This window comes from Jaculus jaculus, unplaced genomic scaffold, assembly GCF_020740685.1.
Source record: "Jaculus jaculus isolate mJacJac1 unplaced genomic scaffold, mJacJac1.mat.Y.cur mat_scaffold_50_1_766167_arrow_ctg1, whole genome shotgun sequence".
Lineage (NCBI taxonomy): Eukaryota > Metazoa > Chordata > Mammalia > Rodentia > Dipodidae > Jaculus > Jaculus jaculus.
Genome location: NW_025423502.1, coordinates 614,582 through 686,670, shown reverse-complemented (window position 1 = coordinate 686,670; position 72,089 = coordinate 614,582). Strand labels below are relative to the sequence as shown.

Here is a 72,089-nt window from a genome sequence, read left to right as displayed (position 1 = left end):
ATAACTCAAACATAAAGGTTCTTGCATGGAAGGCATGGCATCACACATTCAAATCAAGAGTACTGATGTAAACCACATGCACAAACTGGCACATGCATCTGGAATTCATTTGCAGTGTTAGGAGATTCTATCATGTACATTCCCTCTCTTACTCACCCTCCTGACCTCCATCTCTCTCTCTCTTATGCTTTCAAATAAACAAATGAAATATATTTTAAATATGTTTATAACTTTATATCATCTTAAGACCACATAAGTCAGAAACATTTCTTGGTTATGATTAAAGCTTCATTTAGAATATTATTACAAAGCATTTGACACTTTGAGTTTGCTCATTAATAAAAGCAATATTTGGTCTACATTCATAATGACATCACAGCTTGAAATATCCAGGAGTTAACTATTGCTGGGTATCTTTATAAAATCCAGACACTACAGCTACTCATGGTGGCACACACCTTTAATCCCAGTGCCAGGAAGGCAGAGGTACAAGTACTCCTGTGAATTCCAGGCCATCCCTGAACAAGAGAGTAAGATCCAGGTCAGCTTCTGTTAGAATGAGTCCCTATCTAGAAAACAAATTGAGAAACGTATACACATAGCAAGCTCTGCATGAATGTACCTTCAACTGAATAAGCTTCTTATAAATGGGCAAAAGTACTTAATAAGGATGTGCCCAGTGATTCAGAAATCAAACCAGTGAAAACTTTACCATGACAAATAATGATGCACCTTGTAAGACCAATGTCTGAGATCTTAGAACGTTAATCGCATCATCAGTTTTAATGTATGTGTACACATATGCAATAGAGTTACATTATGTCCCCCCCCCCAAAAAAAAGTATAAATTTAAAAGAAGAACCATTGCTCTGTGGTAAACATCATGCACAATTAAGATACTTATAATGTTGTTATGAGATTATATACTCTTATTCCCACTTTCCAAAGCAGTAACTCGAATTTTACATTGAAAACAAACAAACAAACAAACAAAAAATAGTAGACTTAGCCTTTTGCTTCTGTGTTTAAAAATTTATGCAGCAGTTGATTTTCTTGTTATTGGGACAAAACACCTGACTCAGACACTGTCCAAAGCCAAAAGTTCCAAGAACCATAAGTGCACTCCATGACCCCAAATTTCCTGCATTTATAATATTTCACCAATGCCAAGTAGGTGATGTTGACAAATTCTTTATCTAGGCTGAAATGAAGCTGGATTTCCAGGACCAAGAAACTCCTTCAGCATTCTTCCATCAGGCCCTCCTCTTTAGCAAACATTCTACTTTGAACCTGTACTTGGTTGAGTGTCATCCAAAGGTAATCTTATCTTATTTGCACCATTCAGAGGAGCTGGAACATCCTTCAACAGGGTGATCCTTTAACAATTGGAACTAAACTTGCTGCACTCTCTGGGTCCTAAATCTTATCTGTCCATACTACCTCCTTGCCTGCTGTTCTCCCCTGGCAGGTAGAGCTGAGGAAGGACTGGGCCCGCTCGTTCCTCCTAAGGGGTTGAGGAGGAGGATGACTGTCGGACGACTCAGAACCTTTCTTAGTCACAGGAGTAAAAACCTCACTGAGTTGGGAGTCTTGGCAAGGCAGAAAATCACTTAATTGTTACAGGCAATTGCCTACATAATGTTGAGAACGAGGGTGGAGATTTTAGGATGGGGGGAGAGGTAAGGGCCAATAGGAAATTGCGACTACTGAAATGATTGGTCCCAAGTGCGTGCACACGGGAATTCCAACTCCCACATGGAAGTAGCAGGCAAGAAGCCATTAGATGTCTTGTTGAGTCCTATCTGGCCAGAGACAGTGCTATACTTTAGCAAGGCTCAGGAAGTTCCAGTAGGCCTCATGTCTGGGCCTCTCAACATCTCCTGCTTTTGTTTTTGTAAGCATGGTGGAAAATATGTCCCCTGTCTTAGGTTGTCCCCGTCTGGGGATCTTACCTGTCACTGGGCACCATGTATCCAGCTCATTGAGAATCCACTCCATGAACCATCTGAGGTTGTCCCAGCCTGTCTTAGATTTTACCCATCATTGGTCAGATGGAGAGTGTAGGAGGGATTCTCATATGAGGACAGCCAATCATATGAGTAGCTTGACTCCTGAGTAGTGAGCCTATGATAATGTAATTCGACATGATAAAGTTTTATTGCCTCTAGCGATTGGTGAATAAATTGTGTAATTTTATTAATTACACAAGGCCCGACAGTGAGGAGAAGTAGAAAGAGGGGCCCATGTAGAGGGAGAAGGTAGGGGAAGAAGTCATGTAAGCCTGTCCACAGCGGGTTGTCCTGGAGGTCCTGCCACCTCCTCCCAAAGTCTCCCTGGAGCCTCTTAATCTTGTCTTTGAGGATTCCCTATTTGTTGGTGAAAAAGCAGCATTTTTTCCTGTAAAAACAAGCATATGCCTCCCTTTTCGGCCATTAGTAGGTCTAGTCCCCTTCTGTTTTGTAGGACTACATCACCCAGGGAATCTAGCTGTTGTTGGAGATAGTTCTTCCTCTGATATATTCACAAGAGGGCATAGGGAGGGCCTCATTTCCAGGAATGATATCTACATCTGGGATTAAGGTGGCTGGGGCACAAAGAACCGTCCAATTGGTGGGCAGAAAGTCATAGGCCACCCTGCCTCCACAAACATAAACCATTCCAGAAGGTGGGCAGTGTTGAGCACTGGGCTCAGTTGTGTTAAAAGTACAGAAGGAAGGATGAATGTATTCCACATCTATACTTAAATTATTAGGGGAAGCTGGGGCCCAAATGCAAGTTCCAGAGGAAACATTGGGAAAAGGTGGATGGGGATGGGGAAGGTGGCTAAGAAATTTTTTAAGGTCATATGGGCAACTGTACTGCAAGTAGCCTGGGAGGCCCAGATTGGAGGCAAAGCCAGTAATCCTCCACAAGGGAGGGAATTGTTTGGTTTAGCAGGGTGAAGACCATTTTAGGAACAGTCCTCAGGGGTGGGACACTCCTTGGAGAAGTGATTGTCAGTGTCCCCTCGTTAGGACAAATATTTTAGGTCTTTCACTGGTACCCAAATGGGTCTTTTTTCATCTTGAGGGAAGACACATCCAAACGCTCTCCCTGCTGTTAGGAGCAGGTCTGGTCCTCTCCAGGCCCCAGTCATTGGGTCCCTCCATCTTACCCAGATAGAACTGTAGGTAACAGATGAGGACCAATGTTTTTGAAAAGGGGATAATTGTTTATCTTCTTTAGAAAAAATTTAAAATATTTAGGGTAAATAATACCTTTTTTACTTGGTCATATGGGTGTAAGGATTCCACCTTTTGTTTTTGTAATTGAGACTTGAGAATATGATTATATCTTCCAATGGTAGCCTGGCCCTGGGGTCTGTATGTGATGCCTGTGGAATGTGAGATTTTCCAGTTCTGGAGAAAATCTACAAAAGCCTTGCAAATGAAGCAGGTTCCATTATCTGTTTTAATTTGATCAGGCAGCCTGTGAGTGGCAAAACATTGAAGCATATGACTAATGGCATGTTTAGATTTTTCCCCTGGCATGTGCTGATGCCCAGCAGGCACAGGAAAAGGTATCGATTGAAAGAAAAACATATTTAAGCTTTCCAAATGGAGAATAGTGTGTGATATCAAATTGCCAAAGATGATTAGGGCGGAGATCTCGAGGTTGGTTTCCTATAGTTTGAAGGGGAGTGGGTACTTGGAGGAAAGGCTGACAGGACTTACAAGTCCAGACAATTTTTTTTAAGGTCCTTGACCAGTACCTGTGGAAACCTGTGCTTGAGACCTCACCACTTGACATGGGTCAATAAGTGGAAGCATGTAGCTTCTATGATAGTATGACACTGAGGCATAGAAGCCATTTTATCAGCCCAATTGTTTCCTCGAGAGAGAAATTCCAGTAAGTTTTGATGACCCCTGAGATGTTGTAGAAAAATGGGGTTAATTCTTTGTTTCAGTAGGGAATGAGCTTGAATCATCAGAGGAGATATAGGGTTGGAGTCCAGTCTAATATGGACCTCAACCAGGTTGGGTAATAAATTAACAACATAGAGGCTGTCAGAAAACAAGTTAAATGGCTCTTGAATGCTGTCTAAAGCTAGAATGACAGGAAATAGTTCCTTGAATTGTGCTGACGCCTCAACCTCATGGGAGACTGACTTTATGGGCATAGGCTCTTTTTCCTGTTTTAAGGGAAGGTAAATGACTAGGGAAGCCGGCAGGCACCCTACATCAGTAAACACAGTAAGAAAGTCAGGGTTAGGTTGAGACAGAAAAAGCCTGGGGGGCTTCCATTCTAACCTGGAGAGAACTCATCCATTTGTGGGGGCCATAATGGTAATCAATTTTACCTAGAAACCCCTTGAGAGCCATAGCAACTCTGTTATTATTTGTCTGAAGCCAGGTGAAATCTGTTATCTCAAAGGGAGTGACAATAAGGTGAGGTTCTGTGCTAAACAACCAGATAATGCAATCAGCAACCTGGTTGGGTATGAAATAAACTCTGGGGACCCCACCGATTGAGAGGTGGACCCAGTGGATGGGCTCACCTTCCTGGGCCAACAGTGCAGTGAATAATGTTTCCCCAGAGAAAATGTAAAGGGAGATGGGCAAATCAGGATTGAACTTCTTCCGGGCTGCAGCATTTATCGCCTGTTGTACCTTATGAAAAATTTGTTGATGACAAGGGGACAAAATTACCTGAGAGGAGAAGTTAAGATCCTTTAGGAGGTCAAACACAGAGGGGACAGCTCTTCAGTAGTTATGGGTATCCAAGGCCTCATCCAATTACTTTCTCCCAAGAGCTTCTGGAGTTGAGGCAAGGTGTAAGAATCCTGAATATAAAGTTGTGGTTTTACAGGTGGAACTCTATCTAGGGTAAGGATCGAGCCCAAGATCTTAAAGGGAGGCATAGTTTGAACTTTCTCTGGAACTACTTTAAAACTGTGAGTATGAAGGGTAGTTAGACATTGGTGGGTAAGGTCCTGGAGTGTGGAGGAATCTAGGCACCCAAGAATAATATCATCCATGTAAATATAAAACAGGGTATTGGGGAGATTGATAAGAGAAGAGAAAATGGATGACAGGTAATATTGACAAATGGGTGGGCTATTAGCCATGCCCTGAGGTAAGACAGTCCACTCAACTCTCCTATCTAGGCCACAAAAATTAACAGTGGGTACAGAAAATGCAAATTTTTACATGTCTCCTGGATGGAGAGGCATAGATAAGAAGCAATCTTTAATGTCAATGATAGTAATATGGTACATATTGGGAATAACTGGGATCCATGGGAGTCCCCTCTGGGGTGTTCTGAAGGATATCATGCATTCATTGATCTTCCTTAAATCATGTAAAAGTCTCCAGGACCCATTGGATTTTTTTTATGACAAAGACAGGAGAGTTCTAGGGACTAGTGGAGGAATGGATATGTCTGGCTTCCAACTGTTGATCAATAAGTATGTGGAGTTGGTGTAACTTAGAAGACGGGAGAGGCTACTGCTCAACCCATATAGGATCCCCCGGTCTCCAATGGATTTTAAATGGGGGGGGGCTGTGCAGTGACCTTTAGAATTGGGGGTGTTCATTGGAGTACTTTTGTCTGAGTTGCTCAAAGTAAGGTCTATCTCTATAATTGGGATGACATTCTCTCCCTTCCTCAAACTGTTGTTAATATTCTTTTTTATCTAACAAATCATTATAAAAGGCCTTATAGTCAGTAGTGATGAAAGCCTCGGCATCTCCAAGGATGTCTTGCCCCCGTAAGTTAGCAATGAGCCCAGTCACCATGAGAGGGTGTACTTTTCCCCTGTCCCCACCTGGGTCAGTCTAAGGGAGCCATGTGGCAGTCTCGCAGGAGGTGGACTGCCCATCAACTCTGAGTAGGGGAGGGCTGGTCTCAAGCTGCCAGGAGGGGGGCACTTCCTCCTTTCTCAGGACTGTTTGGTCTGCTCCAGTGTCAATGAGACGTTTGAATCTCTTATTGCCAATATTTAAAATAATTTTGGGTCTAAGGCTGGGGACCAGAGGGATGGCCCAGTGGGCTTTGATGGTCTCTTTCCCCTTATTTAATGGGGCTGGGGGAGCCCCGGGAGGAGTTTAAAGGCTTTCACTGTATGTCAAACTTCGACTGACACCCCCTAGCTCAATGAAACCCCTTTTTGCATTTAGGGAAGTGGGTGCAAGGGGAGGTGGTCATCCCCACAGAGGGCAGGGTGGCTTTGTCTTGTTGGGGCACTCCTTTTTAAAGTGTCCCACATCCCCACACCTGAAACATGTTGATTTTTTAGGATTTAGCTGTAATGTGAAGATCATAGTGGCCAAATCTCTGTTTCTTTTCCTGAAGGGTGGCAGTCATGGCCCTAGCCTGATGGGAGATAGTGCCAATGTCCTTGGTGGCTACAATCCATCTACTCATGGAGTTGTCCCTGAGACCTGCACAGGCGAGGCAGTGATCAGCCATCTTCCCTTCCCAAAACAACATTTTAGTAAACTGATCCCATACTGCCCGTGGGGGAAATTTTCTTTAGAGACTTTTTTCCACCCTATCTATAAATGTAGCCAAGTCCTCAGATGGTTTTTGAGTAATAGTCATAAGGGGGGGTTCACAGGGACCCTCATCAAGCTTTTGCCATGCTGCCAAACCCAGTGCCCTGACCTAATCCCTTTACAGGCCAGGTATAGCTGCCTGTTGAGTGCTTGTAGCATATTGATCAGAGGTACCAGAGAGCATCCTAAAAGTTATCAGCACAGGGGGATGTTGACTTTGGTTTCGTTCTGGCTGTGTATGACACTCATCTTTAAAAAAGGCACACCACTTAATGTATAGGGGACCCAACAAGACAGCCCTGACTAGATTTTTCTAATCTTGGGTTGTACAAGGTTGATGGGAAAGTCCCTGTAAGAGGGTCTCAGCCCAAGGATCATTGGGTCAATCCTCCAAGACTGCCTTTTTAAGCTCCTTAAGGTCCTGAGCTTCCAACAGATACCAGGCAGCAGGGTGATTGTCCCTAGGATTTAGATTGATGGGAAATAAAAAGTAGCTTTATTTTCTGGTGGCTTGGCACCCAAATATGAAGGAGGGGCTGAGGGGGTCCAGAAAGGGTTAATTGATGGAGGAGGTGAAGGAGGTCCCCCAGAAAGCCAGGGAGCACTCTCAAAGGGATTGACTGAGGAGTATAAAGATGTATCCTTTTCTGGGGTTTTGAAAGCTGTATCTCCAGGAGGAGTAGCCAGAGCAGGCTATATACTATGTTTTTCCTCTGTCTTTTGTTTATCTTTGGTTGGCCTTGGAGGGAAGCAGTCCTTGAGGGCCGAGATCATAGGGAGGACTCCTGAACGGGGTATTTGACATTTCTCCACATGTTCCTGACAAACAAGGGCCTCTACCCTATCCCAAGTGTCCCAATCAAAGAGATTTCCTTCCAGCAGCCATGGCACCAGCTTAAGAATGCAATCCCAGGTCTGTGGAGCCTGATTATCAGTAAAATCAAGCCCTCTACTCTTTAGAGGTGCCCTGAGAGATTCGAAGTCAGGATTGGATTTAGCAGTAGACTGTCCCATATTATAAAGTTGAGAAATGTCCATAAAATTAGGGCAATAGCAACCCACAGACACACGAGTACAACACAAACACAAGGATTCAAAAGATAGGTGAATATGCTATACAAAAGCTGCAGATGCAGCTTGCCGTCAAACCAAAAGTGAAGAAAAGAGAAAGAAAACAAATAGATGTTGACAAGCAAGTACAGGTTATAGAAGCAAAGTTTAGCACATTAAATATGAAGGCTGCCTCATAACTTATGAGGGTATGCTCACCCACACACCTATTGACCTCCTCAACAAATGCCTCTCACTGGACACTAGTCTGCCAGGTTCCTGGAGCCCCATGTTAGGTGCCAGATGCCGGGCTCCCATGGCAGGTAGTGCTGAGGAAGGACCAGGCCTGCTGGTTCCTCCCAAAGGGTTGAGGAGGAGGATGAGTGTCGGATGACTCAGAACCTCTCCTAGTCACAGGAGAAATACCACACTGAGTCGGTAGTCTTGTTGAAGCAGGAACTCTCCCTTTGTTACAGGTGGTTGACTATATAATGTTGAGAATGAGGGTGGAGATTTTAGGATTGGGGGAGAGACTAGGGCCAATAGTAAACAGCGACTATTGAAATGATTGGTCCCAAGCGCACACACACGGGAATTCCAACTCCTATGCAGAAGTAGCAGGCAAGAAGCCATTGGGCATCTTGCTGTGTCCTAGCTGGCCAGAGACAGGTGACCAAACATTAGCTAGGCTCAGGAAGTTCCACTAGGCTTAGTGTCCAGGCCTCTCAAGGCCCAACACTTGCCAATTTTTATATTCTTCATATCATTCTGCTCTGTATTATTCTCCAAGCAGATCAGTGCATTAATTATAAATTAATCTTTAGTCAAAGTCTCAGGACAAGGGTAGAACAGTGAGAATATCACACAAATTTCACGTACCCAGTACCTGACAAAGAACTCTTTGCTCTCTGAAATCTCAGGAGCCTACACAATTCATACCTCTTTATGCATTTTAGTCTTTCATACTCTCATGAGAATGGCCCATTAAGTTCTGCTTATAACATTACAAGGTTTTTTAGTCCAAAGATCCTGATTCCTTCCATATTCCTCCTGAAATCTAGCTCTAACAGACTAAAAATAACATGACCTGGGGATGGAGAGATTGTTTCATGGTAGGGCACTTGCCTTCAAATGCTAAGTATGCAGATTCAATACCCCACTACCCACATAAGCCAGATGCACAAGATGGTGTATGCATCTGGAGTTGATTTGCAGTGTCTAGAGGCCCTTTCATGGCCATATTCTCTCTCTCTCTAAAATTTTACCAAGTCGCATGCTTGGGCTTTAGATAGCATCAGCCCCATATCTTGGTAACAACTTTCTTTAGTATTTACCTTCTTACTTGAAAATAGATTATGGAAAGAAAAGGTTTATTTACAGCTGACAGTTTTAAACCTTCATCATGGTGGGGAAAACATGTTAAGAGCAAACTGTTAGTCATAACATCTTCACATGAGCAGAGTAGAAGTAGAGAGTAAGCTTTGAACACCCAGAGTGGCTGAAACAATTAACATCAAGATTGGCCCCTCATAACACACCTCCTCTACTTCACACAAATGTCCAGTACCTGGAGATTACATTCTTAAGCAAGAAGAAGCTTGACTACATGATATCTAGGAAACAAACTAGGATTAGATATCCCACTATGCCTAGTCCCAACCAAACATAGTTACCTTACAAAATTATAGTTGGTATAAAAGCAGCCATGCAGTAAGTGTTCAGTGAGCTGGAGACATGACTTCGATTTTAAGGTGCTTGTATGCAAAGTATAAGGACCCAGGTCAGATTCCGCCAGCACCCACATAAGCCAGGTGCACAACATGACATATCTGACTATAGTTCATTTGCATTGGCTGGAGGCCCTGCCATTCCCATTCTTGCTCTCTCTCTCTCTCTCTTTCTCTCTCTCTCCCTTAATTAGCCCATAAAGTTCAAAAGCAAATTGTACATAGGATCAATCAATAAAATTATTGATGACATACTGTTAATATGAGTAATAAAAATTTATTTATCCCTGTATAAGTCTATATCAGATGAAATACTCAATTGTTAGTTCAAATTAGGCAAGTTACCATTCCATAATAAGCACATTTGCTTTATTTAGGCTAAATCAAAATAGGAACGTGACCAAAAGGAAAGATTAAATAAGTAAAAGGATACACACACCTTTTTTATTCCCAGCACTTTCGAGGTAGAGATAGGAATGATGGCGATGAGTTTGAGGCAAGCCTGGTACTACAGAGTGAGTTACTGGTGACCATGGACTAAAGCATGGCCCTATCTTTAAAACAAACAAACAAAGAAACAAACTATCTTTAGCAGTAATATTATTAGAGGTATTACCTGTTTGTTGACACATCTTAAAGAACTGCAATATCCTAACTATGTAAAGGTAACATAATCATTTTTTGCTTAATTAAGGACTTGTATGAATGACTAGAAAGGGGGACTAATTGTCTCTTACTTCCAACTAATGTAATTGACCTCCCTCACAGTGAAGAGTCAGGAATAAATTAATAGTTGAGACTACCTTCTAGACCTAAAACTTTTTAATTCAGTATCAAACTTTTTCAATAAAAAACAGAATTAATAATTTTGGTTCAAGTGGCTTAGGAGAAGAAAACCTCCTCTGAATGAATTTAACAGGTCTATTGCTGTCATAAATTGACCCAATAAAATTAATCAAACCAAACAACCCCATGGATAATAGCACAAGCCCATTATAGAGTCCAGAAATAGGGTTTATTGTGTGAGTGTTGGATTAGGGCATCCCAGAAGCACAGTAATTCTAAGAGTTTATTTTTCAATGATTAAAGTCCTACTTGATCTGAGTTCAGACTGGAGTGATCCAGGTCGGTTTCTTTTACTAGCAATTCTTCCTGCCATGATGAAGCTTCTTAGTCCTTCCAAGACTGGGACTGTAAGTCAAAATAGCATTTTATTCCCATCAGCTGCTTGTGGTCAGGTGTTGTGTCCCAGCAATAAGAAAGTAACTACAAGAAACTTGTTCAAGGACATGACTTGTTACGGTGCAGAAGCGGTAACTGCATAACATTTAAAGCTTCATTTTAAGAGGTTCAAATCTTCTCATTAACATGAATACATCTAATTAATACCATAAGCACTATTTATCCCAATCCCAATCAACAACATGAACTACTGAAATATATACAACTACAAAAAATGTTCAGGTGTTGTCAGACCATATGGTCTTCTCCAACCATATTCTCAGCCATAAATTATTTGTTGAAGAATTCCTTCACCCAAACTCCCTCATTAGATGCTTACTTATAGCAGTTGTGACCATAGCTGTAAGTTAACCACTTAGTTTATGGATCACACTACCAATGCCCCAGCCACTTTCTGACATAAGTCTAGGAACTGTATTGATCTTGGCTATATCAATTCTATCACTATATTCCATTCTATCATTACCAATCTCTACATGTGCATGAGAACTTTAGCTGTAGCACTGTCAATCTCATGTGAAGTGAGCATGCACAGGACACATTAAAAAAAGTTTTTTTGAGAATATTGAAGCTTGATAGATGACTTATCACTTAAATCACTTGCCTGTAAAACTTAGCCACCCAAGTATGGTTTCAAATTTACCAGTTCCATCCCCAGCTTACCTAGAATTCACTATGTTGGCTCAGGTGGCCTCAAGTTCATGGAGACTCTCCTATCTCTGCCATATGTCTGCTGGGATTAAAGGCATGCATCACCATGCCCGGACTTAGCTTACAATTTTTAAATCATGGCATTTACATTGCTTAAAATATTCTAGTATTGTGTATAAAATATTTATCTGTGAATATTTATTGTCCTCACACACTTTCACAGAAATGAAAATGGTGACAAATCAAAATTCATGAGTGTGCAGGTAAACTAGTTGTGATGCCTTTACCTATCTTGAAAAACCTCCAGGTCATCATCAGTAAGCCTTCCCACTGAAGTGTTTGTTCTATTTCCTTGGTCACCTAAATTATTCTGAGAAGAAAATTAATATTGCATGTATTTTTCTGAAATTATCAGCTTAGTGATTCATAGATGAGTGGAAAAGATTATGTGGTGTTGTTGATATAAATGAGGTTCTTCTAAAAATGGAAAGAAAATGATTACATATGCACAATACTACAATATTTTTAGCATTTCTTAGTTGTAAAATAGCTTTTAAGTCTCATGAGGTCCTATTTGTCAGTTGCCTTCTGTCCTGGGCAACTGTCCTATTCAGGAAGTCCTTCTCTACAGCTGCATCGGGAAGTATTTTCACTACTTTTTCTTATATATGTTTATGGGATTCAGGTCTTACATCGAGGTCTTTGATCCATTTGAGGTCTGTAATCTCCCCTGTTTCAGCGTGTTTGCCCTGGTCAAATTTGAACATGCATTCCTTCTGGGTTTGCTTGATCATGCCTTGCCCCAGGCCTGGTCTGGTTTGCCCTTCCCATCTCTCCTTGTCTTTTGGTCTTCCTATCTTCCTTGCCTTGAATTGGACATTGCCCTAAGTCACAATCCATCATGCATGATCTGTCCTTTCCTTCTTTGTTACTTTCTGCCTGCTCTGCCTTGCCTTCCTCATCGTCTTCCCTTTTGTCTGTCCTATCCTGGCATTCCTAATGGCCTGTCTGGGCTTGCCATCTGCCTAGCATTCTTTTCTCCATTGCTGTGAATTCCATCTTGAATGTCCACTCCTTCTTCTAACCTTGCCTGGCCCACATACTCCCTTAACTAGCCTCCTTGATTTCCCCTGAATGTACCTTGTGCTTGTGTGCACTCACTTGCTTGCCTTCCACCTTTCCAGACCTTGTTTTCTTGGTCACATGCTACCATGCTTGGTCTTGCCTTGGTCCCTGGCCTTCCTTAACATTGCCTGGTGTCACCTTCTACCTGGCTTCCCCATGCATTCCCCCTGTCTTACCTGGCTTTTCCTGCCTGTTTCCCCACTTGATTTGCATTCCACCTTGCTTGACATTGCCTTTCCATCATATTGACTGGTCTGCCTTTCCCCTTGCTGATTGTGGTCCTTCCCTTTTTCCTGTTGCCAACCCCAGGCCTTGCTTTACCATGTATCCCCCGTCCTTCCCTTAAATAGAGTTGTCTTACCACTTCCCATCACTGGCCTTTATCAGCTACTTGCCTTCCTCCTGTTCTGACTTAGCATGACCTTCTTTTCCCTTGTATGTGGCCTGCCCTTGCTTTCTCATAGTCTGGCCTGGACTTGACTTCCATTTTTTCTTGTCTGATCTGGAATCTGGCCTGTCCTGTGTCTCTTTCCCTCTTGCTTGTATTGTCTGTTGCCATGCCTTACCTTCTACCTACTCTAACCTTATTTTCCACTTTAATGGCTTGCCCTGCCTTCCTTTTCCACTTGCTTGATCTGGCCTTCTTTCTCATTTTACTGTTCTAACCCACCTTGGGCCATGACTGGAGTGTGCTCTATTTTGCCTGGTTCTATCGTCTCTTTGACCTTGCACTCTTGCACTTCCCATGCTTGCTATGGCCTTTGACTCCCATTATCTATTTGTGCCTTCACACTTCCCTTCTCCTGTCCTTGTGTTCTCCCTTGTCTTCCTCCTTGCCTTGCCATATCTGTATCCTGGTCTGGCCTTACCTGTCTAGAAAATCTTTACCTTACACACCTTGTTTCCTCTCACCTGGCCATGCCTTCTACATGTTTTTGCCTGCCCTTCCCTTCCCATGGTGTTGCCTTCCCATCCCCTTATAATAATTTTGCCTTGTAGTACATGCTGTAATTCTCTTAACTATTGTTTTAGGTAGGGTGTCTCTATAGCCCAGGCTGTCCTAAAACTCACTCTATTACCCAGGATGGGCTCAAACAGTGATTCTCTTGCCTCAGCTTCCATAGTACTGGGTTTAAATGTGTGAGCCTGCTGCCTGGCTAATAACTGATACTATCCCCTTCTTTCTAGGGTATGAGTTCCTGCCCCTGTTTGAAACTGTGGAACACTCTGCACTTGACATTTCAGAGGCTGTCTTTGCAAGTGGATAGGATGATTGAGAACAAAGAGGGAACTGGCGGAAGGTCATTTCCACATGAGATTTCTATGGGCATAGTGAAGAAAACAGGGGGCTCCTCATACTCTGCACTTCAGAAGATCCTATGCCCAGAAACACAAGGAGAATCTCCTATGCTTTACAACTCTCCAGGACATTGGGCAGTCTGGGTGAGGAGACAACCCTTTCCTGGATAAGGAGACTGAGGTAAACAGGGGTCTTGCGTCATCCCTCAAGAGAAGACAGAATGACACTTCAGAATGTGGCATAAAGATAATTTAGTTGTATTTATCTTACAGGTAACTTCTTGGGATGAAGCTGATGTCCTCTGCTTGTGAGGCCACACTCCACCCCTGTTATCTGTCTTCCAGCACCGTACCCCTGTATGTAATGGTGAATATCTGGGTTTTTGTTCGGGGTTTTTGAGAGAGTATTTTGAGGTTTATCAGGTGATTGTTACTTTTATATTCTTGGTCAAAGAATGGTCATATTCTCTTGGACAAGGAATGTCCTGCAAAAGGAAGACCATACTGTAGCTTATGGCTTCAAGAAAGAAGCTCATTTTGTTAGGCAAGGGGACAGTGGGACATCTGTCTATCCTGCCAGCTTAGCCAAACTACTTTGTCATCTAATGGGGTGATAAATGTCTCAGATCATTTTAGGTTCATATTTTGTTTTTATCAATACAGCCTCTGTGTGTCCTCTGAACTCACATTCCCCACTCAACCTCTCAAGTGCTTGGATTGCACACATGGCCACAAGTGAGCATCATCTTCCATGTTTAGTGGTCATAGTTTCTCTTTCCCTGAATGCTGTCAGCCCTTGCCCATAAGTTGTACTTGCTTGGATTTGTCTTGGTTATTCATGGTTGTTCTTTGTAGATATTAATTCTGTGCATTGCTGATGAGTTCTCTGAGCAAGTTGAAGAAGATTTCTTCTGAGAATAGTGGTCTATACAACTTCCTAAATCACTATTGCTTTGTAATGATCTTGGATGATTGGGAGATCAGTTCTACTTGCCACTCTAGAAAGGTTTGTTCCTTATTGTTTTTTTTTTTTTAAGTGACTATTCTGGTTCTTCTTTACTCCCTGCCTTCCCTTGGCCTAGGTGGACATGGTCTTACTCCACTGCTTACATGGCTGTGCTCTACCCTAACCTTGATGCCTGTGTTTCACCTAGCCTTGTCTTTCCTAGGTCTGCATTTCCTCCCCCCACCCTTGCCTTCTTCCTGGCTTTGTCTTCACTTACATGGGGTAGCCTTCCATTTTGCGGGGCTTTGTCCCTCCCTTATCTTTCTGCTGAAGCTGAGCTTCAGATTACATCCAGGTATTTATGTGTGTTAGATAATTGAACCTAAGCAGCAAATTTTGCATGCAAGTGCATTTCATTTCCCCAGCCTCTGTTTGTTTAAAGGAGGATCTTCATCTGTAGGTCAAGTTGACATGTAATTCATGGTGTAGGCTAGATTAGCCTCACAGCTACAGGAATATTCACAGCCCAGGTTCCTGTCATGAGTTTACAACCTTGATTTAATATGCCCCATTTACTCTATCTCTTCTGGCCCTTTGTCTGTAGGAAGATAAACTTGACAGTGTCACTTGATGTTAAAATTATTTTGATATTTTCTCTTGGAAGTAGCAATGCCCAACATCATTTTTGGTCATGACACCTTACTGGGGCAGTGACTGGATGGTACACTGTAAGAAGTCAGTTTACTACCACTTTACCCTATTTTCTGCCAGACAAACAAGTTTAAAGTATTATGGAGGCCTAAATACCATCACTAATGTGAATGAGAAGGGCCAATAGCAATTTTAAAAGCAGCTTTGTACGTTGGTTAAAAAAAAAAAAAAAAGCCAAAAACAGCTATTGATGCTGGGCATGGTGGTGCACACCTTTAGCCCCAGCACTCGGGAGGCAGAGGTAGGAGGATCGCCATGAGTTCAAGGCCACCCTGAAACTACAGAGTTAATTCCAGGTCAGCCTGGACCAGAGTGAGGCCCTACCTCGAAAAACCAGAAAAAAAAATCTATTGAAAATTTTTTAGAAACTGTCAGAATAGAGACTAGCTAGTCTGAGGTAAATTGTTTGAATGTGAATATTTTGCACATTGTTAAACACGTGAATTGCATGTAGTAACATATTTAAGAGTAAGATTTCTTCATCCTACCATTTTGTTGACACTAGTTTTCATTTTGCTTTTTAATTCTATTTTTCTTTTTTCTGTTTTATAACTTTTATTTTTGAACATTAGATATTAAAAGTTTCCCCTTTCTTATTTTCAATTTAAGTATATAGACCCATAATAAGTTAGTTACAAATAATTATGGATCCCAAGCAATTTTTTTCTGACAATAAATACATTCGTACAATATTTTTCCTTTTTCATGCCCTGTCCTCTACATGTGTTTTTGCTTATTTATTTATCTATTTATTTATTATTTTATTTATTTGAGAGACTGATAAAGAGCCATATAGAGAAAAAGAATAGCCATGCCAGAGTCTTCCACCACTGCAAATGAATTGTAGAAATATGTGTCACCTTGTATATCTGGGTTACATGCTACATGTGTTTTTGAGTATACACTTTTTCATCTGCCAGGCTACTTAGTGTTTTTTAAAGGTGAGTGTTATTTCATTTTTAGGATTAGTCACGTTTATGAAAGAGTCTGTTCATTTTTTATAAAAAGATCTTGGTTTTGAAAACAAAAATATTATCTTCATTCTCATTCTGTAAGACCTCATGATTTTCCTCAGAAAGTCATGACTTAACAAAAGTGAAATCAAATGGAATCATTTGATGATTAACTCAAGAACTGGCTGTATACTCATTCACAGTTTTACTTTAGGAGTACCATATAAGTGATCCACCATCTACTTCTTTTTTGAGACTAGTTCTTCATTTGCACTAGAGCTCACCAACTCGCCAAGTAATAGTTTGGCGAGCCCATGCATACCAGAGATTCTCCTGTCTTTTCATACCTGAGGGTTAATAAAAGCTTTTCTTCTGCCTCCCTGTGCATGTCTAAAGAAATATATGTACTACTGCAAATACACACCCATGCATGTACACACACACACACAGTCTCTTTCTCACTCTCTCACACGCACCTCACATAAACACATTCATCTTTCTCTTGGTCTTCCATCTGAAAAAGAGAAGCAAATTCTCCAATGGAGGGTGAGGTCAGTGCAGGATACAATGAATACTCATTATTATTTTAAAGTGCATTTAATAGGTGTAGGCATTCTCATAGCCCACTACTGGGGGGAGCTTGATGTTGGAGAGAAGGCTCACTATTGGATATGGTTCTGATTTGTTTCCCCATTCCAGGTATGGTTTCTGTTCCACTGAGCAGATCCATTAACCAAATCTAGAGCAGTTGGTAACTCACCATGGCTATGCGCCACTATTGCACTTGCGTGAGCATCATGTCAGGTTGATTGCTGTTGAGTATCTTAGATCTTGAGATGCTTAGACAGATGTTGGTCATTTTCCCCCAGTCAATCTTGTAATACCTTCTAGCACTAGACAAGCTAATTGTTTGGGGATTGACTCTTCCAGCTTCCAGCCAGGTCACTCCATGTTCTATCCCAACAGTGTATGGTGTCTTCAGCAAAAGGATCTTACCATTAACCGTAGGTGGGACATCAAGTACTCTGACAGAATTCTATCTTCTATTGGGAAATCTTGTAGGTCTGTGATCAACAGCTCATTGTGGATTTTACTCATATGCTGTCACTAGGAGTTACAGGTCAGTGCCAAGAGAGAAGAAGGAAGAAAAATGTAGGTACTATAAAAGAGAAAGAGAGACCCTCCCCTCCTGCCCCACTATACTTATAGTCCAACCCTCGAGATGTTTATTAGGTATTTTAGCCTCATGGGCAGAGCCACGTTAGAAGCCACAGATGAGTGAGACCATGTGATGATTATCTTTCTGTGATTGGGTGAGTTCACTGAGAATAACAAATATCTCTGAGCTGAGATTTGGAGCTTTTAGGGTAAATGCCCCACAGGGAATAATTGGGTCTTATGGTACCTCTATAGTCATCATGTATAGGAGTCTCCATATTGCTTTCCATAGTGGTTGTACAAGCTTACATTCCCACCAACAGTGAATGAGGGTCCTTATTTCTCTGCAACCTCACCAGCATTTGTTGTTATTAAGTTTTCAATATCTGCTATCCTTACTAGGGTAAGGTGGAATCTTATACTTGTTTTAACTTGCATTTCCCTGATGATTAGGGATGTTGAACTTTTTCTTAAGTGTGTAGTTGCCATTTGTATTTCTTCCTCTGAGAACTCCCGGTGCAGTTCTCTGCCCCATTTTGTGAGTGGGTTGTTTGACTTTTTATTGTTTAGGTTTATGAGTTCTTTGTAGATTCTAGAAATTAGACCTCTGTCTAATGTGTATCCAGCATATATTTTCTCCCATTCTGTGGGAAATCTATTGGCTCTGCTAATTGTTTCTGTGTCTGCAAAAAAAGCTTTTCAGCTTCCTGAGATTCAAATTGTTGAGTGATTATATAATTTCTGGAGCTACTGGGGTTTTGTTCAGGAAGACTTTTCCTATTCCTATATCATTGAAAGTTCCTCCTATTGTTTTTCTTCCAGTATTAGCAGAGTGTGTGATCTTATATTGAGGTCTTTGATCCATGCAGACTTGACTTTTGTGCATGGTGAAATGTATACATGAAGTTTCATTTTTCTGCATGTGGCTATCTAGTTTGTCCAATGCCATTTGTTGAAGATTCTATTTTTTCCCCCAAGTCTATGCTGTTAGGGCCTTGTCAAATATCAAGTAGTTATAGTCACTTGACCCAAAGTCTGGATCCTCAGTTCTGTTCCATTGGTCTTTGTTCCTGTTTTTATGCCAATACCACATTGTTTTTATTACTATGCTTGATAGTATAGCTTTAGATCAGGAAGGTGATGCTTCCAGAAGTGTTTATTTTGCTGAGGATATGTTTGGACATCTGAGAAGATTAATAAACTCCTGCATTTCCATATGAATTTTGAGATAAGCTTTTCTAACTCTGTGAAGAAAGATGTTGGGATTTTAATTACTATTACATTGAGTCTATATATTAAGCAGAAAGTAATGAATTGGAAACTAAGAAAACAATTAAGAAAATTGAAGAGCTGGTTCTTTGAAAAAAAATAAATAAACCAGATTGACAAACCCCTGGCCAATTTGATCTTTCATTAGTGTTTTTATGTTTTCATTGTAGTCCTTTAACCTCCTTGTTTAATGTTGTTCCAAAGTATTTTATTTTACTTTATTTTTTGATGCTATTGAAAATTGGACAATGTCATGAATTTTTTTCTCTGTATCTTTGTCTTTTGCATACAGAAAGCCTACTGAATTTTGTGCATTGATTTTATATCCGAGTAATTTACTGAAAGAGTTAATTACGTTTAAGACTTTTGAGATGGAGCCTCTCGGGGCACTTATGTATAGAATCATGTTGTCTGCAAATAGAGCTAACTTCTTCCTTTCCAATTTGTATTCCTTTTTCTTCTGTTTCCTGTCTTATTGCTTGAGCTAAGATTTCCAGTGCTATGTTAAAGAGCAGAGGTGAGAGTGGAACCCTGTTTTGTTTCTAGTCTTAATGGGAACTCCTTTAGTCTCTCCCCATTAATTATTTGGGCTTAAGGATCTTTATATATAACCATTACTATGTTGAGATACAGATCATCTATGTCTATTCTCTCGAATGTTTTTTATCGTGAAGTGGTGTTTTATTTTGCCAAAGGCCTTTTCTGCATCTGTTGAGATGATCGTGTGGTTTTTGTATTTAAGGTTACTTATGTGGTGTATTACACTGACAGATTTCCATATATTGAAACATCCCTGTGTTCCTGGGATGAAGCTTTCTTGATCCAGGTGGATAATGCTTTTGATGCACTGTTGAATTCATTTTGTGAGGATTTTGTTCAGAATCTTTGCATCTATGTTCATCAGGGAAATAAGCTGGTAGTGTTTTTTTTTTTTTTTTTATGCCATCTCTGCTTGATTTTGATATTAGTTCTGAACTCTTCTTTTTAGGGAGGTTTGTGATTACCCTGTCATATCTCAGTGTTTGTGATACATTTGTTTAGGAGATTAGTCTGCTCTGAGTTTAGTTTTGGTAGGTGGTATGTGTCCAGAAATTCATGTATTTCATTCTTATTATCCAATTTTGTGGAGTAGAGGTTTTTGAAGTAAGTTCTCATGATTTTCCCAATTTCACTGCCTGTTGTGATCTCTTTTTCATTTCTAATTTTGTTAATTTGAAGCATTTCTTTTTCTTTCTTTTTTGTCTTGATCAAATTGGTCAGGAGTTTATTAATCTTGTTTATTTTTTCAAAGAACCTGCTCTTTGTATCATCAATTTTCTTAGTTTCCAATTCAGTAATATTCATTAATGTTGGTTCTGATCTTCATTATTTCTTTCCATCTGGAGCTTTTGGGGTTGGGTCCTTCTTGTTTTTCCAATGTATATAGGTGGATGGTTAGGTTATAGATTCAGGCTCTCTCTGTATTTGTTATGAAGGCATTTAGCACAATCAAATTTCCACTGAGGACTGCCTTATGTCACATAAGATTTTGTATATTGTGTTATCATGGCCATTCATTTCTATTAATTTTGCAATTACATTTTTTAATACTTCCACTACCGACTTATTGTTAAGAGTGTTTTGTTCAGTTTCCAGGAGTTTACTGGGTACCTGATGGATCTTTTGTTGTTAATTTCTAACAATACAGTATTGTGATTTGATATCAAGCAGGAAACCATGTTGATCCTCCTAAATATGTGGAGGCATGCTTTATGACCCAGCATATGATCTATTTTAGAGTAGGTTCCAAGTGTTGCCTAGAAGAATGTGTAATCTGTTGATTTGGGGTAGAATGCTCTGTAGATGTCTGTTAGGTCTAATTGATTATATGGTGGTGGTGAGTTCTCTTACTTCCCTGTTAATTCTCTGTTTGGATCATCTTTCTATTGGTGATAGTGGAGAACTGAAATCCACAACTATGATGGTGTCGATGGTTATTTCTGTTTTATTGTCAAGTAGGTCTTATGTTGTGAATTGTGTGCACCTGTATTTGGTACATAAAGATTAATGATTGTAATATCCTTTTGTTGGATCATTCCCCTGATAAGTAAGAAGTGGCCTTCTTTGTCTTTTATGATTACTTTTGGTTTGAAGTCTACTTTATCCAATGTAAGTATACCTCCACCTGCTTGTTTATTTCCGTTTGGTTGGAGTATAATTTTTCCATCCTATCACCCTGAGGAGGTGCCTGTCTATAGCAGTGAGGTGGGGTTCTTGAAGACAGCAGATACAGGGGTCTAATTTACTGATCCCCCTGTGAGCTTATGTCTCTTGATGGTGAATTAAGGCCACTAATGTTTAGGGAAATAACTGTGATATTTGATTAAATACCAGCCATACTGGCGTGGTTTATGTGATTTGGTGTTTTCTTTGCCTTTGTAGCTTTTGTGCCTTCTTGAAGTTTGGTTATTGTGATCTGCTTCTCATGGGCACTTGAGATTCATTATTTGAATCTTCTTTGTGGAGCATTCCCTGAAGACTCTCTATAGGTTTGGCTTTGTATTCATATGGTTGTAAAGCTGAGTTTTATCATGGAAGGTTTTTTTTTTTTTCACCATATATTATGATGGATACTTTGGGTGGGTAGAATAGTTTGGGTTGTTAGCCATAAGTTCTTAGAGTTCCCAGTTTTCCATTACAGGCCTCTCTGGCTTTTAGGATTTCACTTGAGAAGTTGAAGTAATTCTGATGGGGTTTCCTTTATAAGTAATGAGTTGTCTCTCTCTGGATGCTTTGTAGGACTTTCTCTTTGTGGTTGATATTTAGAGTCTTAATGAAAATATGTTTTGGAAAATTTCTGCTTTGGTCCAGTCTGAGTTTCTATCCTCCACATGACTGACCCTATTCTTGATAGCTTCTATAGAGTTTTGGTCTTGTTCAATTTTCTGCTTTTAAGTATAGCTTCCAAGCCTCTGTTAAGTTTCCTTTTCACACCATCTTCTGATTTTCTTAATGCTTTTTCGGAGTTCATCCTTGTATTTTTTTTTTTTTTAATGTCTTCATTGAGCTTAGCCAGCAGGTTATTGAGGTCCCATTTTCTTGTTTTGCTCTCCTTCAAATGATTTAACTGTCTTATGAACACTTCCTGGTTCTTTTTGAGTAGGTCTAATCTAGTGAGCATTCCATTCATCCATATATTGGTCCCTTGTTGAGTTTCTGTAAGTTCTACAACTTCTTGGCCAGGGTTGCATAGTTTGTTTCTGCTTTTGTGTGTGATGGGGGGGTGGTGTCTTATCCTATTGTCCTCTCTCTGTTTTCATTAGAGATATCCATTGTGGGAACTGGGCAATCTAGGTGGATTTACTTCCATCTGATATTTTGTTCTATTCCTTTTTCACCCATTGCAATGTTTCAGAAAGCCTAAGGTGTGGGAGGGTGTAGTGGTGAGTGGGGTGGTGATTGCATGTGGGGCTAAGAGAGGCTGCGTGGGAATGGTGATTGGTCCAATAATGTCATGCACAGGGGTCCACAAGTTTGGATGGGACTGGCGATTGTGCATGGGAGGTCATCAACCACTCAGCATATTCAGGCATGGAACCATTGTTTCTCAAAGCATGCCTTTTTCTTTAAGGGAGTAAATCCTAAAGGGCTGCAGCCAGAGTGAACTGCCCACTTCAACAGTCACCCAGATTCTCCCATTCATGGCAGCATGCTCCTAGGGGGGAAATGAGTATTGAAATTGTACTTAGCACAACTGAGTAATTGTCATCCCTGTCCTTCTATAAGATGTTGAACCTCAGAAAGGAATGGATGAGGGGTCTATAGAACTTCTCTCCCCACAGCTTTCATGTCCTCCTCGGTATATACTTCTACTTCTAAGTTCCCAGTGGTGAGTCCCTATAACTTCAACAGTAGTGTTTGAATCCTCCACAGACTCAAAATCTTGTAATTATATCCTAGAAATCTTGAGGATTTGTTTAAGAACCAGGAAGGCAACCAAACCTTGTTTTCGCTCTAGAAGAACAGTGCATGCAATTTATAACTTCCAGGCAAATCCAATACTTCACTTGCCACACTGGGGTTGGCCCTGTTATACATAATGGCAGTGTATTATTGTAAATTTGTCAGCAGAGGCATTTGGGGAAACATGTCACAAAACGATGTTGTGGACATTCACATATCTCTGAATATTACTATAGTACAACAGATATCAGTCCTGCTAGGTAGCTCTTTCAGTTCACGTCGGTACATCACAAGCAGTAAGCACAGTTATAGGAAACATTAAAGCATTCTTTCTCAATGCTTAGTTTATCAGTCCGTATCTATGTTAAAAGATTTCCAGGGGCTGATATTCAGTGATCATGAAGAATTAAGTGATTTGCTATGAGATGAAGGCATGTGGTGAATATTGTCACAATCAGCAGAATATACTACATGTCAGATACAGGCTAGGCTTAACTTGAAGGGAGTAAAGCTGTGAAATTTATTAATTTATATTAATATACATCTTAGTTCATCACAGACAGTTACCAGGTCACATGCAGAAAAATACTATTTGCTATTTGAAAAGGCTAGTATAGCCCAAAATACAATTAGTTCTGGACTGGTAACATTTACTTCTCCACAATCATTGTAGTCCATTGTTGAAGTTTTAGTCACAGTATATTTTGATAGTCTCAGCTTTTAGTTTTTCATTTGCCAAACATCATTTTGCCATTTGTGTACCTAGTAAGCTATTATCTCACATACATCTTAGGAACAGGTAAAGAAGACAGCTCTTCAGGAGTGTGATACTTATCAGAGCCATTAGGAAAGAAACTCCTATATCATGTCAAATCTATTAGCCATTATGATATATTTATCATCTACGTGTCAATTTTCTTGTATGTGACATGACATTTATAGGGACACAAATATCAGATTTAAGATTGAAAGTAATAATACAGGTGATAGGTAAGGAAGAAGAAATTGTTAACTTGAATGGAAAGTTAATTGAAATTTTTGGAAATGTACATACTTAGTTTAGATAAGGTAGGAAATATATGAGACTAATGTTAACACAACATTTGAAACAGCTTGAAAAATTTTAATGTTAAACTTTACAGAATTTAGGACATTAATTTTGAAGTTACAATATCACTTTAAAAGTTTTTTTTTTAATAAGGCTTTAATATAGGTGGCTTGTAATTTTTACTTATTTGGAACAGAGATCAAAAGAGGTCATAACTTTAGAAGAACTAATGAAAGTATGCCAACCGAAGCAGAGGTAGATAATTTCATTGCTTTCAGTGTATTATCAGTTGTTTTTTTTTTAAAGTGTAATGAAATTTTATGTAATTAGTCAAAATTGTTATCTAGTATAATAAAATTTTATCAACTAAATTGATATCTTATGGGAAAATATATAAAAGTAGAATATGTAAGAAATCTATTGGCATAAACAGGGAAGCACATGTTCTAACAAATAGAATGAATACTTTACCTATTGGAAAATATGTAAACTTACCATATTGATATAAGTCAATTATAACCTTTAAGTATCTCATTTAACATAAAGATTTATGTATAAACCATTCTGTAAACATTACATAAACCTTTTTAAGACCAGAATCATATCTAAGAGAACCTGAACTTTGACCTATGAAATAAAAAATAATAAAAATATACTCATGATATTCTCTTTGTTTGAGCTTTAAATAACTTTTATTATTATTATTTTTTTTTTTGATTTTTTGAGGTATGGTCTCACTCTGGTCCAGACTGACCTGGAATTAACTATGTAGTCTCCGAGTAGCCTTGAACTCTTGGTGATCCTCCTACCTCTTCCTCCAGAGTGCTGGGATTAAAGGTGTGCAGCACCATGCCCAGCAATATCTGTTAATCAGAATCTTATCAACTCCCTCTCCCCAAACTTTGGTCTTTATGGTTTTCTGTCCCTATGGTTAATTACATGTAGAGTGGATTGTGATAGTCTTCCTTCCAATTTCCTTGGGATTGAAGTCCCTTAGGCCATGTTTTTGTGAAAGATCCTGAAAGTCCGTTATATTAATTTCATATTTTTGAGTTTTATGTTACATAAATAAAATCTAAATAAGCAAATGAAAGCTTATTAAAATGAAGCTTGATTTTGGTAAGCAGCTTTTATTTCAGTAGCCAGAGCTTGAAACTAGGAAATATAGATCAATTTTAAACGTGATTTGGGACAACATACTATAAATAAAGAGTAAGGTCTGAATGATATAAACAATTCAGGTGATAAAAATAAGGAATATTAAAACTTTTACGTTAACCCATTTTACCATAGGCAACTCAAACCTTTTTTAGTTTAAGTCCCACAACCTTTTTATATCAATTTTCATACCCTATGAACAACACACTTCAGAAAAGTGTTTTATCTTAACAATGTCCTGTCTCTTAAGACCCAATTTCCCTAATATTTAGCATATTTCCCTTGATCTGTCTCTTTCATCGAACAGTTCCTGGAAACCATCCAAGACCATGAGGAGGAGTAATCAGGAATGTCTAGGTTGTCTGTTGCCTTGTCACTTTTTGGCTCTGCCTAAAGACTATCTTTTTAAAACAAATTTACTGTTTATATCCTCATCATTTTATTATTTCATTGACCAGTTAAACATCATTCTTAATAAAGTTCTTTGTATCTATTATTGAAAATCTCTTCCAAAATTTTTTTTTAGACACAGAGAGAGATGGATAGAGAATTAGAATTGCCAGGGCCTCAGCCACTGCAATTGAACTCTAGATGCTTGTGCCACCTACTGTCATGTACGACCTTGAACTTTCCTCACATTCGTGCAACTGGTTTATATGGGATGTGGAAAAATGAACATGGTTCCTCAGGCTTTGCAGGTAAGTGCCTTAACCACAAAGCCATCTCTCCAGCCCTGGAAATCTCTTTCTGTATTTTTCTTCAACAATCTTATCTTGTCTTACAAACTTTTAATTATTTTTAGTATAAATAAGAGGAATGTAGCTCAATTAACTTATCTTATCACTAATTGAGAGAGAAGCAAGTAGTTCAGCATCACAAAGTTAATCATTCTAATTTTGAAAATCTGTAGAGAATCATCCTTAGCAGAAAACCTTAGAACTTTTTTTGACTTTTAAGACATCCTTTGTTGTTATTGCCAAAACATATTTAAAGGGCCAGTTACATTTCTCACTTAGGTGCCTATTCCATTCAGTGTTAAGCACAACTTTTCATAAACTCCTAATTGTATAAAACAAATCACAATCTGGGCGTGGTGGCACACACCTTTAATCCCAGCACTTGGGAGGCAGAGGGAGGATGATTGCCATGAGTTCAAGGCCTCCCTGATACTTTATAGTGAACTATAGGTGAGCCTAGGCTAGAGTGAGGCCATACCTCGGAAAACAAACAACAACAACAACAAATCACATCTGTGAATATGCCATTTAACACTCATCATTTTAATGTTTCTGTTCCATGATGCACTCAGTTGTTCTATCAAATGTCTACTTTTGTCAAGCAACATGTTTTACAATTCACACATGGCTTAATCTTAGAATTTAAAATGAGAAATATATCATAAACCTGCTTTTAAATTATAAGAAAGCAACATCCAGTTGGTATTGTATATATGTAAGTAGAATGATTGAGATTGGGAGGTAATATGATGGAGAATGGAATTTCAAAGGGGAAAGTGCGGGGGGAGAGGGTATTACCATGGGATATTTTGTATAATCATGGAAAATGTTAATAAAAATTGTGAGTAGATTAAGAAAAAAGAAAGCAACATCCAGTGTTTTAAATTTAAGATGATTTTTTTTTTTCCTTCTATGGCCATTAGCCATATGTAAGTGGTCTGGGTGACAGAATTTTCCTTAGTTTTATCTAGCTGTGTGGCAGGCTGATTTTTCTAGTAATTTAATGGTTAAGGTTTTGTATACTGCGATTGCCTCAGATAATCTGACTTCCTCTAAATTAGTTTTGAGACATGCCAATAGGGTGTCTTTTGGAATAGGTTACTTAGAGCCCATTTTGGAGGACAAAGACTAACTGGAGTAGGTGATGCCACTAGGGACATTTCTGAGACTTAGGGAGACAACAAATCTCAAAGATTAGTAGGAAGTGTCCCACATTATAATATTTGGGATGTCCAGTAGAATTAAATGTAGAGGGTTTCTGAGGCCTCAAATCATCCACAGACTGAAAAGTGAGAAACTCTTGCAGTTTCTATGGTCTCAGATGGGGTGCCTCTACAGCAGACTGAGAGTAAATACATTGTCCAGAAGGTTGTAATTTGATGAGGGTGTGGATGAAGATTATCACACAGTGAGTGGCCTCCTGTCTAGAATTCAAGAGTCTGTGGGAGATGGGAGGGAGTGAGAGGGAACTATGACCTGGTGGATCAACCACAGGACTTTTGTAGACTCAGCTGAGCTCAGAGAGGTATTTTGAATTTTTTTATTCAATTTGTATTTATTCATTTGAAAGAGAGAAAGAGAGAGAAAGAGAGACAGAGAGAGATAGAATGGGCATGCCAGGGCCTCCAGCCACTGCAAATTAACTCCAGATGCATGCACCACCTTGTGCATCTGGCTAACGTGGGTCCTAGGGAATCAAGCCTCGAACTATGGTCCTTAGGCTTCACAGGCAAGTGCTTAACCACTAAGCCATCCAGAGAGGTATTTTGGACATTCATTAAGGTGTAGCCCTGGTCAGAATTCCTCATTCTCCACAAATGAGCTGTAAAACTCATGCAATCCAGGGGTCAGTGTGTGAGGAGAAAGAAAAGAAAAGAAACTGCCAAGCATCAAGTTTGGTTTACCCAGAACACTAATAAAGTCCCTTGAACCAGGAGGTTGAAAAGAGCTTGTGCCTCTTATGTAGACAAAGGTCACAAAAGACTGGAGGTCTCAGGTCTCAACTGGTAACTGTTTACTCCAGAATAGTGAGTAGAGTATGGCAATCTTCTATTCCCCCAAGGAAATGAAACACTGGTAGTGAGGTAGAAAGAAGGAGATGGATAGAGAAGGGGAGGACATGTAACCCAAAAGCCATGAGTGCTCCAATCTGAGACTGAGCACCAGAAATATAAGTAAAGTGAAAGAGAAAAACAAAGGGAAACACTGGACTTGATCACAACAGACTGTTTATTGGAGCACAGTAGGGAGCTACAATCTTCCTGCAGGATGGAGGCTGAAGCACTGAATTATACAAGGTGTGACTTTCTAAGGAGGATCCTGAGGAAGAGTCTGAGCCAGGAGCAGGTCCAAGGGAAGTAGATAAAGAACTTGTAGCTATTTATGTCCTTGTTCAGCATAAGCATTTTCAGCAGAATTGTCTAAGGGAAAATATTCCAGATGGTTTCTGTTCCTTCAAGGCCTTCTGAGTTACAGGAAGTACATCACTTAGGAGAATTGTAAGGTTTTTCTGGGACTGATTGCTTTTGATGTTCCCTAAAGGCCTTCTGGTCTTAGGGACATTCATTACCTCTTTAGTTCCCTCTGGTTCTCAGGAAAGTCATTAACCCTTCAACACTGTCTTATTTTTCAGCCTAGCTTGTCCTTGAAATCACTATGTAGTTTAACGTGGCAGTCCTGCTCCTCATGACTCTTAAGAAGTGGGATTATAGCCAGGTGTGGTGCACACAACTTTAAACCCAACAGTTGGGAGGAAGAGGTAGGAGGATTGCCATGAGTTTGAGGATACCCTGAGACTACATAGTGAATTCCAGGTCAGCCTGGACTAGAGTGAGACCCTATCTCAAAAAAATTTAAAAAGTGGGATTACAGATGTGAACCATTACCCATTACACTGCTCTAAGAATGGTTTCTAAGCTTTATTTCCAAAATGCCCACATTGAAAACAGGCATCATATTTGTTTATAGAGTCAGTAGAGACAAAACAGAACCCTAAACAATCTGGTCTTCAACAAGTTTTCTGTTTGAGTTATACCCTGTTGCAGCCTTAGAATCATTCCTAGTCCATTAATTTAGTCACTAAATTCCCTGTCCTTTATCATGCTCTGAGCCTGTGTGTGTTGATTTGATATGGTGCACTTTCTTCAACATTTCTGCCCCAACTACCTGCTTTAGTCCTGCTTTTCATTTCTATCAAGCTCATAGTCTCTGCTCCTTCCCATCTGATTTCTTGTTTGCCTCCATTTTTGTGGCCTATGCTGCATGGAATCAGTTCCAGATTCCTTCTGCAAACTCTACCTTTTTACCACCCAGTCCTTCCCTCTTATCACTCTTTCTCTTATCATACAGGAGAGATAGAAGCCTGTAAATTGTGTAAACACTATATTTGTACTTTCTGAAGGGGAATTTCTCATGTACTCTAGGCTGGTCTGAAACTCCTTATGTAGCTGGGCCCAGATTTAAAACATTGTGTTACAGATGAGAACTGGTGATAAATGATCATCATTGTGTTAGAGATGAGGCCTGGAGAGACATGGTCATCATTTTGTTACAGATGAGGTATGTGGAGACATGATCATCATTGTGTAACAGATGAGGCCTGGGGATATTTGATTATCATTGTGTTTCAAATAATGCCTGTGGAGAAGTGATCATTATGTTGTTACAGATAAGGCCTGGGGAGACATGCTCATCATTGTGTCACAGATGAGATCTGGGGACATGATCATCATTGTGTTACAGATGAAGCCTGGGGCAGCATGATCATCATTGTGTTACAGATGTTGGTTAGGGAGATATGATCATCATGTGTTACAGAAACTTGGGGAGACATGTTATCATTGTGCTACAGATAAGGTTTAGGGAGATATGATCATCTTTTTTTCTTAAAGATGAGGCCTAGCAATCAATGAATGCAAAGAATTTTCTCAAGAAACAGGACAAGCAGATTACATAGCTTGATTTTTCTGTTGTGAAAAACAGCTTACCCTGTTACTTTCTACATAGCAATGCCTCACCAGGTCCAGTTAGATGACATGTATGTCATCACAAATATTTATTTTACAAACCATCCCATTCCTCTTCCTTTTGAAAAGAGTTTTTGACTATGGAACTTATTTTTATGGCTCATAAGACTAACAATCAGGGGTGTCAACATGGGTGTAAGATAATAGTGGTGAGAAAGAAGAAAGGCAGCAGGGAGGTCTGGTAAACACCGAGTGCCTGACTGGAAGGTGAAAGCAGTTGTACTCCAAACTATATGGAGAGAATGGGCATGCCAGGGCCTCTTGCATCTACAAACAAACCCCAGACCCATGAGATACTTTGTGCACTTAGTTTCACAACAGGCTCTCATATAGCCCAAGCTGGCCCCCAAATCACTATGTAGCTGAGGATGACCTCTCCTACCTCTACCTCCTGAGTGTTGGGATTACAAATACATGCCACTACATCCAGTTTATATGGTGCCAGGGATGAAGATGATCCTGGAGATCAAGCCAAGGGCTTCACAGCTGCTAGGCAAGCACTCTACCAACTGAACTACACCCTAGCTTCCTGCTGTATTTTTATAAGAAACAGTTTTATTTTTTTTTTTCGAGGTAGGGTCTCACTCTGGCTCAGGCTGACCTGGAATTCACTATGTAGTCTCAGGGTGGCCTCGAACTCACAGTGATCCTTCTACCTCTGCCTCCCAAGTGCTGGGATTAAAGGCATGTGTCACCATGCCCAACTTTATAAGAAACTTATTTGTTTTGTTGTTTTTTGGTAGGGTCACAGTCTAGCCCAGGCTGACCTGGCACTCACTCTACTTCCAAGCTGGTCTCAAACTCACAGAAATCTTCCTACCTCTGCCTCCCAAGTGCTAGGATTAAAGACATGTGCCATCATGCCTGGCAGTAAAGAACGTTGTAAAGGTTTGCCCTCACCCCCTTGCCCCAGGACTGGTGTCAATCATGCCGCTGCTGGTGGCCCGGGACAGTGGAGGAGCGGCAGCCCAGGACAGCTAGTGGCCCTGTGCATTTGCCCCATCGGGAAGATTCCCACCAGAGTAACACTTAGACTGCACCTCAGCCTTGTTCAGCAGTTCAGGGAGCTCCTATTTCTCATATGGCCCTACAGGTTTCATCTTTATCAGAAAGTGAGAGTCTCAGGACTCACCTGAAAGCACAGGCTCCTTGCAGAAAGCTCATGGGATCCTAGCATGGCACCCTTCTTACAGAAAAATTTTGAAAGACCTCTCTTCTGAAGAAACACAAGCAGAAAAGGAGACGGAGAAAATCCTGGAGTTTCTGCTGTTACTTCCATGTCCGTTACAACTCCCATCTATCAGACCAGCAGCAGACAGGACATTGCCATTGCCCCAGATGGAGCCTTGCAGTTGGCCAGTCCAGGCACAGACGGAGTACAGGGACTACAGACCTTAATCATGACAAATTCAGGCAATCCTCAGCAAGGGACAATTCTCCAGTTTGCACAGACCTCTGATGGACAGCAAATACTTGTGCCCAGCAATCAGGTGGTTGTGCAAACTGCATCAGGAGATGTGCAGACATACCAGACCCACACTATACCATTGACCACTTTGCTGCCACAAGCTGTGGTGATGACGTCGTCTGTCACTCTTACCTCTCAGGCAACTAAGACAGATGACCCCCAATTGAAAAGAGAAATAAGATTGATGAAAAACAGAAGCTGCTCGAGAATGTTGAAGAAAGAAGAAAGAGTATGTCAAGTGCCTGGAGAATCGAGTTGCAGCCTGGAAAATCAAAATAAAGCTCTCATAGAAGAGTTAAAAACTTTGAAGGATCTTTATTCTCATGAAAGTGTTTGATTTTTTTTTTAAAGAAAGTATTTTTGTGGACTGACCCAAAAAATAGATGGATTTCTTTTTAGTGGAGTTTTATAAAAGTTTTATAAAAGTGAAGCTAATTTTTATTTAGGCTTTTGCAATGCAAAGGTAAATAAATGTCTTTATGCAAGATACCTGGTCACAGGATGTAGTGGCAAATGGCCTTAAGAAGCTACTGGAACAACTGGGGGCTTTGTAAAGAAGAAACATCCTCAAGAAGCAAGAAGTGAACTTTAGCAATTCAAGTTTTCTAAGTCAATCCAAAAATGGCATATAAGGTGAAATTTAGTAAATTGAATTTGTAAATCAATTTACCCTGTATGTACGCATTTCTTACTGTTTCTTGGATTGGCCTTTTCCAGTTGTATGTGGTTATATGTGTATTTTATTTCTACCAACAAATTCTAAATTACAAATGTAAAGGAAAACAATACATTACTAAATATATAAATTATGTGGTCTGATTGTGTAAAAAAAAAGAATAACAATCAGAACTTGGGCTGGACACATGGCACAGTGTTAGAAGCAATAGTTAGAAGTAAAATAGGGACTGTTAGAAGCAATAATTACAACTGTTATAAGACAGAACAAGGAGAGTCTGGACCAAGGTAAACTCAATAACCATCAAGAAAACATCAAACATCTGCAGTTCAAGTCTGATATCATAAACAGTGACTGACAGTCTATGAAACTGCCAATTCTATACAACAGGCTTTGCTGAATAGCTAGGCAAACATCCATCCTGACCCGACAGCACTCCATGGTAGTCTATGTATGGCCCTGGTATATCTAAAATACCATCAGGTCTCGAAGCAAATCATGATCCATCTTCCAATGTACTCACAAACCTCCTCATTAGGGTCATCACACCCTGCCAATATGACATGTCGCACAAAAAGCTCCTGGAAACATGAACATGTTGACACAACCCATGTATTTTTCATGCTTCATAAACCAATACCAGGTGTGTAGGACACAGCCTTATTCAAGCAGCTTCAACAACAAATTTCATTACTAGTAATTATATATTTGCTTGAATTTTTCCAACTTTAAAGATTAAATTTCTTACCTCCATCTTTTTAATGCAATTTCCACCCTTTTCAAAATTTAGAGAGGAAATGAGAGAGAGAGCAAATTGGCACATGAGGGTTTCAGCCACTACAACCAAACTCCAGATGTTTGCAGTATATTGTTAGGGGCAGGATTCAGGGTATTATAGCCAGTTTACGCTTCCCAGTGTTTGGTCCACTCTCCTTTTCCTGTCGTACACCTGATGTTGGCCAAGAGGTAATGTCCACACACTGCTCATGCCATTGTTTTCCCCTGTTGTGTGGGTTTGATTTAGGTGTCCCACATAAACTTAGGTGTTCTGAATGCTATGTTCCCCAGCCAAAGTCAATTGGAAATTAAAGCCTCCAGGAAGCAGTGTATTCTTGGGTGTGGGCTAATGGGTGTTAAAGCCAGCTTTCATGTGCCAGTGTTGGGCACACTCTCCTGTTCTTGTCTTTTCCTTATTTTGGCCAGGGGGTGATGTCCACACTCTACTCATGCCATCAATTTTCCCTGCCATCATGGAGATTGTCCTCAAGCCTGTAAATTGAAATAAACCTTATTCCCCCAAATTTTTTCTTGGTCAGGTGATTTCTTCCCCAGCAATATGAACCTGACTGTGTCACCTGCCATCATGGAGCTTCCCCTTGAGTCTGTAAGCCAAAATAAAACTCCCCCCCCCCCAGCTGTTCATGGTTGGGTGTTTTCTGTCAGCAATGACTGCAACACGAAAGTTGGTACTGAGAGTGGCATTGCTGCCAGACACCTGACTGTGGCTTTAGCCTTTAGGAGCTGATTTTCAAGAGAAATGTGGGATGATTTGAAACCTTGGCCTACAGCTTGATGGACTATTCTCGTAAGAGCTGAAATACTTGAATGTGGTAATAACTAAGGATTGTGAAGTTTTGCTTGTGACAGTGAGAAAAAGCTTTGCCTGGAATGGGCTAGTCACAGTTGTTTTTTTTTTTTCTAAATTTTTACTTATTTATTTGAGAGCGACAGACACAGAGAGAAAGACAGATAGAGGGAGAGAGAGAGAATGGGTGCGCCAGGGCTTCCAGCCTCTGCAAACGAACTCCAGACGCGTGCGCCCCCTTGTGCATCTGGCTAACGTGGGACCTGGGGAACTGAGCCTTGAACCGGGGTCCTTAGGCTTCACAGGCAAGCACTTAACTGCTAAGCCATCTCTCCAGCCCCAGTTTGTGTGAGAGGCTTGCTGTTATGTCGATGTCCTAACAACCTGAACAGTGTTGCATTAGAAAGAAATGAACTTCTCTGAGCAGAGAGATATGGCATGGAAAATGAAACTTCTGCCCATTCAGCTGCAATTAGAGAGATTATGATCTTTCAGATTGGATTGGCTGACTACATAGGGAAACAGAAAGAATTTAGACTCTTTTGAAGGGGCTTAATGCTCAAGGATTGTCCTGTTTTTAAAAGTCTACTTAATCATTCCCCTGGTTAACAGATTGACACCTCACCTGATATTGTGGAGTATGAGAAATGCAGGAAAGACAGGGTCATTGAATTTGCAATGAGGTCTGGTTTTGGTAACAGCCTTTGCCAGTGTGAAGCAGGTTTGCTGGATGTCTGCATGGAGACCCAATGGAACTGTGAGCAAGGACCATGGGTTGCAGTGGACAACCACTGGAGATGCTTGGACTATGAGATGTTGTGCTAAGGAGAGCTGCTAGCCATGTATAAAGGACTGTGAGTAGTGTAGCTGGAGGGGTAGAACTGGAACTCTAGAGACATGTGGCTGAGTAGGATTATCAGATCTAGAGATTTGTCATGGACTAGAGTTGTTCAACCTGGAGTTACAGAGGCTGATGCTCTCTGTGTTTCAATCTTTTATTGGTTGAATCTTTTTGTTGTTATTATGCTCAATGCAATCTTTTGCAGTGCAGGGTGAGTGCTTATTCTGTGATATTATGTTTTTGGAGGGTTCTTTCTTTCTTTTCTTTCCTTTTTTTTTTTTTGCAATTACAGCTCTGTTAAAAGTTATTGGACTATGGTCATGTTTGAACATCATTGGAATTGATAAAATTGTGGGGACTTTTAAAGTTCCACTGAATACATGGTATTTTATATCATGTGTGCTTATCAGTTCATGGGGGCTATAGGCAGAATGTGGTGGTTTGATTTAGGTGTCCCCCATAAACTTACGTGTTCTGAATGCTAGTTTCCCAGCTGATACTTGGGAATTAATGCCTAATGGAAGCAGTGTATTGTTGGGGTGGGATTATGGGTATTATAGCCTTAGTCAGGTAATTTATGTCAGCAACATAAACCTGACCGCAACAGGCACAGTGTTTCAAACTATCATGCCTTATGAATCATCCTTGTAACTTCAGAATATTGCCATACTGCTATCATAAGTGATATTTTGGATGTATTCTTGCATCTGTTTGCATGGATTTTGTTTATAATTTTTGCTTGTATGTTTAAGAGATTGGCCATAAAGTGTTACTGCTTGTTATAGATAAGTTTAACTTATTAGCAAAAACTCTGTTTTAGACATTGGGTGGTTAGATATATCTGTACCAAGTCTTGTCTTGATGTCAGAGATAATCAATTCAGCAAGGCAATGTAGTTGCATCTGGGATTCCTTGTGATCTTCCTTTTGCTGGAATTACACAGATGGACAACCACAGTCAGTACTGTAAAATATATCATACATTTATTTATTTTTATTTGTAAGGAGAGAGAGAGAGGGAAAATTTGAATATAAATACCAGGGCTTTTACATGCTTCAAATGAACTCAAGATGAATGTAACACTCTCCTTATGTCTTCATGTAGGCACTGGGGAATAAAACATTGGTCACTGGGCTTTACAGGCAATGCATTAATCACTGAGTAATTTTGCCACCCCCACAACTAGTATTTTTACATGGGTAATGGGGATCCAAAGTCACTCTCTCATGCTTGCATGGTATGCACTTTACCCAATTAACCATCTCCCAAGTCCTTTAAATCATTTGTGATAATCATATATCAGATATTATTCTTAAATTCATTACATCTTATATCAATTATATACATTAAAAATTGAATAACAGCTTGGCATAATGGCACATGCTTTTAATTCCACACTAAGAAAGCAGAGACAGATGGATCACTATGAGTTGGGATTGGCTTTAGAGTACATAAGGAGTTCCAAGTCAGCATGAATTGAAAAGAAACATGAGACTAGAATAGAAACTTTACATTTAAATATCCAAATTTTGTTCCTGGACCTCATAAACCCATGGCTATTTTATGATTATATATGCATTAAATCTGATGTAAAAGCCTCTATAGTCTTTAGCAAATATAAAACTCCTATAAAATCCAACATCTCAACTGAGAAGCCAAAAAGTCTATTAATTTTGAGCTTTGTTAACGCAAAGTACAGTTACCTATTTCCAACACATATTAAACAGTTCCATTGGGGGGAAAAAAGGTACAGCAAGGAAATGGTGAAGCAACATAATTAGGAAAATAAACAAGACAAACTTCAAACCTTACAGCTTTACCCAAGGATCCTGAGCAAAGAAAATCACATGGCTCAAAATCTAACCCCTCCAGCCCTGAAAGGTGGCTTTATAGGTAAATTAAAATATGCCAGCATGAGCAGCATTCCTTAGCAGCAATTATCAGAAAATCTAAGCAACTATAGTGAAACAGTTTTCATCTTCACAGCTCTATTTTATCATCATAGTGTTTCCACACAAAAACTTAAAGACTCCCCTTCATTGCAAAGTGGCAATTGAATGGTTTGTGTTCTTCCTCAACCCTCTTTCCTGCCTTTGTTCTACTTCCAAAAGCAATATAAGTTTATTGACCAAAGCAGAAGAGTCATATAATTTAGCATTGTCATTACAGACCTCTCATATTTTCAGGCTGATCAGGACTAATCATAATGTTCACATATCAGTATTCTGATCATCAAAGTTGGAAACGTCTTAAAGAGTGGCAGTTCAAACAAATATTTCTATGTCTTGAAATTCAAAACTTCTAAAAATTTCCTCTGCAAGACAACAGATGACTTATTTTATATTCAAAGTTCTTCAAGTTCCCAGGAACTGGTCAGAACACAGCAAGTAAACATCACACAAAATACTACTGTCAAGATTTCTTATACCCACATTTCATTCTGCTTGTAGCTTTCTCAAACATCACGATTGGCCAGTAAGCTTTGTTTACATTACTGTATGGCTCTCTAAGTGTAAGTTCCTAAATTACTCCATATACTTCCCACAACCAAATTAAAAATTAGAAAATTGACATGTTTTCAGAAATTCGCTAAAGTATGACATAAAGAATAATGTGCATATTTTCAGATTCATGAATATTATCTGCAAGTTTTTAACATTCATTATAGTCATATGATTTCTAAGTTATATGAATTCCTTCATACATAGTAGTCTGTGACTGAGAGATAAAAGCTTTTACACATTCATTACATTTTCATGTTTTTCCCATCTGTGTGAGTTCTCTGATACACAGTGACCTGTGACTTGGAGATGAATGTATTTTGATAGTTACATCTATATGGTTTCTGTTCTCTCTCCTATGTGAATCCTCAAATACAAAATTTGGTTTGACTTCTACAAGAAGACTTTTTCAAATTTATTATGTTAGACTGCCTTCTCACCTGTGTGTTCTCTTTTACCTGTGACTTATGACTTCAGGAATATAGCTTTTTACCACTTTTAGTATATTCATTTGGCTTTTCATCTGTCTAAAGATGCACACTGAGTTGTGATTTCAGGGAGAAAGCTTTCTCACATTGTTTTACATTAATACTCACTGGGAGTTGAGTGTGTTTCCACATTCATTATATTCATATGGTTGCTTTCCAATGTTAATTCTCTGATACATAGTGTGCTGTGATTTAAAGATGAAAACCTTCCCATACTACTATATTCATATGGATTCTCACCTGGGTGTTCTGTAATGTTTAATAACATTTGAATTAGCAATAAAAGCTTTCACACATTCATCATATTCATATAGCTTCCCAGTATTATGAGAACTCTGAAGATTACAAAGAGGTCACTTGGCAAGAAAAGCTCTCCCACATTAAGTACACTCATATATCTTTAAACTTGAGTGATTTCTGTAGCATAGAGGGAGATGTGTCTTGAAGATGAAGCAATTGGCACATTTAGTACATTCATATGAATTCTTTTATGTTTCCTAAACTCTTCCTTTGCAAAGAAAGCTTTCCTTCATTTGTTACATTGATATGGCTTCTCACCAATTTGAATTCTCTGTTACCTGGTTAGCAACGACTTATAGATGAAAGCTTTCCCACATTCAGTTCATTCACATGGTTTTTCACCTGTGTAAGTACTTTGATGCCTAATAAGATGTGACTTGCAGATGAAAGATTTCCCACATTCAGTACATTTATATGATTTATCAATTGTGTGAATTCTCTGATGCCTAGTAAGATGTGACTGGGAGATAAAAGCTTTTGCACATTCAGTACATACATATGGCTTCTCACCTTTGTGTCTTCTTTCATGATTTGTGAGATCTCCCCTGCGGATGAAGCCTTTTCCACATTGAATACATTTATATGGTTTATCACCTGTGTGGGTTCTCTGATGAATAGTGAGCTGTGAACTGGTGATGAAGGCTTTCCCACATTCAGTACATTCATATGGCTTTTCACCTGTGTGAATTCTCCAATGAATCATTAGGTCTGACTTGGAGATGTAAGCTTTCTGACACTTAGTACAATTATATGGCTTTTCACCTGTGTGACTTTTCTGATGCCTATTAAGATGTGACTTGCTGACAAAGGCTTTCCCGCATTCAGTACATTCATATGGCTTCTCACCTGTGTGACTTCTCTGATGTTTTGTGAAATCTCCCTTGTGGATGAAGCCTTTTCCACATTGAACACATTTATATCGTTTATCACCTCGGTGGGTTCTCTGATGACTAGTGAGCTGTGAATTGGTGATAAAAGCTTTCCCACATTCAGTACATTTATATGGTGTTTCACCTGTATGAGTACTGCAATGATTCATTAGGTGTGACTTGGAGTTGTAAGCTTTCTGACAAACAGTACATTCACATGGCTTCTCAGCTGTGTGAGTTCTCTGATGATTAGTGAGGCCTGACTTGTGGATGAAGGCTTTCCCACATTCAGTTGGCTTCTTACCTGTGTGAGTTCTCTGATGCCTAATAAGACGTGACTTGTAGATGAACTCTTTCCCACATTCAGTACATTCATATGGCTTCTCACCTGCGTGACTTCTCTGATGCCTAATAAGATCTGAATTAGAGGTGAAGCGTTTTCCACATTCAATACATCTATATGGTTTCTTACCTGTGTGAGTTCTCTGATGATTAGTGACCTGTGCCTTGCAGATGAAACCATTTCCACATTCAATACATTCATATGGCTTCTCTCCTATGTGAGTTATCTGATGACTGGGGAGTTGTGACTTGGAGATGAAAGCTTTCCCTGTGTGTGCTTGATGATGCACAGTGAGAGGTGACTGGGTGATGTAAGCTTTTCCACATTCATTACATTCATAAGGGTTCTCACCTGTGTGAATTCTCTGATGCTTATTAGGATCTGAGTTTATAATGGAGGCTTTCCCACATGCAGTACATTCATATGGCTTATTGAGATGTGACTTGCACATGAATGCTTTCCCACATTTGCTACATTCATATGGCTTATAACTTGTATGAGTTTCATAATGCATAGTGAGCTGTGATTGGGTGAGGTAAGCTTTTCCACATACATTACAGTCATAAGGTTTGTTACCTGTTTGAGATCTCTGATGATCACTGAGGTGTGACTTGGAGATAAAAGTTGTCCTACATTCAAACAGCTTGTCACCTGTGTTTGTTCCTTGATAACATGTCTGATGTAACTTCTGGTAAACAGTGTTCTGGAATTGTTTAAAATCATCAGTCTCTGTCCACTGCATTTTGTGTTGAGTTTTCAATTCTGAGAAATAAAAGTAATAAAAAGTAAATAAAAGTAAACTTTCATATAGAACATGAGAATGGTCTATTTCTTACTTTTATTTGTACTGCCATTTAGATTTTCTTTCTTCAATGTCCCAAATGTTTATTTTTAAATCCCTGACACAATTCCTATATTTCATAAGTCTAATATAATTTTGTACATACATTCTCATGCACATTTCACAAACGTTTTTTAATTTCTTATCATAGAATTTCTGGTACTGTCGCTTTTCAGTTACTTCTAAATTTCCCATGTGGTAGCAAATATAATTATGTTAAATACCTTCTTTGCATCAACATTGTGAGGAAAACTACCATTATAGAATTGTATACTTGAATAAATATTTTTTCTTGCTTAAGGTGTTTCTTCTAAGGATTTTTGTCACAGCAGTAAAAGTGACTAATGACATTATTATACTGAAACATACAGAAAATGGTAAATTAACAAAATAGTACATTATCTAACACACATTTTCCTAGACCACCTAAACATGGAATTAAATTTTGGAATGCATAAAGAAAGTATTCTTCAATTTCAGGAAAAGAGTAGAAATTTCTCCATGTCATAAAAGGTATGTGATTCACAGTAATAAAACTTATGATGGGCTGGAGAGATGGCTTAGTGGTTAAGCGCTTGCCTGTGAAGCCTAAGGACCCTGGTTCGAGGCTCAATTCCCCAGGACCCACGTTAGCCAGATGCACAAGTGGATGCACGCATCTGGAGTTTGTTTGCAGTGGCTGGAAGCCCTGGCACACCCATTCTCTCTCTCTCTCTGTCGCTCTCAAAAAAATAAATAAAAATAAACAAAACAAAAAAAAACTTATGACAATTCATGATGAGTTCTCATCTCACTGACCTACGCTACTCATTATGCATTTACTTGCCTGGAAGCCTCTGAATTGAGCATTCTAATACAGTCCATGGTGCAAATCCATGCTCCAACTTGAAGATCAAGTCTGGTTTTGTCATACAGTTCCCTGTCATAGGGAAATAATGTGCAAATTGTATCAATATGTTATATTTATTGGACATCTGTAGGATAAAAGCAGTATTTCTATAACTGACCTCTATTAGGTGAATTTCAAAGTTACCTTAGAGACAGTTTATACTCCTGTTTTTCATTTACTGTAATATTTGCCTGAAGTGACATTGAAAATATTTCTCTCATATGACTGAACAGCATATATAACACAATAATTTTTTATTGTTTTATTTTTATTTATTTATTTATTTATTTTTTTACAAGATATGGACTCACTCTTGCCCAGGTTGTCCAAGAACATACCCTGTAGCCGAAGACTGGCCCCAAACTTGTGGATGTGTTTCTAACTGCCTCACACATTTTGGGACAAAAATCTTAAACAATGATTAAAAAAAAAATTAAATATATAGAGCATAATGGTAGAACATAAAGAAACTAGAAAGAAAACAAATGACATTAGTGATAAGTGGAAATAAGAGAAAGTGGTCATCAAAATGAGAGAGGAATATTGTGGGAAAAGAGTTCAATTAAATAATTTAATAAAAGAGGAAAACAGGGGCTGGAGAGATGCCGTAGTGGTTAAGGCACTTGTCTGCAAAGCCAAAAGAACTAGGTTCGAATCCCCAGAACCCACACAAGCCAGATTACCAAGGTAGTGCATGCATGTGGAGTTTGTTTGCAGTGGCTGAAAGCCCTGGTACACTGATTCTGTCTATTTGCCTTACCCTCTCTGTCTCTCCCTCTTAAATAAATAAATAAAGATTAAAAAGAAAATAAAACAGAAAATAGGATTCAGAACTAAATTGTTAAAGCTGAGCCAAAAACTGTATTACTATTTAAAGATACCTTAGGAAAATGAAGAAATCACAAGGAATATTAGGACAGAATGGCCTCAGAATTTATAAGAATTGCCCTTAAGTAATTGAATGTATATAATAACCATTTTCTAGACTAAAACCAATGAAATTCATATAATTAGAAGAGGGTCATTGAGCAAAGCACATTAATACCCTTACATACACACATACACACAGACAAACACACACACACACACACATATCCACAAATAAATTTAAAGAAAAATAAAATTTTCCATAAATCAACACAGGACTATAATGTATCAAGTAATGTTATACATAACAGAGGGCCTCAATATACTTATCCATCACTCTTCAAATCTTAGTGATGAAAAATAGCTTAGTGGTAGAACACTTTTCCAGGATGTATGAAATACTAATTTCAATTCAAAGCATAAAGGGGGAAAAAAGTAAAATCTTAGCCTGAGATATATAATCAGTGCAATAAACAAAGTCCATACAATCACAAGAGAGACTAGAAAAATGTCCTTGTCTGGAGTTCAAATGTATATACATAGGAAAAAATAAATAAAAGACTCTAAGGAGAAATTGATCCAGGTGTAGTGGCACACTCCTTCACCACAAACAATTGGGTACCTGATGTAGGAAAATTACTAAGATTTTGAGGGCATACGTGGCAACAGAGTGAACTCCAGAATACCCTAGGGTAGAGTGAGATCCAGTCTCTAAAAATAAAACATTAACAATCGTGGTATGAAGACAATTTTACGTATTATGTGAAGTAATAAAGCTATTTACTCTGGTTATGAATTGACTGTCATCATCTCAAATCAGAGCAGCTCTCCTGACTTCCAAGAGATTTTCAACACAGTCATATCAAAGATATCAAGAATGCTGCAACACTTACATAAGTCTATGATAATGGAAATAGACAATCAACACTCAACAACCAGTAATAAATGCTATAAACTTCTCACTTGATATTCCAATTGGTAATATGTAAATAAGCAATAAGAACAGATGAGGGTTTTAATTTTTTTGGCAATAAAAATGTGTATCAGAGAAGAATTTGCTTTCTAAGTAAACCAATAAGCTCACTCAGAAAGGAGAATTTATAATTTTTCATTTGGGCTATCACATCCCTCTATAACTAGAGTGAATATATATGGTTTCAGTTTCCCCCAAAACTGATGGGGTATAAATGAAATATGACAAACACACAAACAAATATCCTGCATGTTCTCATTATACGTACAAGTCCATGTTTACATAATAGAGGTAGAAAATATAACAAGTAATTACAATGTGGAAAAGGAGTAGAAGAAAAAAGATAGAATGATTATAGTTATAATTAACTGGGTGCATTGGGAAGAAATAACTTCTTATGTTGTATAGCACGGAAGAAAGTTAGCATGCTTCTAGCAACAATTATATTAGGATTTCAAAATAGCTACTAGAGTTTTTGAGTGTTCCCCATACAACTAATGTCTGATCTGACATATTCTTGTCATTATATATGTTCCATTAAGTATGCCAGTTTAAGAGTAAAATATCAAAACAATACTAAATATTAGTAATTACGACTATACTTATCAACCAAAAAGAAAGGAATTGCTACTCAGAAATGCACAGAAGTTTAGCTCACCCAAGAATATCAGGTTGCTGTAGTTCTCCAGCATCACATCTCTGTAGAGGTTTCGCTGAACAACATCCAGGTGCTGCCACTCTTGCCAGGTGAAGTCCACAGCGACGTCTTCAAATGACACCAGTTGCTATAATGAGATATTGCTCTTCAACCCAAGACTACAAAAAAAGGGTCTAGTAAACTGTACTTCATGATTCTATGTGTATCTTGGTACAGACTTATTCAATAAGCACAAAGTTTATATGCTGTATCATGGAAGAAAAGACTCAAGACTAATATCATTCCTGAATATTGCTATAGTGATTCAAGAAAATCAGGGTTTTTTTTTGTTTTTGTTTTGTTGTTGTTGTTGGTTGTTTGTTTATGTGTTTTGAGTTAGGGTTTCATTGTAGCCCAAACTGACCTGGAATTCACTATGTAATCTCAGGTTTGCCTTGAACTCACAGCAATCCTCCTTCTTCAGCCTCCCAAGTGCTAGGATTAAAGGCTTGTGGCACCATGCCTGGTATAAGATTATTATTATTTTTAATGAAAATATAATGGAATGGAAAGGCATATTTAGGACTTGTATCATAACATTGTGGTGTACTGCCTGCCCAGAAGATACAAGGCTATGGGTTCAATTCTTAACACTAACAGTAGAATACAAGCTCTTAATAAAGATGAGGATTTTGACTCCATTAGGATGGAGTTTGATCAATGATGCGGTCATGATAAATATGGAAAAACTGAAAGGATTCTGTGCAAACAACCAAATATTAACTCAAAATCAAATACATTATAAACAATAAGTTAAAGGTGTTTTGCCACCAATGTACCATGTTGTATAAGTCAACTTTACTGTAGTTCATGTTGGGAATCAAGACAAGACTGTGCATGTCCCTATGTCATGCAACTGCAATCCAATGAACACACACAATCTGAAACATTTTGGCTCACATGTATGTTACAAATAGTGCTAATAGAGTAGGACTTTTTCTCTTCTCTTGAAACTTAATGAATTACTAACAGAGAAATGGCATATAAAGCCTATTACTTTCCTAGCTAGTAATTTATGTTAAAATAGAGATAGCAGATATACTTTAAAGAAAGATATTGTTGTACACAGAACCAATGAATTGTTATTAGAAATACTCAGGTCCAGGGTAGGTTGTCTTCCACTGACTATTAGCCATAAAATCCACTGATGTCAGAGAATACTTCAAGCATTGTCAAGACCCTTAGTTATCCTTCATAACCAGGTGGTAAGATGCTATTGCTAAAGACTCCACATGTGTGAGATGCAGTACTCTGGGAAATCAAGCTGCAGCAAAGATGGAAGCCTTCTCCCAGTTAGCTGGCTATCAAGGTACTAGGAAGAGCTAAGAAATATATTGGGAGAGAAAGTAATCAATAGTGTTACCCTGTGGTGACCATGCAAGTTTTATTGATGGTCAACCAGGTCAAATGTATCAGCTGCTACAATAGTGCTCTGTCCATTATGAGAGAGACCAAATGGTCTCTCATTAGACTTGAAGCCTTCTCCATAAGAGGGAATTTCTACCTGGTACTGAATATTTAATCAAAAGCACCTACCTGGGCTGGAGAGATGGCTTAGCGGTTAACCACTTGCCTGTGAAGCCTAAGGACCCTGGTTTGAGGCTCGGTTCCCCAGGTCGCAAGTTAGCCAGATGCACAAGGGGGAACATACGTCTGGAGTTCGTTTGCAGAGGCTGGAAGCCCTGGCGCACCTTCTCTCTCTCTGTCCCTCTATCTGTCTTTCTCTCTGTGTCTGTTGCTGTCAAATAAATAAATAATTTTTTTTTTAAAGCACCTAGCTGAGGCAGGGGAGGGTGTTCCTATTGCTTTCACACTGCTGGTAAAAAAATAAAATAAAATAAAATAAAATAAAATAAAATAAAATAAAATAAAATAAAATAAAATACAGTGAACCAAGAGCAGCCTGTGGGTAAAAGGGGGTTTATTTTGGCTTACAGACTTGAGGTGAAGCTCCAAAGTGGCAGGCGAAAATAATGTAACCAGCAAAGGGTGGACATCACCTCCTGGACAACATTAGGTTCAGAACAAACACCGGCAAGGTAAAGGTGGCTAAATAATATAGTGCCTCCAGGAGGCTTCAATTGTCAAATTGCTTGTTATTGTTCCATGCAGCCTACTTGAGTACTCTCATAGCAGGCAAACCAAACACCTAGGGTCACTTTTGTAGATACTCCGAGAGTCTAGAGAGCCACACATAGCACCTTAAGCTCCTACACTGAAGGTATATACCATCAGATTGATTGATACATCTAATAATACTGTAGCTAACTAGAAAATTCAAGCATTAAAGTAATCCAAGATGAAATAGATATACATATTATAAGACAAGAAACACCAAAACTCGAGACAATATATATTCACCAAAGAGTATTAATGCATCAGAAATGACCAGTGAGAATGAGTTAGAGGAAATGCCTGAGAAAGATTTCAAAAGAATGATTATAAACATGCTCAAAGAAGTCAAAGAAGAAATCAAAGTAATTAAAGAGGAAATCAAAAAAGACACAGGATACCAATTTAATGAAATATGGTGGTCAATACAAGACATAAATAAGGAAATAGAAATAATCAAGAAAAACCAGTCAAAATTACTAGCAATGAAGAACACAGTTAATGAAATAAAAAACACTGTAGCAAATCTCACCAGTAGAATTGATGAAGGAGAGGACAGAATAACTAAGCTAGAGGACCAGGTGTCAGATCTAATCCAGTCCAACAAAGAGAAAGACAAACTAATAGGAAAGTATGAATGGGAATTTCAAGATATTTGGGACACTATGAAAAGATCAAACATAAAAATTCAGGGTATAGTAGAAGGAAAAGAATTTTACTCCAAAGGCATAGTAGGTGTCTTCAACAAAATCATAGAAGAAAACTTCCCCCAAATTGGGAAAGAGGTGCCAATGCAGATACAGGAATCCTTTAGAACACTAACCAGACAAAACCTGGAAAGAACCTCTCATTGCCATATTATAATCAAACTACCAAACACACAAACCAAAGAAAAAATATTGAAAGCAGGTAGACAGAAAAACCAAGTTACCTACAAAAGGAAGCCCATCAGGATCACAGCAGATTACTCAACACAAACTCAGAAGTGTTGGATATTTGTTTCGCACACCTCAGAAACTTTTAAATTTTTGAGTTAAGGCCAGAGGCTAGTAAAGCCAAGACTTCACTTATTCTCCTTCTTGCTTTTCCTTCTAGCATTTAGTATCTAAAAATGTTGATTTTTACTTTCTGGCCATATACACAGGAAAATGACAGTATCTGTAAGTACATCACACAGTGATTAGAAAATCGGCATGGAGAGGTGAATACACTTGTGGGTTACACACTGGAGCTGGCTTTGCACTCTGGCCTGGCCAACCATCAGGGGTTCTTACAGTGCCACTGAGAAGCTCACATGGCTCGTCTACCTGGTCTGACCCTCCTACCGGATGCTGAGAGTTCTGACTTACAAGCAGATCACCATGTTCACCTCCTCCACCATCATCTCACCAAGTGGGAAATGAACTCTGCTGCTACCTCCACACCATTTGTACCTCCCCACCTTAAGTTTAAAAACTTCCCAATGTTCTGGTAGATCTGCAACATTGCAACATCAGGGCTGTTCCACATGCCCCAGGCATGATGGGGGGGGGAGGGAGACACATCCTCAATTCCTAAATGGAGGTTGGCTTGCAGAAGTGAGTGGGATGCAGCTCTTCAGAAGCAGAGATTTTGCAGCTCACAGGGATCTTTCCTTTCACCTACCCATAGAGCAAATGCAGTGCTCCTGGGGCCAGAGGGGGCCTCATTGGACAAGGTGACTCCTGGCCAGAAGATCCCACATGCCCACTGTGTGTGCCTGACAGCACTATGGTCAACCTACAGGGATTGACTGCACTCAGGCCTTGGTTATGCAGCCCTGACCTGCTTCCCTTACTTTTCCTTCCTTTCATCCTCCCTTTCTCATCTTCCATTTCCCTTTGTTTCTCCATTCCTTCTTTCTCTCCCACTCTGACTCATTCCTTCCATTCTTCTTTCCCACCTTCTTTGTTTCCTTCCTTCAGTCCTGCCTTCCTTCTTTTCTTCTTTCTATATTTCTCCCTTTTCCTTCCTGCCTTCGATTCTCCTTTTGTCACTCTTTTTCTTTCCTTCCTTCTTCCTTCTCCTCCCTTTCCCCTCTTTTTCCTTCCCACCTTCATTCCTTCCCTCTATTCTTCACCCTTTCTCCCTCTTTTCATTCTTTCCTTTGCTCCTTTTTCCCCAATTTCCCTTATCCAATTTTTCTCCTGTCTCCCTTTCCTCTATTCCTTTCCTTCTCCCTTTTATCTCCCACTCTCTTTTCCTTTTTGTTCTTTTGTTTTGATACAGGGTCTCTCTACCCTTATCACTCCTACCTCACCCTCCCACTGGGGTTACAGGAGTGCACCACACCCAGCTTTATGGGGGGCAGGGGGAGGAAGGCATGAGTGTGTGTGTGTGTGTGTGTGTGTGTGTGTGTGTGGTATCTGTGTGGATCGATTCATGTTCCAGGGTGGAGCTCCGGAAATGGGTGAGAGTGTGGCCAGCCCATCCCCGGGTTCTCACAGAGCCTCCGGGGCAGCCCTGTGGCCCCTCAGCCCAGCGCGATCCTCCTACCTGCTGCGGAGCAGTAACGCTCTCGCTCCTGCACAGACCCTCCATGGCTGCCTCCTCTGCCATCCCAAAGGGGAGTCTCAGTAAAAGGAACTATGCTGCTTCCTCCGCACTGCTCACGCCGTCTGCCTTTCAATTTACAGTTTCCTGAGTGCTTTCCTTGGCCTCAGGCACGCCACTGCTGCCTCCTCTGCCCTGCCGAGCTGCTGGAGAGAGGTTCAGGAGAAAGAACTCCATGTTCCCGTCATTTTAAAGTTTACTGTTTCCCTAAGCATGTCTGGTTGAGCCTCCATACTGTGACGTCATGGAAAGTTCCACTTGCCTGTGAGGCGGGGGAGGCTGGAACCGTCCACTGGTCAGGAGGGAAGGGTGGCTGGCAGAAGATGAGTGGGGTGGAACTATACTGAAGCAGGGACTTTGCGGCTAATACAGCTTGTGCACCCTGCCCCCTAATACTCTGAGAGCAGATGCAGGAGCTCCTGGACCTGAGGTGCAGCCGTGTGTACTGACCGACCACCAGCTTCCACCAACCCAAGTAATAAACTTGTCTTTAGATAGCATTCGAAGCCCATGGTGGAGATTTCCATGCTTTGCTAAAATCCTTCTACCTGGTGGTCAACCAATGTATTTGAAAAGCACCTTAACTTATGACTTTATCTATGAAACTATAAAAACTTCATGAAACTGTTAACACATTTGAACATGGAATAAAGGTAACCTAAATCTTTGTTCCTGGGCCATGGTCACTCATATTTGGCCATAGACTAAACAATCCCTAATCCCCTTTGAGGTGAGAGCTTTGTCTTTTTCATGGACACTGGTGTGCAGCTGTGCTGAAGCAGGGACTTTGCAGTTCACAGAACCTGTGTCCCACCCCATACATACCCAGAGAGCAGATGCAGGGGTTCCTGGTACTTAGGGTACAGCTATAATAAAGCAGAAACTTTGCAGCTCACAGAGCTTCCCCTCCCCCTTACCCTGAGAACCTACTGGCCAGGGACCAATCCTCCCATACATATGTATCTGGAGTTAATTTACAGTGTCAACAGGCCCTACTGCATTGATTCTCTCTCTCCCTCCCTCACTCTCTCTCTCTCTCTCTCTCTCACATACACACAGTCCACATGGACAGCAAGGTGCTCTGGCCCACCTGATACAGTTTGCATTTTTTTCACCCATCTCTTTGACACTACCCTAAAATCCTCAACTATGAAGATATCTTCTATAGTGTAGATCATTCCCCCTTTTGTTTGTGTAATTGAGACTTAAGGGTTTGATTATGTCTTTCAATGATAGCTTGGCCCCAGGGATTGTATGGGATGCCTGTGGAATGCGAGATTTTCCATTTCTGGAGAAAATCTACAAAGGCCTTTCTTATGAAGCAGGGGCCATTATCTGTCTTGACTTGGTCAGGTAATCCAAGGGTGGCAAAGCATTGAAGCATATGGCTAATAGCATGTTTAGATTTTCCCCTGGCATGTGCCGATGCCCAGCAGGCACGGGAAAAGGTATCAACTGAAAGAAAGATATATTTAAGCTTTCCAAATGGAGAATAGTGTGTGATATCAACTTGCCAAAGATGATTACAGTGGAGTACTCGAGGACTGCTTTCTATAGTTTCAGTGGTGATATAAGCCTCAGCTTTTCCAAGTATATCCTGACCTAGGAGGTTTGCCGTTAGGTCAGACACGACCAGAGGGGGCACCTCCCCACAGTTGCCATCAGGATCAGTCCAGGGCTGCCAGTTGGCCATTTCCCAGGATGTTGACTGTCCACCCGCACCAAGTAAAAGTGGACCAGGGACTAACTGCCATGAAGGAGGGACTTCCTCCTTTCTAATTAGTATTACACTGAGGCATAGAAGCCATTTTATCAGCCAAACTGTTTTCCTTTAGAGAGCCATTGCAGTTGGCCCCAGTGTCATTTTTGGCTTTAGTCCCAGAATCAGGGGCACGGTCCAGTGTGTAACGGGGCTGGATATAGCCCCTGGGGAAGTTTAACGGCTCACCCTGAAGGCTGAACTTGGATTTGTAATCCTTGGCCCAATGGCACCACTTCTTACATTGGGGGCAGGGCGTGCAAGCAAATTAGGGGCTGTAGGAATTGCTGGGGCATTCTTGGCCTGGTTGGGGCACTCTCTTTTAAAATGACCTTCTTTACCACAGCCAAAGCAAGATTGTCCCTTACTCCCTGAGGTCTTTTGAAGCGCACCGACCAGGGCAGCCATGTCTTCACGGTGAGCAGCCTGCAAGGCTGATGCCATGGCCCTAGCTTGATGGAAGCTAGATCCCATGTCTTGTTGGCTATAGTCCATTTACTCATAAAGTGATCTCTTAGTCCAGTGCAGGCCAACTTATGGTCACTCTTCATGCCTTCCCAGACCAGGTGGGAACTTTCTATGTATGCTATTTTCAACCCTCTCTATGAAGGTGGCTTAGTCTTCACTAGCCTTTTGTGTGATTCCAGTGATGGGGGGCTCAGATGGGCCTTCCTCTAGTTTCCTCCATGTGGCCATTCCCAAAGCCCACACCTGATCCCGGTATGGATCAAGGATGCCATCTTGCTGGAGGCCCATAGAAAACGCATCAGCAGTGCCCGAGAGCATGCTGAAGAAAGTTGGGACTGGGGCTGAGTGGCCTGATTCTGCTCAGCCTGAGTATGGCACTCATCCTGAAAGAAGGCATACCACTTTATGTACAGGGGGTCAGTAAAAATGGCTTTAGCAAGGTTTTTCCAATCTTGGGTGGTACACTGATGATAAGCCAAACACTGGAGGATGGTTTCTGCCCAGGGGGAATTGGGTCCATCCTTCTGACACAGCCTTTTCAAGGTCCTTTAGATCATAAGCCTCCCAGGGTTACCAAGCAGTCGGGCAATTACCGCTGGGGTTAACGTGTACAGGGAAGAGGTTGGTTGTTTCTCCATAGGGGTGCCATCCCCGTAGTAGGATGGAGGTGCAGAGGGGGTCTGAAAAGGATTTGTAAGGGGGTCTGGGGGTGTAGGACACTTAAAAGGCCAAGGAGAGCTTTCAAAGTGGTCTAGGGATGGATACAAGGGCTCAGGCGAGCGCAAGAAATTTGGGTTGGATGAGGACTGCCCCATAATTTATGAGGGTACACTCACCCACAGACTGATTGGCCTGTCAGCATTTTTCCATGAGAGAGAGGCCCCATGTTGGGTGCCAGTGTGCTGGGCTCTCCGGCATGTAGGGCTGTAGGAGAGCCGATCCTGCCGGTCTCTTCCTGAGGCTGAGCGGGATGGTGAGGGTCGACAACCCAGTGCCTCTTCTAGGCACTGGAGAAAAACCACACTGAGTTGGGAGACTTGTTGAAGCAATATCTCCTTTTATTGTATCAAGCAGGCACTTATAAAGCATCAAGGTAGGGGGTGGGAGTCTTAGGATGGGGTGAGGATTAAGGGCCAATAATATTTCATCACATTAGTAGTAGCTGTGTGGAGGCAGTTTTAGGTCAGGCCTTGCTGAGTCACTCCTATGCAGAAGTCATATGCCAAAGACAGGTCGCCAAATTCTAGCTAGGCTCAGGAAGTTCCACTGGGCCTTGCATCTGGGCTTCTTTAGGCCCAACAGATAAAGGAATGAAGAAAGGAAGATAGGGAGGGAAGGAGGTAGGAAGGAAGGGAGGAAGGAATTTGGGAAGCCTCTGTCCCCTAAAACAATGCAATGTTGACTATCACCACTATGGACAGGTCAGATCTCAAGCCCCCTTTTTTAGATTTCCAGTCATCTTCAGTCTTGGAGCATGCTAGGAAGATAGTGGAGAGGGGAATGTAAAGAATGGTTAGGTTTAAGCCTGCACCTGATGTGTTTATCTTCCTTCCATAAGCATTTGCTGGGCTCCTTCCCGGTCAGGTAGTGCCGAGGGGAGAACCAGACCTAATGGTTCCTCCCTAGGGGTTGAGGGGATGATGAACGTCGGACGACTCAGAAACCTCTCCTGGCCACCGGAGAAAAACCACACTGAGTCGGGAGTCTTTTCAATGCAGGAACTTGCAGAAACAACTCGCTTTATTACTCTGAGCAGTTGCCTATATCATGTTGGGGATGAAGGTGGGGATTTTAGGATGGGGGCCGAGGTAAGGGCCAATAGTAAACTTTAACTATTGAAATGGTAATTACAACTGCCATGCAGAATTAGCAGGCCAGAAGTCATTAGGTGTCTTGCTGAGTCCTAGCTGACCAGAGACAGGTCGCAAAACTTTAGCTAGGCTCAGGAAGTTCCACTAGGCCTCACATCTGGGTTTTTCAGGGCCCAACAAGTGTTGTTTTAGGACACCGTGTATCTGCTTATGTAGTAACATGGAGATTTCTATATACAGTAATGTATATATAAGATATTACTATTTATACATATAGATTAATTTATAGTGGATATTATATATAATAAGATACTTTAATATTTAATATAAATATAATAGCATATATATATGTATATGTATATGTATATGTATATGTATATGTATAATTATAAGAGATGAGGAACAGGAGAGAGAATAGGCATGTCAGGGGCCCCAGCCACTGTAAACAAACTCTAGATACATGCACCACCTTGTGCATCTGGCTTATGTGGGTACCGGTGAATCAAGCCTGGTTCTTAACTGCTAAGCCATCTCTCCAGCCCTAATTATATCATATACTCTGTGAATGTGTGTGTGTGTGTGCTTGTGTGTATGTGTTCTGGGGCTCATACCAAAGGCCTTTCACATGTGAGGCAGGCGCTTTACCATTGGGCTGAATCTCCAGCCCTCAAAATGTGTCTTACTGATCATCAATAGTAACAGGCTATCAGGGTGGATGTCAGCAGAAGACTCTGGCTGCAACCCCTAGAACTGCTAGAAAACAAACAAATTAATAATAATAATAAAGATTATGATGATGATAACATGTCATGATTCATAATATTAAACAAAATGTTTGAAGACAATGATATTTCCTCTGCTCTCCCCCAACAAAGTTACCAGGAAAGGTAACCAGATCTAAGGTCACAATACTGCCCACCATGGAAACCCAATAATAAAACAGATTTAAAACATGCTAGTGCAGCTGGGCATGGTGGCAAACACCTTTAATCCCAGAACTTGGGTTTCAGAGGGAGGAGGCTCAGTGTGTCATCAAGGCCAGCCTGAGATTACATAGCCAGTCTGGCATAGACACTACCTCAAAACAAAACTAAATAAAACAAAAAAATTCTAGTCCAATCAAAGCATTGTGTGTGTGTGTGTGTGTGTGTGTGTGTGTGTGTGTGTGTAAATGCAGGCTCACATTGCCATGGTTTGTCTGTGGAGGTCAGAGGACAACCTTGGGTTTCAGTCCTCAACATCACCTCAATGCAGGGTTTCTGTTTGCAGTTATTTAGCAGGCTATCTGGCCCCTGTGCTTCCTGGGGATGATGCTTAGAGTATAGCATCTAACCTTATGTGGGATAACTTGAACTCAAGTACTCATTTTTGCCTGGTGAGCACTTTATCTACTTATATTCTATTTGCTATTTCTTTACATTGAAAATGTTATTATTATTTTTAGTATATTTATTTATTTATTTGCAATCAGAGAGAGAGAGGGAGGGAGGGGGAATGGCTATGTCAGGGACTCCAGCCACTGCAAACAAACTATAGACACACACACCAGTGTGCATCTGGCTTTGAGTGGGTAGTAGAGGTTTGAAGCCTGGCTGTTTGGCTTTGCAGGCAAGTGTCTTATCCGCTGAGCCATCTCAGCAGACCTAAAATTATTTTAAGTTCAGATCCTTATGTACCCCTTCCCCCTCAGCACCACAAAGAAGCTGGTTGGCATATCTCCACAGGAGTCAAATACTGTGAGCCACCTGGGGACCTGGGTGGAAGGTATACATGAGTGAACACGTCTGGGAGGCCTGGCATTCTGTATTCATGGACAGGTCCTGTGGTCTGTAGTTGCTATTCTAGGGACCCTTTGTGCTGACAGCTCATCAATAAGCACACACCCACTTCCTGGATGCAGGTCCTCTAGACTGCACTTAGCTAGCAGAAGCACAGTGGCCTTCTCCCCGCCCCCCCCCCCACTTCCAAGTTATCATATGATCTTTGACTTACAGTGTGGCTGTATTCTGATAAGCAGAGTGCCAGCTGAAAACCATAGAAAGCAAAAGTGCATTGAAGTGGTGGTTTATATTGATTGTCAACTTGACAAGACCTAGAGTCACCTGTTAAGGATTAAATAGATGAGGGTCATTGAGGTGGGAAGACCCATCTTCAACATACATAGCCCAGGGTCTAAGAGATGGCTTTGTTCTTGTTTGCAAACCCCAAGGACCCAAGTTCAGTTCCCCAGTAGCCACATAAGCAAGATGCACAGGGTGGTGCATGTGTCTGGAGTTTGTTTGCAGTGGCTGGTGGTCCTGGTGCACCCATTCTTTCTCTCTCAACCTGCCTCTTTCTCTCCCCTTCTCTCTCCCTCTCTCAAACAAATAAATGAAATATTTTAATTAAAGAAATATATATGTGTCACATCCCATGCGCAGGCATGACCTATACTGTATAAAAAGGAGAAAACAACTGAACACAGGCACTGATGATATTTTTTTCTACTTCCTCCCTGCCAATGTAATGATGTGGCACCAGCTGTTTTCTCCTGACTGCCTCTCCCCACCATGATGGACTCTACCCCCTGAAACTATAAACTGCATTGAACGCTTTCGAACTTAAACTGATTTCCCCCCTGAGGATGGATGCCCTTTGACCACAAATACACTTTCGTGTTTTAAAAAGTCAGGAATTTTCATTTTGTGGCCGATTCCATTCTTATTTTCTCCATGTGTATATGGAATGTAAACAGACATGGGAGCAAAAAAAAAAATTTCTGACGATGGGTGAGGGGAAGAGCTGGGACACCTTCTAAGGTCGCATTCCTAGAATATGGACTAGGAAGCAGAAATAACAGGGCATTTCTTTTAATTGCCATTATTTAAGCATCCTTGTTGGATATATTTCCTATCAGAATCCTGCTAGAGCTTGAGTTTGGGTTAATGCTCACTGCCAGGAATGCTCTGGGAGCAGGTGCAGCAATGCCCTGCTGAGTGTGCTCTGGTCCAGTCGTGCAGGAAAGAATGGGGATAGGTGAACCAAACGTAAAAAGGGAAACCAACCCAGGGCCCCATGAGTGGAACTTATAGTTTGGAAGAAGCCACCAAGGAACCTCCTGACCCACCTCCTACAACCCAATGCCTCCAGTCTGAGCAGCTCCACGTCTATATGCACTCCCAACTTATCAGTCCCTTGGTTCTTTAAAAACATCTATTTATTTAAGAAAAAAAGAGGGGGGTAGAATGAATGAATGAATGGGCCTGCAGGGGCCTTCAGCTACTGCACACAACTCCAGACACACATGCCACCCTGTGCATCTAACTTCACGTGGGTCCTGGGGAAGGCTTCAGGGGGAAGCGCCTTAATCCCTGAGCCATCTCTCCAATCCTTCCCGGACCCCGTCCCCCCTATTTTTATTTTATTTTATTTTATTTGTTTTGTTATTCAAGGTAGATCCTCACTCTAGTCCAGGCTGACCTGGAATCCACTATCTAGCCTCAGCCTGGCTGGCCTTGAACTCATGGTGATCCTCCTACCACTACCTCCAATGTTCTGGGATTAAAGGTGTGCACCAACACACCCTTCCCCGTCTTTAAAAATATGTATATTTAAGAAAGAAAAAGCAGAGAGAGAAAATGAGAATGCAGGGTGTGCCAGGGCCTCCAGCCACTGCAACCCAACTCCAGACACCACCGAGCAGCTAGCTTTACGTGGGTCTTAGGGAATGAACCCAGGTCGTTAAGCTGGACAGGCAAGCGCCTTCCTTTTTCCAATTTAAGACCTGCATCTGTTCTCCAGAATACATGTTCGCACACGGAAGGACCCTGGCTAAGCAGACCAGCTTGTTTCTAAGCGTGGGGGAAAAAATAGTGCAGTGATTCTGGGACATAGCCAGAAAGGAACAAGAGGTGCGCATCAGCTCGCCCTTGCTGGGCACCTGCGCAGAGCTGCTCCTGGCCCGGTTGTGTCTATGGCTCTGATGCGGGGCTGGAGGAGCACCGCGGGTGGTGAACGCGGTGGAACGCGCCTGCTGCAGGAACGCATGCGCAATGCAGCCCAAGAGCGCCACGACGCCGTGTACAACGCGCGGACACGGAGGCAGGGAAGGTCCTCGCGCGTGCGCAGGCCGGCTCAGGAGAACAGGGAGGTGCGCCCAGCTCTTACGCGCCCCCAACCGCCCCTTCCTCGCTGTGGAGGTTCCAGCACCAGCCCCCAGTCCTCGGCCCGTCACCCACCTCTTCTTAGACGTGGACGGGGTACTTCTGGGTGAGCAGCTTCCAGCGAAATCTGTCTCGGGGGAGGGGTCTGACAACTAGGACCCTCCGCCCAGAATCCGGGCGGCGACCGGCACCTGCCATCCCACGTCCATGCTGACTGACGGTGCGTGTGGCAGCCTCGGCCCTGCGCACCCACTTGCGGTGGGAAAGGGCACGTGGGCTCGCAGTCCCTTTGCGGCGACTTGGCCCATGGGCACTGACCACCCCAGCCCTGGGCTGTGCCCTTCTTCCCCCTCCCAACCCTCCCGTGCCTCAGTTTCCCTGTCTGCAAAACAATTTGCAGGGTGACCTGCCCCCTATGCACCTCCACCACTCCCTCCTATCCCACCCGTGCCTCAGTTTCTCCGTCTGCATAACAACCTCCTGGCCAACCTACGCCACATCTCCCCTACATCCCTCCCTCCTTCCCTCCCAATCCACCCGTGCCTCAATTTCCCCTTCTGCAGAATAACCTGGGGGGTTACCTTTTCCACCTTCTCCCCCATCCCTCTCTCCTTCCTAACCCACCAGTGCCTGCAAAACAATCGCAGGGTTACCTTCCCACCTGATCCACAGCAGCTGTGATTTTGCTGGGCATTTTGTCATAACATGTCAACACTTTGCCCCATTATCTCCCAATATTTGGGGGGGGGGGAGAAAGGGAGGAGAGGGAAAGGGAGGGAGAGAGGGAGAGAGAGAAGATATGGGAATGAGAATGAGCACATTAGGGCCTCCAGCTGGTGCAATTCTAGATTCATCCCCACTTTGTGCATCTGGCTTTTCATGGGAACTGGGGAACCAAACCCTGTCATTAGGCGTTGCTGGCAAGCATCTTAACCACTGAGCCATCTCTCCAGACATTTTTTTTTCTAAATAGGCCTGGTCTTACTATATATCCAAGGCTGACTTGGAGCTCAAAATCCTTCTGCCTTTGTCTCCTAAAGGCTGGGATTACAGGTATGTGCAAACCACATCCTAGCTAAGCCAAAATAATTTTTCTTTGAACTTGAAAATACGTGAGCACATCAAATAAAGCTTACAGGGCAGGTGGAACATTGAAACTCTAGTTAGAATAGGGCCTTGTAGGGCAGGACAGATGGCTTACTGGTTAAGGCATTGGCCTGAAAAGCCTTAGGACCTAGGTTCAATTCCCCAGTACCCACATAAACCAGAGTAGTAGCTAGAGACCCTGATGTGCCCATTCTCTACCTCCCTCCCGTTCCTTCTCTCTTTCTCCCTCAAAGAGGATAGGTAAATATTTATTTTTATTTTTATTTATTTCCTTGAGAGAGGGAGAGAGATTGGGTATGGCAGGACTTTCAGCCACTGTAAATGAACTCCAGACACATGTGTCATCTTGTGCACCTGGCTTACTTGGGTCCTAGGGAGTTGAATCTGGGTCCTTTGGCCTTGTAGGCAAGTGCATTAACTGCTAAGCCATCTCTCCAGCCACATATGTGTGTGTGTGTGTGTGTGTGTGTGTGTGTGTGTGTGTGTGTACACACACACACACACACATATATACATACATACATACATACATACATACATACATACATACATTGTTTTTCAAGAAACGGGCCTTGTTAAGTTGCCTTAAGTATTCTGTTAAGAACCCATCAGAAATAGACAGCATTTGAATTTCTCTTTCAAGAAAGTATTCTTATAGACTATGGAAAGGAAGGCTGAGAGACTCCTGAGTGGATATAATTTAAATGTGGAGGGGAAAAAATTACTATCTACAATAGCTTTCTTTATTTTCCATCCATCCCATCTCACACCTAAGGTCACCTGAAAGACTCTTAAATGGCTGCTCTCTGCAGCTCTTTGGACCACACTCCTAAAAAGAGGTATCTATTTATATTTATGCTTGCAAAACCTCTGGATCATATAATAATAATGCAAAAGAAAAAGAAAAAAAATCTCTCTTCCTCCTTTGAACAGAGCCCAAGGGAGGAAAGGGGGAGAGTGAGTACATTTCCAAGGCAACATTGTCAGACTGTGTTCAGAAATTCCCTTTAGACTTGCAAATCCCCCACCATCATGTGCCTCCCCTCCCTATTCATTGAGATTGCTTCCTTCTCAGTTGGAGCTGAGAGTGGCTCATAAAAGGAAAGCAAATTGGGGTTCAGGAGAGGTAGCTTGAGGGTCCATAGGAAGTGACTCTGAGTGGATGAGTGTGGCAGGGGCTGAGAAAACAGGGGAAATGAGAAGAGAAAAGGCAAACTGTAGGATGGGGTTATAGGAAAGGTTGAGAAAAACATCTGTCACAGGTTTTTCTCTAATTTATTGGCAGGTGGCGGGGATGAACAAACACAATGGGGCTCTGGACACTGCAAACAAAGGTTTCTTTCAGCTTATGGTGATATTCTTTTTGTTGTTGTTGTTTAGAAGTAGGATCTTATTCTAGGCCAAGGTGACCTCGAATTCACTATGTAATCCAAAGCTGGCCTTGAACTCAGGGAGATCCTCCTTCCTCTGCCTCCCAAGTGCTAGGATTAAAAGTGTGTGCCACCACCATCTCTGCAGCTCTATAGTGACATTTTTTTGAGAGAGAGAGAGAGACAGAGAAAGAAACAGAGACACACAGAGAGAAAGGGGCAGAGAGAGAGAGAAAGAGAATGGGCACGCCAGGGCCTCCAGTCAATGCAAACGAACTCAGATGCATGTGTACCAAATTAGAGGGAGAATGAGGGATGGGGTGGGGAAAGAATGGGTATGGTAGGGCCTCCAGTCGCTGCAAATGAACTCCAGATACATTCACTACCTTGTGCATCTGGCTTTATGTGGATACTGGGGATTGAACCTAGGTCCTTCGACTTTGCAGGCAAGCACCTTAACAGCTTTTTGTTGTTGTTTTTGGAATATGTATGTGTTCATATGCATGTGGGCACACATGTCTGTTTTATGCTGCTGTGTACAGGTAAATGTGGCAGCCAGAAGTCAAAGTCAGGTGCAGACTTCAGTTACTCTCCACATTATTCTTTGAGACAAGGTCTCTCACAGACCCTGGAGCTCACTGATCCAGCTGGACTAGTTGATGAACTTCTGTCTCCACCTGCCCAATTCTGGGATCCTGATATTTGACATCACACACAGCTTTTATGTGAGTGCTGGTGATTCAAACTCAGGTGTTCATACTTGCCTGGACACATTTAAATTACTAAGCCAGATGTGTAGAAATGGCTTAGTGGTTAAGGTGCTTGCCTGCAAAGCCAAAAAACCCATTTTGCATTTCTCAGGACACACGCACATAAGCCAGATGCAAAAGGAGAAACATGCATCTGGAGTTTGTTTTCAGTAGCTAGAGGTCCTAGTGTGCCCATTTATTCTCTTTCTCACTCTGCCAGGTGTGGTGGCATGCCCCCGACCCGCGGGACCAATCTAACATGGGGTGGTCGAGGAGGGCTGCAACCTGAAAGAACGGGCGGGAAAGAAGAAGGAGACCAAGTGGAGGATTTGTCAAAGTCTTGTTTAATGTTGGATTTTGTAGCTCTTTTATAATCAACCAGCAGGTAGGGCAATAAGGAGGGGAAAAGGGAGGAGGGGGTACAAGGAAGGAGGAAGTAGGGCCACCTGGCCGTAATCTTCTGGAGCATCTTGTGGTATTTCTGGAATGTCTCTTGTGACTTCTCCCAGAGCAGCTGTTTGTTCTCGGGGGAAGGGCTGCATGAGAGCTGCTAGTTCTCTTTTGTCCTCAGGGCAGCCAGGTCAAAGTCTCTGACATTTCCTCCCTCTTTGTATAATTAAAATGGGCATGGTACCCTGTCTTAGGCTATATGGCATGCTTCCAATCCCAGCACCAGTTACTGAAGATGGCTTGCCTGTCTTAAGCTATGAGGGCTGCCTCTACTCCTGGATCCACAATAATCCTGTCATTGGCCAAGATCACAGCTCATGGAAGGTGATCCGCCTGTCTTAGGCTATGTGGATGGCCTCCAGGAAATAGGCCCTACAATATTCTCATCTCTGGCTGAGGCCAGCAGAGGCAGCTATAGAAGCAGCAGTTCCACCAGCGGGTGTGCTGATATGCAGGGCCACAGTTGCCAGGGTAGGTTTACTCTGCAGGAAAAGCCAGTGCACAGCTCCAGAAATCAAAACAGCAGCCCAGCGACCCAGGCAGAAACATGACTGAGACCAAAATCATCCAAGGTAACAGGGATTGCAGCAGGGTAGGGTCTCACTTGGTCACAAGCTGACTTGGATCCCTCAACAGACCAGAAATCTTAACCTCTCTGTTGATAGAGTATCTGGTTGTTATAATAACTACTCTGGCATACATACTTGGGGCTGTTTTTGATTGAATGTGTATAGTGTTTAGTTAACCTTTAGAATCTACCTCTATTTTATTCCACTCAACCTCTTGAATACTCCCATAGCAGGGAAACTCAACCCCTAGGAGCACCTTTGTAGATACTCTGAGAGTCTTAAGAGCCACACCTAACACCTTAAGCTCCTACCCTGAAAATATATAACATCAAATCAATTGATAGAGCTAAGAATACCCAGCTAGCTTGAAAATCCAAGCATTAACTTAATCCAAGATGCAAAAATGTATGACAGGCATGGTGGCACATGCCTTTAATCCCAGCACTTGGGAGGCAGAGGTGGGAGGATCACCATGAGTTCAAGGCCACCCTGAGACTACATACTTAATTCCAGGTCAGCTTGGACCAAAGTGAGACCCTACCTCGAAAAAACAAAGAAACAAAAAAGTATACATTATAACACAAGAAACACTAAAAAGCAAGATGATATAAATCCATTTAGAGTATTAATACATCAGAAATGACCTCCAGTGAGAATGATTTACAGGAAATGACTGAGAAATATTTCAAAAGAATGATTGTAAATATGTTCAAAGAAGTCAGAGAACAAATCAAAAGAGTCAAAGAGGAACTCAAAGAGGAAATCAATGGAGAAGGGACTTTCAAAGGGGAATGTGGTGGGGGGAGAGGGAATTACCATTGGATATTTTTTTTTAATTTTATTTATTTATTTGAGAGCGACAGACACAGAGAGAAAGACAGGTAGAGGGACAGAGAGAGAGAGGGCGCGCCAGGGCTTCCAGCCTCTGCAAACGACCTCCAGACGCGTGCGCCCCATTTGTGCAACTGGCTAACGTGGGACCTGGGGAACCGAGCCTCGAACCAGGGTCCTTAGGCTTCACAGGCAAGCGCCTAACCACTATGCCATCTCTCCAGCCCTGGATATTTTTTTTATAATCATGGAAATTGCTGATAAAATTTTTTAAAAAGACATAAATAAGGAAATAGAAATAATCAAGGAAAACCAGTCAAACTTACAAGCAATGAAAAACACAGTTAATTAAAAAAATAAAACAAAAAAAAAAAACTCTGGAGAAAATCTCACCAGTAGAATAGATGAAGGAGAGGACAGAATATCTAAGCTGGAAGACCAGGTGGCAGACCTAATACAGTCCAACAAAGAGAAAGACAAACTTACAGAAAAGTATGAGTGGGAATTTCAAGATATTCGGGACACAATGAAAAGATCAAATATAAGAATTCAGGCCATAGTAGAAGGAGAAGAATTCCACTCCAAAGGCATAGTAGGCGTGTTCAACAAAATCATAGAAGAAAAATTTCCCCAAATTGGAAAAGAGGTGCCAATGCAGATACAGGAAGCCTTTAGAACTCCAGCCAGAAAAAACATGGAAAGAAACTCTCCTCACCATATTATAATCAAACTTCCAAAAACAAAAACAAAAGAAAAAATATTGAAAGCAGTTAGAGAGAAAATTCAAGTTATCTACAAAAGCAAACCCATCAAGATTGCAGCAGATTTTTCAAGACAAACTTTAATAGCCAGAAGAGCTTGGAGTGATATATTCCAAGTTCTAAAAGGTAACAACTGTCAACCAAGGTTACTTTATCCTGCAAAGCTATCCATTCAAATAGATGAGAAATAAGGACATTCTATGACAAAAGGAGGTTAAAGGAGTACTTGAAGACAAAACCAGCTCTACAAAAAATAATTGAAAAAATCCTTCATGATGAAGAAAAGGAAAAGCACACATATAAGGAACCTAGAGAAAACAATCAATACGCAAATACTAGTTAACACAAGAGAGCACAGGTAGAACAAGAACTACAAAAAAAAAATTGCAAACATAAATGCACACCTTTCAATAATATCTCTTAATATCAATGCCCTCAATGCCCCAACAAAAACACATAGGTTTGTAGACTGGGTTAAAAATCAGGATCCTATACTTTGTTGTCTCCAAGAAACTCACCTTTCTACAAAGGATAGACATTATCTTAGGGTGGAAGGTTGGAAAATGCTTTTTCAAGCAAATGGGTTTAGAAAACAAGCAAGGGTTGCTATCCTAATATCTGACAAGGTAGACTATAGTTCAAAGTTAGTCAAGAAAGATAAGGAAAGGTCACTTTATATTGACTAAGGGCACACTCCAACAGGAGGACATTACAATCCTAAACATTTATGCACCTAGCATGGGGGCTCCCAAATTCATCAAACAAACACTATTAGAACTAAGGTCACAGTAACACCAAACACAGTGGTGGTGGGTGACCTTAACACCCACTCTCATCAATTGACATGTCATGCCAGGAAAAAATAAACAGAGAGGCATCTGGACTAAATGAGGTCATAGGAGGAATGGACTGAACAGATACATACAGGACATTTCATCCAAAGGCTGCAGAATATACATTCTTTTCAGCAGCACATGGAACATTGTGTAAAATACACCATATAATAGGACACACAGCAAATCTTAAAAAATTCAGGAAAATTAAAATAATTCCTTGCAATCTATCTGACCACAATGGAATTAAACTACAAATCAGTAGCAAGAAATGTTATAGAGCATACACAAAATCATGGAAACTAAACAATACACTACTAAATGATGAATGGGTCAATGAAGAAATCAAGAAGGAAATCAAAAAATTTATAGAGTCAAATGATAATGAGAACACAGCATACCAAAATATCTGGGACACAATGAAGGCAGTTATAAGAGGTTAATTTTTAGCCTTAAGTGCCTATATTAAGAAATTAGAAAGGTCCAAGTAAACGACCTAATGCTTCACCTTAAAGCCTTGGAAAAAGAAGAACAAGGCAAACCAAAGATTAGTAGATGGGAAGAAATAATAAAGATTAGGGCAGAAATTAATGAAATAGAAACAAAAAGAACAATCCAAAGAATTAATGAAACAAAGAGTTGGTTCTTTGAAAGGATAAACAAGATTGATAAACCCTTAGCAAATCTGACCAAAAGAAAGAGAAAAGAGACACAAATTAATAAAATCAGTGGTGAACAAGGTAACATCACAACAGATTCCAGAGAAATTCAAAAAACCATAGGGACATACTATAAAAGCATATACTCCACAAAGTATGAAAATCTGAAAGAAATGGATGCTTTCCTTGATTTATATGACCTACCTCAATTAAATCATAATGAGATTAATCACTTAAATAAACCTATAACAAGCATGGAGATCTGAACAGTTATCAATCTCCCAACTAAAAAAAGCCCAGGGGCTGGAGAGATGGCTTAGCGGTTAAGCGCTTGCCTGTGAAGCCTAAGGACCCTGGTTCGAGGCTCGGTTCCCCAGGTCCCACGTTAGCCAGATGCACAAGGGGTCGCACGCATCTGGAGCTCGTTTGCAGAGGCTGGAAGCCCTGGCACGCCCATTCTCTGTCTCTCCCTCTATCTGTCTTTCTCTCTGTGTCTGTCGCTCTCAAATAAGTAAATTTAAAAAAAAAAATAAAAAAAATTTTAAAAAGCCCAGGCCCAGATGGATTCACTGCTGAATTTTACCAGACCTTTAAAGAAGAGCTAACACCATTGCTTCTTCTGCTTGTCCAGGAAATAGAAAGGAAGGAATTCTACAAAACTCCTTCTATGAGACCAGCATCACCTTGATACCAAAACCAGGCAAAGATAGAACAAAAAAAGAAAATTACAGGCCAATCTCCCTCATGAACATAGATGCAAAAATTCTCAACAAAATATTGGCAAACAGAATACAAGAGTATATCAAAAAGATCATTCACCCTGACCAAGTAGGCTTTATCCCAGAGATGCAGGGATGGTTCAGTATACGCAAATCTATAAATGTAATACATTATATAAACATATTGAAGGACAACAATCACATGATCATCTCATTTGTCACAGAGAAAGCATTTGACAAAATCCAACATCCCTTAATGATAAAAGTCCTACAGAGACTGGGAATAGAAGGAACATATCTCAATGTAATAAAAGCTATTTATGACAAACCTACAGCCAACATATTACTGAATGGGGAAAAACTGGAAGCTTTTCCACTAAAATCAGGAACAAGACAAGGGTATCCACTGTTCCCACTTTTAATTAATGTAATTTTGGAAGTCTTAGCCATAGCAATAATGCAAGAGTCACACATAAATGTATACAAATTGGAAAGGAAGAGACAAAGATATCATTATTTGCAGATGACATGATTCCATACATAAAGGACCCAAAAGACTCTACTAGCAAACTGTTAGATCTGATCAAAACCTACAGCCACTTATCAGGATACAAAATAAATACACAGAAATCAGTAGCCTTCATATATGCTAACAACAAACACACAGAGGATGAAATCAGAGAATCACTCCCATTCACAATTGCATAAATAAATAAATAAATAAATAAATAAATAAATAAATAAATAAATAAAGTATCTTGGAATACACCTAACCAAGGAAGTAAAGAATCTCTACAATGATAACTTTAAAACACTCAAGTGAGAAACATCCCTTGTTCTGGAGTGGAAGAATCAATATTGTGAAAATGGCAATCTTACTGAAAGCAATCTATACATTTAATGCAATCCCTATCAAAATTCCAAAAGTAATCTTCATGTAAATAGAAAAAACAATCCAAAAATTCATTTGGAATCACAAAAAACCTCGAATATCTAAAATAATACTGAGCAACAAAAATGAGGCTGATGGTATCACCATACCTGATTTTAACCTATACTAGAGCCATAGTAACAAAAACAGCATGGTACTGGCACAAAAACAGATCAGTGGAACAGAATAGAGGACCCAGATGTAAGCCCAAGTAGCTATAGCCACCTGATATTCGATAAAAATGCCAAAAATACTCATTGGAGAAAAGACAGCCTCTTCAGCATATGGTGTTGGGAAAACTGGATATATATCTGCAGAAGGATGAAAATAGATTCTTCTTTCTCACCATGCACAAGAAATAAGTCCAAATGGATTATAGACTTTAACATCAGACCTGAAAGTCTGAAACTGCTAGAGGAAAAAGTAGGCGAAACCCTTCAACTTATTGGTCTTGGCAAAGACTTTCTGAATACAACCCCAATTGCTCAGGCAATTAAACCACAGATTAATCATTGGGACCTCATGAAATTACAAAGATTTTGCACTGCAAATGACACAATGAAAAAGCAAAGAGGCAACCTACAGAATGGGAAAAAATCTTCACCAGCTATATATCTGATAGAGGATTAATATCTAGGATATAGAAAGAACTCAAAAACTTAAATAATAAGGAATCAAACAAGCCAATCAAAAAATGGGCTATGGAGCTAAATAGAGAGTTCTCAAAGGAAGAAATATGTATGGCATATAAGCATCTAAAAAAATGTTCTACATCCCTAGTCATCAGGGAAATGCAGATTAAAACTACATTCAGATTCCATCTCACTCCTGTCAGATTGGCCACTATGATGAAAACAAATGATCATAAATGTTGGCGGGGATGTGGAAAAAGAGGAACTCTTCTACACTGCTGGTGGGAATGCAATCTGGCCCAGCCATTGTAGAAATCACTGTGGAGGTACCTAAAACAGCTAGAGATTGATCTACCATATGACCCAGCTATAGCACTCCTAGGCATATATCCAAAGGAATCATCTCATTTTCCTAAGGAAAAAAAAGCCATGTTTATTGCTGCTCAATTTATAATAGCAGGGAAATGGAACCAGCCTACATATCACTTAACTGATGAGTGGATAATGAAGATGTGGCACATTTATACAATGGAGTTCTACTCAGCGGTAAAGAAAAATGAAGTTATGAAATTTGTAGAAAAATGGATGGACCTGGAAAGGATTATAGTAAGTGAGGTAACCCAGGCCCAGAAAGCCAAGCGACACATATTCTCTCTCATATGTGGATCCTAGCTACAGATGATTGGTCTTCTGTGTTAGAATGAGAGTACTTTGTAGCAGAGGCCAGGAAGTTAAAAAGGAGACATAAAGGGAAGAGAAAGGAAGGGAGAAGGGAACTAAATAGGTTGATATTTTATATATGTAAGTTCAATGATTGAGATGGGGAGGTAATATAATGGAGAATGGAATTTCAAAGGGGAAAGTGTTGGGGAGGAGGGAAGGAATTATCATGGGAAATTTTTTTATAATCATGGAAAATGCTAATAAAAATTTAAAAAAGAAAATTCAGTGAGAAATGATTATTGGTTTTATGAAAAAGAATATGTGAGCAGCATCTGAGTACATGAAATTTTGCTGGACATCATTTGCCTTTGGCACTAGTAAATTAAAAGCTTAAGGACAAATTTTGGTAAATATTTGGGAAATTGAATCACTAGTTTATTGCTGCTTAAATATACACTAGAATATCTGATAATTTAGAACACATTTTGGCAGTTATTTTTTAACCTGGCCTGTCATTAGCAAACAATGACATCTGTATGGCTCCCAGTAAAAAGGAGGAGGAAATATGTTTTATCATTCCATGTTTAAGACTGTTAGGATCAAATCAAAGTGCTTCTATGGTGAGGAAAGGTTACTCCGGTGAGAAGGTTGTTCATAAGATTATCAGATAAACTTACAATATCTAGTGAGGCTGAAGAAGAAAATGAATCTCTCATATATTGAGAAATGGGGACATAACCAAGGGTAGGTGTCGGGAGCCATAGAGCAAAAGCCTCTCCATTTTGCCTGGGCCTGCTCATAAACTGACTCATTACTCAGAAAGCTGGTCTATCCCTCTTTCTGTTAGGTACTTCTGGAACCAGTCAGCAGACTGCTTACAGAATCTTATCTTTTGCAAAAGGCTAGCTTATGGTCAGGATGTGAAGCCTGGTGCAGTCAGGATGTTAAGCCACTTAGGCAAGATTAGATGAACACCTAATTACATCCCTTCTAGGTTTCCTGACAACTTCTTGCCCTGGCCACATCCCCTTCCCTCTACAACTCATTGCCCTGACCACAACCCCTTCCCCCTACAACCTTATATAAACCTACATGTACGAATAAACTCTCAAGGCCGTGACAAAGATCTAGCATGGTCTCCTTTTTGTGTCTGTTTGCCTTCTTTCATTTAGGTTGATTTTCACCTTGCTTCTTTGTATGACTCCCCGCTGGCCGCGACAAATGGCGCCTGAACGTGAGGCCCTAGGTACGAAGAAAGACCTGAATGTCACTAGAGTGGTTGGCCGTCCCAGACATTAGACCACCACCCCATTGGAGGTTGTGAGTGAATGTCTGCATAGAGGTAAATACAGGCAATACACCTGTAAAACAGACCCGCACCACAATCGACACCAAAAAGCCCGCCTGTGAAACTGATCCGTTTGAGGTAAGTGACGAATTTTAGGCAATTAAAGTAAAGACTATTGAGTCATTTTTTTCAAGGCACAAGAACTGCAGGACTTCCTTTTTGCACTTCTTTTCCTCCTTTTACTTTTGGTTGGCACGATCGCGTGGAATTGCAACATAGCAACAGGGCAACTGATGCCTCTTGGCCAGGGCTACCCTGTGGCATTGGCCTAAGGCCCCTAGCTCCCTGTGTGAATCCCGAAAGCCCATTCAGGTGTTGGCAAAGACCTCCTATTTAGCCTCTCTTCCTATCAACAAAACTGGGTACGCAACAGCCAGTAAATGCTCTTAGAGTGGCTGCCAGTTCTAAAAACTGCGGTCAGGCCCATCAGGGAACCCCTAGGGATTGTTGTCGTCTGGTCTTGCAATTTCTCCTCTTTCCTTTTCTTTTTTTTTTAATTTTTATTTATTTATTTGAGAGCGACAGACACAGAGAGAAAGACAGATAGAGGGAGAGAGAGAGAATGGGCGTGCCAGGGCTTTCAGCCCCTGAAAACGAACTCCAGACGTGTGCGTCCCCTTGTGCATCTGGCTAACGTGGGACCTGGGGAACCGAGCCTCAAACCAGGGTCCTTAGGCTTCACAGGCAAGCGCTTAACCAGTAAGCCATCTCTCCAGCCCTCCTCTTTCCTTTTCTATCATGGGACTGACCCTAAGTAAGCATAAATTTTTGAAAGGCTTAAAACTTCTCTCAAGGCACAAGGAACACAAGTTAAAAAAAAAATTTAGCAAAGAGTTAAAATGAGCTAATTGCCATAGTAAAAGATATTTTAAAAACCCAAGAAATTGAGATTGCTTCAAGTTCTTTAAGCAAATTTTTTAATTTTATAAGGAGGATTTGTTCTTTTTATGCATGTGTATATGTGTTTATGTGTGCTCATTGTGCTTGCTAGTCGTGTCATGTTTGTGACTGTTTGTAACTAAAGAGATGAGACAGATTCAGGTGACATTCCTTTCTCCTCTAGAGAACTATTTCAAGGAAATCAAAGACGTAAGCATAGAAGTTAAACAGGAAAAGTTAAATGTCTTTTACAGGAATGAATTTGCCAGATATTTGTTCTACGCAACTTCACCTTACATAGAGGATAATTAAAAACAACAAAACTTCCTCTAAAGAGGTAACTTATAATTTGTCCAATATTTTTAAAAAAGATTGTAATGTCCTGTTACTTAAAAGGAAGAGGTAACTGATCTGACTTCTGAGCCAGCCTGCCTTAAGATAACAACACAATTTGCCTTAGCTACTCCTAACAAAATCATTGCCAAGTGTGTTATTGGTATTAATGATATAAAATTGTATTAAGACTGCTTTCTTTTTAGTAATAGAATTAATCAATTTGGTGTAATTTTTAATAGCCTTATAAGAAAGATAATCACTTCTCAGCCTTTTGGCTAAGATCAAGTGTAGTATCTGTTCTTATCAGCTTAATATCTGATATGTCCTTTATCTGAGGACAATATATTAAAAGGATTTTTGGAGCTTGAAGTTGGAATAGGAGCTTACTCCATCCACTCCATGCATCAACCTGGTATTGTAGTACTTCCAGGAATGGTGCACCCCTCGTGGGAATAAAAAAAATGAATAAAGGGCTGGAGAGATGGCTTAGCAGTTAAGCACTTGCCTGTGAAGCCTAAGGACCCCGGATCGAGGCTCGGTTCCCCAGGTCCCACGTTAGCCAGATGCACAAGGGGGTGCATAAGTCTGGAGTTCATTTGCAGAGGCTTGAAGCCCTGGCACGCCCATTCTCTCTCTCCCTCTATCTGTCTTTCTCTCTGTGTCGCTCTCAAATAAATAAATAAAAAATTTAAGAAAAATGAATTAAAAAAAAGAGAATTAATGGTGGGGTGAGATAAATTGATTGAAGGAACTGGAAAAGAATTTTTCAATGTTGGGACATAGAATGCTCATTAAAAATGCTTTTTGAGTGGTACTGAGAATGTCAAAGTATGTGGATAAAGATGTGTGTATGTAGGAAAGAATTTTCAGGTTAAACCTAAATGTCATGCCTAAAGTTAGAGATTCTTCAATTGTTTCCAGACTCTTAAGGATACTCTAAAAGTTTTATATAGGGACATAGTCTTAATCTAAATTCATCTTACATCAGACACAGGTGATGCCTATGTTAGGTGGGTCACAAAGTCATAAGTACAGATGTAATTGGAGGTTTAACCAGGTTAAATATACACAAAAGTCGATCACCTTGTGTTTTACAAATGGGTAAATTTTCTATGTAAAAACAAACAACTTTGGAATATAAAAGAATTGTCAGGATGCTTATCTCTGCTCTGTAATTTCATTTTGCTCTTGCTTTCCAACATATGCTACTTAAATTCATGGAAAGCTGGACTAAAAAAAAAAAAAAAAAAAAACCAGATGGAACCCCATCATCTCAAACCCCATGCAAGTTTAAGCCATGTGTCCCCCAGACTCTGACTAGAGACAAAATGGCCAATTGTCTCTGACAAGGAACAAGGAATACAGCATATAAATGTGGTTCTCTTTAGTTCATGTATTATGAACACCTAAAGTCACTTCTGTTAGATAAAGTCTCTCACTAGACAAAACGTTAAATAGATAAACTGAGTCTTATGATAAGGCCTCACTCATTAACAGGTCACTGATGCTGATTTGTTATGACTTAGGGGTTATAAAACTGGCTTTAAGACTCTCTCAGTAAAGTAAATTAGGTTCCTCTTTTCATCAAGGTTTTAACTATTCTAAAGATAAAGGCTCACATAGAAATGGTTAATTTCCAAAGGTGAAGTACTCATACCTAAAGACATTGTGACTTTACAGATAGCTTCTGTCTTATTTATGCTAATTTTATTGAATGGTTTTAACTAGATTTAATCACTTAGGTTTAAGTGAATTAATTTCAGTAATAATAACTTTCATATTCCTGGGATTTTTTGGGATAGCTTACTTAAACTTTATCAAATTTAAGTCATGGGTAAAACATAAAATTGTTTTATGTTAATAAAAATTTCTGTGGTACATAAAAATCAATAGCTATCAAGTTTAAGCCAAAATCATTGGTTGTCAAATAATATTTTTTCTTTCAAAAAAATTTATCAAGGGTTATATTAATATTTAGCTAGCTATTTTGGCTCAGGAAAAACCAAATTCTACTCTATAGTATGCAAAGTAACTGTCTCAATTTTTGCATCTTAAGTTCAGTGCTTATAACAAAATTAACTCTTAAGACATATTCCCTACTTTAGGGTACAGCCTCATGCTCAAACAATGGTTCTCATCTAAAATTTATATATATACATACATACATACATACATACATACATACATACATACATATAATTCAAACTCCATGGTTCTGTTTCCAATGTTTTCTGGGTAATTTGTACCCACACAGGTATCTGAACTAATCAAAGATGTTTTCACACAGATGCTAAGACCTTATACTGTCTTACTTGCTCTTTTCTGATAATTTCTAGGTTAAATTAATTAAGTTTTTAAATCAATTGGTACTTTTTTCAAGACTGGTAACAGGTTCTGCTATATTTATAAATGTTAGATATTTAAAATGTGAGATGTGCCTACTTCCTATGCCTCAAATATATGGCTTATGCTGCCACAGTACAACAAAAAATTTAAAGATAGGACAGAATGATTTTAGAAGCCCTGTGCCATTCTTTAACTAAGTCTATTTCAGTAATCAAATGTGCTCTGTACGTACATACATCCAAGCTGATATAACTTCCTTTCTGATTGTGTTAATCACCTGTGTATAAGCCAAAGCCAAATGGGATCATTAGAGTAAAAAGTGTCAATATTTTGGCCTGTACTCCCATGTCATGAGGCCACTGGAGATGATGGGACACTTCTACACTGGCCCCCTAGTAAGTCACCTGTCTTCCTGAGCAGGGAGGATATGGAGACCCAAACAAAGTTGGTATACAGTCTAAAACAGGAGAGTCAAAATTGAGGAACAATCGGCCCTCCTGACTTCCCAAAGAAGGGAAAATTACTTGGCCAGCATGGCCCTGACTCATCCTAACAGGCAAGACACCAGTAAACTATGGGGCTACTCCTGTGTCCCTAAAGTCTCTTTGGAGAGCCATTAATGACCTCTAAAATTAATCCTTAATTAACTTTTGGCTATCTGCATGGTCTTAAACACTCAGAGAGAAATCTGTAACCAAAGATTAAAACAAAATACTTTAAATGTATAAATGGCCCTTAACTTCTGAAATTAGCTACAGCCACGATGTTAGTACAGGAACAACTTGCTGCAGGCCATATTGGACTTACCACCTCTCCTTGGAATACTCCTATCTTTGTATTGCTCCAGGACCTTAGAGAAATTAATAAGGCCATGCTACCTATGGGGGCCCTACAACCAGGCCTCCCCACTCCAGTAGCAATTCCTGCAGGACATTGTAAAATCATTATTGACCTAAAGGATTGCTTTTTTACAATTCCCTTACACTCCTTGTCAACATTTTACATTTAGTTTACCTGTGGTAAATTTTAGAGGCTCTGGAGATAGTGGAGGCTACAACTCTGAGCCAAAGAGTCACTTTTATCTCTTATAAAAAGCCTCTTCTCCTGGTCATTTGTGCCACTGACTTT

The 72,089-nt window shown here is 40.4% G+C and overlaps 1 protein-coding gene, 1 non-coding gene and 1 pseudogene across 2 annotated transcripts; 2 read left to right on the top strand and 1 right to left on the bottom strand.

The window, feature by feature from the left end:
- Nucleotides 1-30,437: 30,437 nt before the first annotated feature.
- Nucleotides 30,438-31,382, top strand: LOC101606214 (annotated as a pseudogene).
- A 6,376-nt stretch (nt 31,383-37,758) lies between these two features.
- LOC123457451 (zinc finger protein 883-like) lies at nt 37,759-49,801 on the bottom strand. The gene is made up of 6 exons (XM_045141355.1): nt 49,547-49,801; nt 49,136-49,306; nt 42,877-43,003; nt 40,316-40,408; nt 39,225-39,410; nt 37,759-38,963 (listed from the first exon to the last, which is right to left on the bottom strand). The coding sequence occupies exons 1-6, from the start codon at nt 49,799-49,801 to the stop codon at nt 37,759-37,761; spliced, it is 2,037 nt and encodes a 678-aa protein (XP_044997290.1).
- A 19,069-nt stretch (nt 49,802-68,870) lies between these two features.
- LOC123457453 lies at nt 68,871-69,061 on the top strand. Its single transcript, XR_006635017.1, has one exon. It is a non-coding gene; the product is annotated as a U2 spliceosomal RNA (small nuclear RNA).
- The last annotated feature ends 3,028 nt before the right edge of the window (nt 69,062-72,089 follow it).

Excerpts from the sequence above, each read along its gene's own strand:
- LOC123457451 (XM_045141355.1), bottom strand. The coding sequence starts at position 49,801 with ATGGCATCAGCCTTGCAGGCTGCTCACCGTGAAGACATGGCTGCCCTG. Across the intron at positions 43,004-49,135 it reads CTATAGAAAGCAGTCCTCGA|CAACTGGTGTCATTTGAAGA; the intron begins GTACTCCACTGT and ends ATCTCATTATAG. Across the intron at positions 40,409-42,876 it reads CAGCAACCTGATATTCTTGG|GGAACTGTATGACAAAACCA; the intron begins GTGAGCTAAACT and ends TCCCTATGACAG.